This window comes from Ictalurus punctatus, chromosome 26 (assembly GCF_001660625.3).
Source record: "Ictalurus punctatus breed USDA103 chromosome 26, Coco_2.0, whole genome shotgun sequence".
In the NCBI taxonomy this organism is placed as follows: domain Eukaryota; kingdom Metazoa; phylum Chordata; class Actinopteri; order Siluriformes; family Ictaluridae; genus Ictalurus; species Ictalurus punctatus.
The window spans coordinates 9712955-9785043 of record NC_030441.2 but is presented as its reverse complement, the minus strand read 5'-3'; the positions used below and the strand labels follow the sequence as shown (position 1 = coordinate 9785043).

Genomic DNA, 72089 nt, shown 5'->3' with positions numbered 1-72089 from the left:
AATGATGTTCTTAAACAGTGCCATGATGCTTTTGGGAAACTCGACCCAGATTAAGAGATATAGTAGCTACTGTGTAAAAATTCTGATGACTTTTAGTGTAAAAAAATAAAAAAATTCTGTACTGACAATTTTTGATTTTGGTAAAATGTGATTAATCTGTAATGAGAAACCCATCATTTCATTATGTCTATCATTAAAGATACAGTATCCTTTCATTGAATTTTTGCTTAGTGTAAGTGTAAGTGTAGTGTTCATAGGTCTAAATGACATCTGTGTAAATATTTTATGACAACTGACAAACCTGCAAAGATATTTATAAAGATACAATGTGGTTCAAAAGTCTGAGACCACATTAAAAATCATCAACGAAAAGTTTTTGGAATTTTTAGATATTTAAAACAAAGAATGTAAATGTTCAATATCTTCAATATTTAATATTCAAGATTCTGGACTATTTCTAGGTCCTTATTATATCACACAAAAGTGTGATATTGACTATGTTAACTGGTTTGTACAAACGGTCAGACTGCCCTCATGCCTAATCTCTTCTATTGAAGCATGTGTTCAGACGAAACGCAGATGGATTAGATCTAAGGTGGATCATAAGGTTTTGCACAATCCTGGGGAATCCATGGCAGCTTGAATGTGCTTTCTGAAATGTCAGAATTTCAAAGATTCTACTTTTCCCTCAAGTTGTTGTCAATAATATAATTTGTAATGAAAATTGCCGTATTAAATTAGAAAAGAATGCAACATGGTAGCATTTTCACTAGTACTCTTTTCATCCTCAGTGTATATATTAGCTGTCATAAAGACTGCTTTTTTGTAATGTCAGATTCAGGTAACAAATTTTGACATAAGGTTGACATCAGTGGTGGAAGAAGTAATAAACTACAAGTATTCTCGCTACAGTACTTTATTACATGGCTCCCTGTAGTACTTAATACTAAATCCGTACTTAGTCTGATCAGTATTTAATCAATACTAACAGTACTTTTACTTTGACTTGAGTTTTACTTTTGTTTTCTTTTAAAAATAAGATGTTTCACAGAGTGAAAAATTAGTAATACATTTAACCCAGGAGACTGTAAGCCAATTAAAAGATGTGCAAATGTCAACAACTTCTAGATCCAATCACTAATAAATAAATCACCTTCCTGCCCAAAGTCTACACTAGAGGCACCAAATACATAATCAGCAGCAGCAATGCCTGAGACAGTGGAGACAGATCAGCACCCCTGGCTCAATTTATCAGGTATCTTCAGTTTTAAATGGTTCATAGGAAACAGGGTGATCCGCAAATTATGGAAGTGAAAACCAGTGAATATATAGTATATAAGATAATATTTCACAGCTCAATATTCAACTTGTAGCGGGATGTACAGGTAAGCTAGCTAAGTGAGGTAAACTAGCTAGACAGATCTGTTGATGTATTACAGTATAAACGTTCTGTATTAAATTTCAGATGTCCCTTCAATGTTCAGATATGATGACCTGTTATGTTAAATATATCTAAGTACTACTACAGCCTATAGGGAACACTTATATGTAAGAGGCATCTTTGCTAGATAGTTTTAATATGTAGCTACAAACATGTATGAATTAACATGAGCTAGCCAGCTCTAGAAACCTAGAAAGCTACTGAAAACCAAAAAAACACAATTGGCTAATTTAGCTAGCCAGCTAACATTACCTTTCTTTATATACTGTTGAGAATTCGAGGTGATGTTCATTACAGCATAGCTCACTTGGTTAGTTAATATAATTGTTCACAAATGTTTTCCTCAGTACATTTTCATATAGTTTCAGATTAGAACAGTAATTTGCAAAGTAATTTCTCAAGTACTTTTTTTTTTTTTACCAGATGATTTACTTACTCTTATTTGAGTAATTTTCTTGATCACTACTTTAACTTTTACTCAAGGGAATTGTTACTAGGGGGGACCATGGATGACACATTTTGTCCCTGCACTTGTAACTCTAAGAGCTTAAGTGTGTGTGTGTGTGTGTGTGTGTGTGTGTGTGTGTGTGTGTGTGTGTGTGTGTGTGTGTGTGTGTGTGTGTGTGTGTCTTTGATTATGAAATCTATTGTCACAGTGCTGATTTTTTTAAACCAACATGCACTCACCCCCAGCATGTCAAATATTGAAGCATGGGCAGAAGCCGTTAGCATCACTGCACGCATCCCAAATGGCCCCTTTGGCTTCACTATATTGACACACTCTGTGATCCTTATTTATCAATGAAAGCTAATTTGCTTCATCTTTCTGACACAAAAGACAAACGCGTTTACTGGCCTAACGGATGAGCCTTGTGCTTTAATGGTCTGACATAAAACGGTGAATGAATGAACAAATTACAGTCCACAATAAACAATGTTCTTCATGTGTTGCATAGGGTGATAACATTTTAATTATGATATTTATCAGACAGACAACGTTTTATTAGTCGTTTGTGTACGTCTTTTCATTTTCCATATACCAGTACTATCAAAGTGATGCCTCTTAAATAACCTCCCGAAGGAGCTTGAAAAATCTCTCAACATTTGAACAGTTAAAGCTCGTAGATCACAGCAGACTTGTTAACGCCGCACTTTTCATGAACCAGTTGGAATGCTTTTTAGCAAACCAGTCTGGACCTGCTATTGATTTTTCCCAAGACTTGGGGTGTGTGAGGTTGTACTCCACTGCCAGTTCATATGGAAACTTTTTGACTTAAAAATGTAGTGAAAATAAAGTAACATGGATGCTAGAATGGGCCTTGGTCACAGACGTGACTGATTTCCCCTGTCTGACCTTTTTCAAGGCACAACCAACCCAAGTCTTCCCTTTCCACAGTGTATGCTTTGTATAGCATGCCTATACGCATGCTGAATAATTCCCTTTGTCATCACTGGCAGTTGGCCACTCCTGTCAGATATTTTATTCCAAACTGTTGTAGTATGGTGGGTTGAGATTAGCATGATTGAAATGCATCCCATCTAACATGAATATAATGCAAGTTCTATCATGGGGTTGGGGGCTTAATCCCACCTCCACCCTGTGTGTGCATAGCTTGCGTGCTTCGGGGGTTTCCTCCAGGTACTCTGGTTTCCTCCCTCAGTCCAAAGACATGTGCTGTAGGCTGATTGATGTTTCCAAATTGTCCGTAATGTGTGAATATGTGTGTGTGTGTGTGTGTGTGTGTGTGTGTGTGTGTGTGTGTGTGTGTGTGTGTGTGTGTGTGTGTGTGTGATTGTGCCCTATGATTTGTTGGCATCCCGTCTAGGGTGTCCCCTGCCTTGTGAGTTCCATAGGATAGGCTCCAGGCTCCCCGCGACAGCGTGTAGGATAAGTGGTATGGAAAATGGACGGATGGATGGAAGTTCTATCATTTTAACATCAACACTCAGTTTTTGTTTGCTTGTTTTTGTTTCGCTCCCCCATGACCCTGTGTAGGATAAGCACTTATATTTGTCATGGAATTGTATGTATGTATATGTATTAATAAAAAAAAATAATAATTTTTTTTTTTTTTTAAAAACAGCTAAATTAAACTCGCTTTGCTTAAGAGCAAGAAAGATATATACATAATTGTTAGCTGTTTTAAGTTTTCCATTCGGTTCATTTCTACCAATAGACATTGCCACAGTACAGTAATATAACCCTCTCTTTATGAGCTATTTCATACCATCATCATTATGTGACTCTGACACACTAGAAGCACACTGAGAAACAAAGTCCCTTGTCAGGAAGTTGTCCACCAAGAGCATCTCACCACCAAATGTCAATAAAACTCACTTAACTCAGGTGTTATGGCAACTTCAGCAATAAAAAATCAGGAATACTAGAATAATATATTATCTGACACTTTATAAATGAATGTATGCTTCCATGAAAGGTTTATGCAGGTGTCATGTAGCACTGTAAACACTCTTCTTGAGATTGAGAAAGTGATCTTGAAATTGAACACATCTCTCGTAATAATCTTTGGGACAGAAAATATCTCAAAGGATTCACATTTATTTCTTATCTATTACCTGTCTAGACACACATTTGTATGGACAGCCACACACTCATTCTGACACACACACACACACACACACAAATTAATTAATGGTTTTCAAGGACATTTTTGAGAGACAGGTGTGAAGAGTGTACCCATGTGCACAGGGAGTAGATAGGGGTGATGAATGAAAGGAACAAAAAGAGAGACAGACCCGAATAATTGCCGTCTCAAGGGAGTAAAATACACCTTACAGCTAAGGCATGCTTAGTCTCTCTGACCAGTAAAATTGAAATTGAGGAAGTATGAGAGACGGTCAGTAATGAATTGACTTTCAACTTAATGAAATAAAATGAAGTGGCGATGTTGCACTATCCTAAAGCCATGTGTTTAATTGCTTTAAAGGCTTTCCTTCAGACATATAGTACAGATGTGGACAAGATGCACATACAGATATAATTGCAAAGGACAAGGAGAGAGATTGTGCAGTGTAGAAGAGAAGAAGACGATAGAAAGAGACAGATAATAATTACAGGTGGCACAGGGGAGCAAAACAAAATGAGATCTTTTTCACTTAGAGAAGTGACAGGAAGCAGAAGACAGACAGATGTTCTTTCTTTTTTTTAAAAAATGTAATAATAGTTTGATGAAAAGTATAGGCACATCATTATATTATTCTTAACAAGATTTCAGCTCTGTTTAACTTTCATATAATTTATTTTTACTTCAGATACTGTTTTGAGTCACTCCGCATCAAGAACAAAAAAATCAACACCCAAGCACTTGAACCTTCAAATCACATGACTCCCACTCAGGTCAGAAGCTGCTTTTGACAAACAAAAAATTTGTAAAAAAAAAAAAAAAAAAAAAAAAAATGAATAATGTATTATTTATTATGTAACCTCACTGTGTATTTATCCTGAGGCTATTGGACTAACAATGATCTCACTGACATAGACATTAAGATATTTTTAAGACACAGAGTTTCTTTCAAACATTCAAGCATTTTCCTCTATTTTTTTATATGCATACCTCATAAATCGTCAGTTCTGACGCAATCAAAAAGTTCAGTTCACGTAGATGCAAGATCACATATTATTGTAAGAAATGGATTGTATAATAACATTTGTGCATTATAAAATATAGCATTTTATTGCATTATTAGCTTTGCAAATCAGGGATTCAAAGGCAATTATTTCTCATTTTGATTCGTTCTGAACAGGAACGATACTGCGCCAGCATTCCACAACCTCTGTTTAGTTGGACAGCAGTTTGAAAGAAATAAAAGAATGGTTAATAAGGTTCTTTACATACAGTGGATATAAAAAATCTACACACCCCTGTTAAAATGGTAGGTTTTTGTTGAACCATGTTCAACTTCCAGTGACCAGTATGAGGGAATGCGAGAGCAATGACACCAAATTTAACACACCTGCTCCCCATTCACACCTGAGACCTTGTAACACTAACAAGTCACATGACACCGGGGAGGGAAAATGGCTATTTGGGCCCAATTTGGACATTTTCACTTAGGGGTGTACTCACTTTTGTTGCCAGCGGTTTAGACATTAATGTCTGTGTGTTGAGTTATTTTGAGGGGACAGCAAATTTACACTGTTACACAAGCTGTACACTCACTACTTTACATTGTAGTAAAGTGTCATTTCTTCAGTGTTGTTACATGAAAAGATATAATCAAATATTTACAAAAAAATGAGGGGTGTACTCACTTTTGTGAGATACTGTAAATATTATGAAATTAAAACTGATTAAATTCTGATCTGTTGTATCATACTCACCTTTGTATAGCAAATACAAAAGAATTGGGCTGGCTGTTCCAACACTTTTTAGAAGGGACTGTAAATCCACAAATTACATCAATATTTACCTGGAAAACTGATGAATATTCTGTGATGAGTTAAGCACCTGCTTAAGTCAATCTTCCAGCTGCGCCATTAAAATTATGCAAATGACCTGCATGTAGTGTTTTTTTTTTGTTTTGTTTGTTTGTTTTTTTTTTGTGTGTGTTGCTTCATTGCTACTTTGTGCTCTGAATTTGCCTAGTTTTGCCTGTGTGACTTGAATTCTTGGATTGTGTTTTGGATTGTTCACTTGATCTTTTAATAACAATAAACCTGCACTTGTATCCTTCTCTGCTGCTTACCTGACAGCATGCATCCAAATAACCATCCAATAAGAGTGTTGTAATACTACAATATTATAATAATAATATTAGAAATATGTATTGCTACTCCATGAGTGGTCCTAGTTGTAATGATCAAATTAATCAGTGCAAATGTAAAAATATGGCTTCCACCCTCATTATTTGGCAGCTTATAAAACATCACTTAATTCACCACATGGCTTAAGTGGCTTGCATTGTAAACACTAATTCAGATTGAGAAATATGAAAAGATTAGGTGTTTTTTCCCAGTAGCCACTGTAACTGGATGGGAAAATACTGCACTTTATATGTAACCCATTCTTATTTACCTCCTCATTATGTTCTTTATTCACTTATTTGCTGCTCTAAGTTGTGTAGCGTTAACTGAGTGCATGCTATCACTGTGCTGACGATAAAGGTCAATATTCCCAGCAACCACTGGGCCCCATGGGAAAAATAAAGATCTATTTATTTTCTTTATGGTCCTCGTGAGTTGGTATCCAATGCAACACTAACTACAAATGAACAATCTATGAATCTATGAAGAGAGGTCAGAAGACAAATGGCCAGACTGGTTAGAGCTGACAGGATGTCTACAGTAAGTCAATAACCACAACATTGACCACTCTTGAGGCAGAAGGGTGCCACCATGCAGGGTCAAAGTCACTGAGACCACATTTTCCCCCGTTCTAATGTATGATATGATCATTAACTGAAGCTCTTGTACTGTATCTGCATGATCTTATGCTTATGTGCTGCTCCTTTTGATTGGAAAATTGCATGAATGAGGAGGTATACAGGAATTCCTAATGAAGTTGACGGTAAGCGTATATACAGTGAGGGAAAAAAAGTATTTGATCCCCTGCTGATTTTGTACGTTTGCCCACTGACAAAGAAATGATCAGTCTATAATTTTAATGGTAGATTTATTTGAACAGTGAGAGACAGAATAACAACAAGAAAATCCAGAAAAACGCATGTCAAAAATGTTATAAATTGATTTGCATTTTAATGAGTATTTAATGAGGAAATAAGTATTTGACCCCCTCTCAATCAGAAAGATTTCTGGCTCCCAGGTGTCTTTTATACAGGTAATGAGCTGAGATTAGGAGCACACTCTTAAAAGTGCTCCCAATCTCAGCATGTTACCTGTATAAAAGACACCTGTCCACAGAAGCAATCAATCAATCAGATTCCAAACTCTCCACCATGGCCAAGACCAAAGAGCTCTCCAAGGATGTCAGGGACAAGATTGTAGACCTGCACAAGTCTGGAATGGGCTACAAGACCATTGCCAAGCAGCTTGGTGAGAAGGTGACAACAGTTGGTGCGATTATTCACAAATGGAAGAAACACAAAATAACTGTCAATCTCCCTCGGCCTGGGGCTCCATGCAAGATCTCACCTCGTGGAGTTGCAATGATCATGAGAACAGTGAGGAATCAGCCCAGAACTACACGGGAGGATCTTGTCAATGATCTCAAGGCAGCTGGGACCATAGTCACCAAGAAAACAATGGGTAACACACTGCAAAGCTGGTGGCCAACTACAAGAAACGTCTGACCTCTGTGATTGCCAACAAGGGTTTTGCCACCAAGTACTAAGTCATGTTTTGCAGAGGGGTCAAATACTTATTTCCCTCATTAAAATGCAAATCAATTTATAACATTTTTGACATGCGTTTTTCTGGATTTTCTTGTTGTTATTCTGTCTCTCACTGTTCAAATAAATCTACCATTAAAATTATAGAATGATCATTTCTTTGTCAGTGGGCAAACGTACAAAATCAGCAGGGGATCAAATACTTTTTTCCCTCACTGTAAAGCAAAAATACATATGTGTAAATCTACTGTAAGTCATGATAAAGTGGGAGCCATTAGGGCATTTCTGATTATGAGGTTGAGCAATTTATGGGCATTTTTTATGTATTCTGTAGAAATGTTATAATAAGAATGTACAATCACTGGATAAAGGTATTTGTGCATTTACAGACGCACATCTTAGAGACCTGCTTTATTTGTTATTAAAATGATAATGAAGTCTTCCATTCGCTCCTTCGCTGTCTCCCCAGCGAAAACAGTCGAGAGGCTCTCAATAAAGTGAGAGCAACATAAAATGAAGTGAGCTGTAAAGCCATTATGTCATGAAATCACAAAGTCACAGAGTTTGTGTCACATGGCCTTTAAGTGACATTTTTGTCATAAGTTATTGCTGCTGCATGCCTACTTGTAACATTTCAAAGAAAGATCCTTGCAAAAACTTTCAGCTTCAGCAACGCACCGACTAATAAATCTTCATCAGTGACAAATGCGACTCATTTTAGATTAATTACTTTCATTTTAAAAGCATCTAAAGAACTGCACTGAAGTGGACTAAAGAGTGTTCATGGAAAAAAAAAAAATTAATGGAGTCTGATAATTTAGACTTCCATTGGCAATTTAACAACCTGAGAGAAAACCATTAAGTACAATTCAGAGCCTCGAGAGCAGTTCTGCATGAATGGTCAGAGGAATGAGTATTCAGAAGACATTTTTGTTCGAATCCTGTAGTTTATCCTGTAATACAATGACACCCTAATCACACTCCCGAATCACTAAAGCACTACATGGAAATTCTGTGATGCGGAGGTGGAATCTAATCTTTGTAGCAGTGGCATGGAGCATTATTCACAAAACTATTTATAGCTAAAAGTGGAATTAGGTTATGACTCATTAACAAGAGACTAGTACATTTTATTTCTTTTAAAAAAAAAAAAAAAAAACATTACCTAACAACACCTTTGTGTAACATATGTAAAATTATCAGGATACAAGTGTAAACTCAGAGATCCTAAATAACTTGTACTAATTGGCATGTGCAAGTACACCAAGGTTTTGTTTTGGCAATTTTATAAAGAGTTTTATTGTAATCACCAGGCGCTTCAGGGGAAAAAACTCCCACAGGTCTAGAGTCCAAAAAAGTTTACATGTACACTTTCTTTTTAATTTCCGAACAAAAATAGTTAATTTAATGAACCTTTCAGTTCCACAATATAATTTACAATTGCCTTGATAAAATAGTTGATGCATTAATGGTAAGAGTTCTACTCCACTGTTCTTTAATATGAAATCATTTCACTGTAAGAATTTTGAAAAGGAAAAAAAAATAATGCTCTGTAAGAAATAGTGATCTCTTCAGTTATAAAGTAGACAAAAATAAATGATGTATTTTGGCAAAGGACTTCTTATACTGTGTATGTCTTTAAAATGAAATTAATTCCCTGTTTTTTTATTTAAGAAATATGAAAAGCAAACTTTTCAAAAAAGTTTCTTCATTTTGGATGTTGTAATGTAATGTAAGTGCATGGGAGAATGGAAGGATAACATAATGGAGATTTAAAAAAAAAAATCAGCAATTCAAGTAGTAGCTATTGTGAATTGTGATACACGGTATGGCCAAAAGTATGTGGACAACTGACCATAACAGTCATGTGTTTTTTGAACATCGGATTCCAGATTTAGTCCCCTCTTGGCTGTTATTATAACCTCTTCTCTTCTGGGAAGGCTTTCCACTAGATTTTGGAGTGTGGCTGTGGGGATTTGTCCATTCACCCACAAGAGCATTACTGAGGTCAGGCACTGATGTTGTGTCAGGAGCTCTGGGGTGCAATTGGTGTTCCAGTTCATCCCAAAGGTGTTCAGTCAGGTTGAGGTCAGGGCTCTGTGCAGGACACTTGAGTTCTTCCACTCTAATTCTGCAATGTTGACCTGACTAAACTTTTAAATTGTGTGTGCAGAAACTGGGCATGTTGAGGGTGTGGGTGTTGTTTTTAATAGCAGTTATGAGTTCAGATATCTAAGAGAATCTAACGGAAACTAAGAGTGTAACTGAAATGAAACCTAGCAACATGCACCTTATTGCACTGATTAGAGGCTGTGAATTACTTCAAATCCAAGATTCTGTTCTTAGGGTAGGCTATATGTGAAAGAAAACATTTTCAAAGCTTTTATTTAAAGATTATTGGCATCTGATGGGTGTTGATGTAGGATATCTATTAATACCTGTTGCATAACTCTCACATATATGTCAAGTTTATGCTTTATGATAGACCCCTTGAGATGAACCATCTCGTTTTGAAGGAGGTCCTAAAAATAGCTGGAGTTTCACCGTATCCCATATACTGTATGGTTTGGAAGTGTAATGGGTGTATGCTACATAGGTTAGCACCAAAGAGTACTTTGTAAAAGCTGACTTAATCCAACATTTGCACTGATGCTTGTGATGACTATAACTAGGAAGGCTCTTTTGGAACGCAGGCTTTTAGAGCAGCAGACCTCGGCCAGTTATGAGAATAAAGAACTGTATTCTGTAAGTACTGCTCTGTGTTCTCTGTATCGGCACACTCATCGTGAAAGAAAATCCTACACATCGGAAGTGTGAATGTACAGTGAATATCTAACCAGAACGAGCCAATAACGCATCATATTAAGAAAGGGTTTTTTTTTAATCAGTTCGAGTTAATCTTCTCCTCTTGTGGGGCAGTGGAGGCTCAGTGGTTAAGGCTCTGGGTTACTGATCAGAAGGTTGGGGGTTCAGGCCCCAGCACTGCCAAGCTGCCACTGTTGGGCCCTTGAGCAAGGCCCTTAACCCTCTCTGCTCCACGGACGCTGTGCTCTGATCCCATCTCCCTAACAAGCCGGGATATTCAAGGAAAAGGATTTCACTGTGCTGTAATGTATATGTAAAAAATAAAGGCTTCTTCTTCTGAAACCTTGTCATTATTAAAACCTATTGAAGGATATACTGTAATTTTGTCTTATTCAGCAAATTTAACACATAGTCTCCAGTCATACTAATTTGCATGAAAAGTGACTTTCAGGTTTAGTAGAACACACTGTGAATGCTAAATGAATCTATTTGCATTGACTCCACAGTGTAGTTTACATATTTAGGTAGAAATGCCGTAAATATAGCATATTCTGAAAGATACAAATTGTCCATTGACCCTGGCCATAAATCAGCTTCAAGGTTATTGGGTTTTTTTTTTTAAGTGTTAGCAAATTTGCTTGTGTATTTGCAAGGAGAATGTAGTTTAGTGAGAGTGTAGTTTATACAAAGCAGTCCAACATTTAGAGTCATAGTGCATAGCGGGGATCAGTACACAGATAGACAAGTACAGCGAGGGGAAAATAATAAACAACAACCAGACAAACAGCCATGGATCTAATCCAGGATATGCTTACATCTAAATTTAAGAGGCACATGCCAGTTTGTGGACACTTAAATCATTAAAACCTTGAAAAACTACATCTGATTAGGGAGGACTCAAGTCAGTGAAATGTCCTTTGATACAACGATCAGGGTTGTGTCTCGCTGCTTGTGTTACTCGACCTTAGTGCAGCTTTTGATACTATAGATCACACTATTCTACTTGATAGATTAGAAAATGTTGTTGGTATTAAGGGAACAGTCCTCTCCTGGCTCAGGTCTTATCTGACCGATCGTTATCAGTTCGTAGATGTAAATGGTGATTTCTCCATGCGTACTGAGGTTACTTTTGGAGTTCCACAGGGTTCTGTTTTAGGCCCACTGCTCTTTACTTTATATATGCTACCCCTAGGTCAAATTATTCGTAAACATGGAATTAGCTTCCACTGTTATGCTGATGATACACAGTTGTATGTTTCAGCGAAGCCAGAGGACAGACAGAAGCTTAGTAAAGTTGAGGATTGTGTAAAGGACATTAGACATTGGATGTTAATTAACTTCCTTCTACTTAATTCTAATAAAACAGAAATACTTTTATTAGGCCCACGTGTAGCTAGAACTAATCTTTCTGATCACATGGTTACTCTGGATGGTCTTTCTGTTTCATCATGTGCAGCAGTTAAAGACCTTGGAGTGATTATTGACTCCAGCCTATCATTTGATGCTCATGTAGATAATATTACTAGGATAGCCATCTTTCATCTCAGAAATATTTCTAAAATAAGAAACATATTGTCACTACATGATGCGGAAATACTAGTTCATGCTTTCGTCACCTCTAGATTAGATTACTGTAATGCCATACTGTCTGGATGTTCCAGTAGGAATATAAATAAGCTCCAGTTAGTCCAGAATGCAGCTGCTAGAGTCCTAACTAGAACTAGAAGATACGACCAAATCACACCGATATTATCAATACTGCATTGGCTCCCAGTAAAATCTCGCATTAATTATAAAATACTTTTATTAACCTATAAAGCACTAAATGGTCTCGTGCCACAATATCTAAGCGACCTTTTGGTTTTATATGATCCGCCACGCCTACTTAGATCAAAAGATGCAGGCTATCTGACGGTACCTCGAATAGTGAAGGCTACAGCAGGGGGAAGAGCTTTCTCTTATAGAGCCCCACAGTTATGGAACAGTCTTCCTATTAGTGTTCGGGACTCAGACACAGTCTCAGTGTTTAAGTCTAAGCTTAAAACGTATTTGTTTACTCGAGTCTACCCTGACTAGATTCTGTTCTACTACTTCGCAGTCATAATTATCTTTTTTCTCCCTCTCTCCTTTCGCCGAGCCCCACACGAATTTATGGAGATACTAGAGATCCAGATCCTTTCTGCCTCTGGATGGAGCTCAAATCTTCTCTAATTCCAGACTGCTGGGACTACGGCTGCTCCTAACGCCATACAGACTTCATATAAATCCATAATGAACTTTTTCACACTAACTGTTGTTACCCAGATGAGGATGGGTTCCCTTCTGAGTCGGGTTCCTCTCAAGGTTTCTTCCTCTTAGGGAGTTTTTCCTTGCCACCGTCGCCAATCAGTGGCTTGCTCAGTTGGGATTAATTCGCACCTTTAATATCTGTATACCATGTTGATATTTCTGTAAAGCTGCTTTGAGACAATGTCTATTGTAAAAAGCGCTATACAAATAAAATTGAATTGAATTGAATTGAATACTCCAAGAAGAAAATGTTTTAATATATTTTTTTCCAAACTTTTTGTTTATAACTTAGCATCTCATAATAGTTTTGCATAGTGTTGATAGTGAAGTCTGGTATGTTGTTTCTCCATTGAAGAACAGGACAGACAGTTCTTTCTGAGACTGTTACAGTGCAGTCATAAAGAGCAACTATGAGATTGTGTGAAAAATGTTATTACTGTTAAGGGAATTTCACAGCGCTGCACTGTCTGTCTCACATAAATCATTATGCTTTTTTTTACTATACTGTTTCCTGTAACTGAAAAATGAATTCATGAAAGCAAGTCAGTTATTGATGGCAGTGATGATGGACTGCTTATTTATGCAGTTATCCAATCAGCCAATCATGTTTCATCAATGCATATAACCAGATAATGTTCACATCAGACATCAGAACGGGGAAAATGCGACTTCAGTGAGTTTGACAGCGCTATTATTGCGGATGCCAGACAGGCTGGTTTGAGTATTTCAGAAACTGCTGATCTCCTGTGATTTTCACACACAACAGTCTCTAGGGTTTACACAGAATGGTGTGAAAAAAACATCCAGTGAACAACAGTTCTGTGGGCAGAAAAACACCAGTGAGGAGAGAGGTCAGCAGAGAATGGTGAGACTGCTTCAATGCTGGCAGGAAGGCTACACATCTATGAATAATAACGATACAAATAGCAACTGTATAAAAATGTGGTGAGCAGAAAAACATATCAGAACGCACAACACATCATAGAAACCTAAAGTGGACATGCAACAAGAGCAGAAGACCACAACAGGTTCTGCTGCTGTCAACTAAGAGGATTCTGGGGCTACAGTCAGCTAGGGCTGTGTCATATCATATCGTCCATGATATACTGGTACAATTGGGGTTAGTTAATGAATCCTGTACATATTTGAGTTTGCATTTTCACTGGAATTTTAATTTGTGGATAAAATTCATAGTGTATTTTTTTGCCTTCTTAATTGGAATAGTTTAGTATTTGATGATGGTTAGGATTAAGTTTGACTTTTTTCAATGTTTGTATTTGTACGGCTCTCAAGACAGTGTGACTTGGGGCCAAAAAAGATGTTGAATGTTACTATTTTTATATCATCGTTTATATTGTTAATTCAAAAATACCATGCATTATCGTGATATAGTTTTAAGTCTATGTTATCCTTCCCTACAGTGGGCACAGGTTGACTGAAACAGGGCAGCTGAAGATTGGAAAAACATCTTTCCAATCAATTCCAAAATACAGCTCATATGGCACGAACAACCATGCCGCATTCAGTTACTATGATCTCCTTTTCTTTCCCTGATGTTTGATGTAAACATTACTTGAAGCTCTTGACTTGCATTTGCATGATTTTATGCATTGTGCTGCTGCAACATGATTGGCTGAGATAATCGCATGAATGAGCATAAAGTGGTCGGCAAGTATATATATTTCCCTAACCAATTCAACCAATATATTTTTTATACATTATGTGCTGTACCTGATATGTTTAATTTTATAATTAATGGCTTATGAATTTCTGTCTTTGAATAATCTACTAATTTTTTCACTTCATCAGTTTGCTTGATGAGAGTGCTTCTGTGTAGATGCTGCCAGATTCATGATGTTGAGGACTGCATGTCGGTTAATCTTTTGGAACTTGGACCATTCGTCTCCACTGGCTTCAGGCCATCTTCACTTCATCAAACCAGTTGCTCAGCTGCTACTTTATGGAAGACATCAAATATAGTCATCATGCATTAGGTCAGTGTGGCTGATCTCCAAAGAGGATATAGCTGCTGGGTTGATGAGGTGTGACGGCAGCAGAGTGAGAGAGATTTCTGCCAGAACTTTCAAGACTTGAAGCCTTGTCCAATTCTGGTAGATGTTAGCAAGACCAGCAGCTTTCTCTCAGACCTTCCTCCCAAAGACTTGCATGCACAGTACCTACAAGAATGTGATATAGAAATTGGGTACATAGAGCATTTTATTTCCAAGTATGGTAAATGTCTTGGTCTCCAATATTAAATCAAGTAGATTGCATATCATATATTACAGATTGTCTTCATGTTTTAATGTGTAACTGATATAAAATAAAAAGAGAAGGTAACATTTTAAAATAGTGTTCAGTAACTAGTTAGCTAGTAGTTCTCCAGAAGATATTTAAGACGTGCAAGCATTGCTTAATCCATAATGAACTACCAAACCATTACTTTATTACTACTATACTGAATAATTACTTAGTATTCATTTGTAGTATCATAGAGATGGGGTTTATATATAGTAGTTCTACTGATTCGCTCTGCTTGGTCCCTGCAAAACATACTAACTTCAGTAAAAGTACTACTACTGTAGTAATAATTTACTTGAGTAAAAGTAAAAGTAGAAATCAAGAAAATTACTTTGGTAATTACTTTTTTATATCTCTACAACTGACACAAGTAATCTGAGAATCTGAGGAATCCATTTCTGAAGTTATGAGTCCCTCCAGGAATTAGCGATATTGTGAAAAATACAGAAATGAATGCAAAATCAAGGAACTCTGCAATATTTGCAGGAGCTTGCAATTTTTGAAAATTACTGGAGATTTCCTGCAGATTTGAGACAAAATGCATCATGTGATGTCATCACAATGCACATTCAGCCAAAGCCCCCTTCAATTCACGTGCGTCAAACACGAGTACAGCTAAAAGGTCTCATTTACCCACAAACATCACCGTGAAAGACCGTGCAAAACAATTTTGTGCAATTGCGATTTTACCAATTCGAGTAGTTTTCCGCAGAAAAGCTCAAAATACTCCATAAATTGCTTTGCAAATTTTGAAAAGAGCTGAAGCAAAATCAAATTCATTGCTATACATTTGAAGTTCCTTCAAAACTCTCTCCCGAAATAAAATGTCACACTGATGTTTATTGACTCATGTAACCTGGGTTCAAAATACAAAAAAAAAAAAAACAGGAACAAGTAATGGTTAATACACATAAGGAAAATGACAAAAAATCATAAAGTGATAGGGAGATGTGGGTAATATACACTCACACTCACAGCAAGCATGGGGGAATGGGGAAAAATATGACTAAAGTGACTTTATGGTTGCATGGTTGTTGGTTCCAGACGGGTTGGTTTGCATATTTCAGAAACTGCGGATCTCCTGTGATTTTCATTCACAACAATCTGTAGAGTTTACACAGAATTGTGCGAAAAACATGGCCAAACTGGTTCAAGGTGTTATGAAGGGCTACAGTAACTCAAACAACCACTCTTTACAACCATAGTGAACAGAAAAACATCTCAGAATCCACAACATGTAGAACCTTGATGGACTACAACAGCAGAAGACCACACTGAGTTCCTCTCCTGTCAGCCAAGAACAGGAATCTGAAGCTACAGTGGACACGGACTCACCAAAAGTGGACTGTTGAAGCTTGGACCAGGTGACAGACTCTTGAACTGTATCTGCAGGATATTATGCATTGTGCTACTGTATTGCTGCATGATTGGCTGATTTGATAATTGCATAAATAAGTGTATATTGCTCAAGAACTATATCTATGGTGATGTTATTTAGAAGGGAGAAAGAATATTCATTTTGGTGGACAGGGCTCAGTACTTGAAACACTGTTGTGTATTGACTTTTAGTCACGTTATTAGCAAGTAAACAGTGGCATAAATTATATGTTTATGATTATCATTAACAGTGTAGCCTTATTTGCATTAACTTAACCCTTGCATAGCTGTACATAGCATCTGTACCATGTATATTCTGCCTTAACCTTATCGTATCTTCTTCTTTTTAAAAAAAAAAATACCTATTTTTCTGTGTCTTGCTGTCATATTTGTGTATGCACTGGAAGCTTTACTTACCAAGTCAAATTCCTTGTTTGTGTGAGTACACTTGGCAATAAAGCTCATTCTGATTCTGATTTAACATCAATAATATAGTAGCCTACAAATAGCAGTGTTTTGGCTTTACCCATGAAAAAGATGAGGTGAAGTTTTATTTATTTATTTATTTATTTATTTTGTTTGTTTGTTTTTTATTACTGGGCAACTAGGAAAAACTAATAGTTGTGCATCCCCTAATATGTATATCTGATCTGGTAATGAATTTGTTTTTGTTGTTGTTTTGTTTTGTCTTTTTTTTGTTGTTGTTATAAACAGTTGTTCATTTGCTTGACAAAGGCAGAAAGAAAAAAAACACGACATAACAGAAAAAAAACAAAATCTGCAAAAACTCTTTGACCTATCTTTATCAAAAAAAAAAACAAAACCTATTTAACTACGTTACCTACATTTTACCTACACTGTAAACCCTAATGTTGTCTTTACTTCAACAGCCAAGTAATCAAGTAAAGTTTGTTTAACTTATTTATCTACAAAATACATAAACTTGAGATTCCAAGTGTTATGAACTCAAAATCATGATTTATTAAAATAGCTCTCTGGCCTTTCTTTGATATGATTGGCCATGCAAGGAGTTCTGCCTGGCAACAAGAGAACTAATGCACTGATTGGTAGATAATTGCAAAAGGCAGTCCTCTTCGACATGATAATAAAAATGGTTTGTTAGTATCAATTCCATTCTCATGTAGAGGATTTTCTGTTAATTAAATTACATTTTGCTGTTAAGTGTTTAAGTAATTTCCCCTATGTATGGAATAACCAGTATTTTGGGATACCCTGTATTTAAGTACACATGAAATGAACACCAAGTTAAATGAACTTAATGATTTAAGCACACCAGTTTTCTGGTGGACTATTGGCTAGCATGCATCAGTCTCTCTGGTGCAACCTGAGTTCAATTCCCAGTCAGTAAACAAAAAGTACACTGTATGAACACAAAGTTAGGTGAACTTAATTATTTAAGTACAGTCTACATGAGCACCAAGTTAAGTGAACTTAAATATACAAGTTTTGGGAAACCCCAGTCAACTTGTTAGGGTTTTCATTGAACATACTCTAGAGCTGTTTTGCTCTCTGGTATGTTATATCAAATCCTACTAGCTCTATAAGAAATGAATACTACTTTGAGATGACTCTGGGAACTGGAAGTTGCTGTAAAAGTGTTGTTTAAAAATTCCCAGGTGGAAAGTCAGGACACTGCAGTACATGACGACAGAAGACATATCTCCATGCAGAATTAGACATGCTTTATTTTATGTTTTATTTTAGCATGGCTCCAACATTGTTTCGACATTATACACTACAATAAAGTAAGCTGCTCCGTTTTCCCACAAATGTGAAAGATAGACTTTGACACTAACTGTCACACAACTGTTGCTCAGAATGGCAGTTACATTATGCACAAAGCACAAAAGCATATTATGAACAATAATTCATTAAAAAATTCTAATGAGTGGAAAATATAAATGTTATCATGCCACGTTGTTGAATCTCTAATCATGTTTATGTTTAGAGCTTGTTTGTCTAGAAAGATGCAGTGAAATGATGTTTCCATTGCTTCTTTTGTAGAAGAAGGTAACAAGCTACGTTTAAAGTGTCATCAGTATTCAAAACCCTACCTGATCACAAAATAAATTAAGCAGCATGCAATTCTTCAATGATTATTTTAACCAAGTAGGTGATGACCTATTGATTCAGCTCATCATACATAGAGCAAGGAGTCGACTGACATATAACGCAATCTAAAATTACCCATGTGATTCTTCTATTGACACATAAGCTGCAAATCAAGTCATCCATGTGTAATGAAAATGGATTACTCGTAAACAACCTAGCGGCACATTATTTATTTCTCTAACTACCTTTCATTATGCTGTGTTTCCTCCCGAGGACTATTGAATTGCTAAATAGAACTGACTGTCATCACCTGGAGAACAATGTCCTCATTTTCTCAGTCACAAGAAACCAGAATGTTATTAATCACCGAGACCAAAAATATGGATTAAACCAGATGTTAAGGTCTGGGGAGGAATAGCAATTTCACTTTTATGCCGCACAAAACTGATGGAACACGGAACACATAGAGCATGAACAGTTGAATACAAGTTAACATTCAATGATCTTTAAATCACAATTAATGAGCAGAGGCTCTGTCTGTCCCGCTTGGAAAAGAATGGCCAGGCAGTACACACAGACACTCATTCACTCTATTAAGGCTACGGTGGCCGAGAGACTCTGGTGTTTCAGCCAAATACACATTTAAAACTCCCAGTGTCACTGTCTTAACATTTGGATGCCAGTATACATAATGACAAAAGTTGCACGGTTGATTTCCTTTGAGTACCCCGTCCCCATACGGCTGATTAATCTCCGGACGTTTAGACACATAACTACATTTATTCCCCCCACAGTCAAACACCATGAATAAACAAAAAGCTCACAATTAATTATTTATAGCCTATTCACCTTTCACACTGTATTAAAGCTATTTTTCTATTGGTGACATTCAGCTATGAATCCAGCTCAAATTAAATAAAAAGGCGGAAAATGCTTACTACAAAAACAAAACATTTAAAGAAGCAGTTCAGTTGACACTTTAGATATGCCGTTTACACAGTGCTAAACTGTTAGCTACAGGTTTCCCATAGTGTTAGCAACATTAGCATTGTAACTCTTGAGCAAAACTAAAGTAGCAAACTTCAAACACCTTTGGAATGAAGGAGTCGATTTATTTTTAACTCCAAACTGTTCCATTACTAAGGAAATAAGGAACTATTCCCTAAAATATACTATGTGTGTCACAAGAATAGCAACATTGTTAATATTTGAATTAAATGTTAAATATGTTGTCTTCCTTTTACTAATGCTAAACAATTTTTGCCATATATATGTCATAAATTACAGCATTTTTTTACAGTATATATATAATATATATATATATATATATATATATATATATATATATATATATATATATATATATATATATATATATATATATATATATATATTTGTTTAACGATGTCAGCATGGGGTTGGTAGTCAATGTCAGCAGATACTTCAGATGCTTTTATAGTCATATAATCATTCAAAAGGTCTTACCCTATGCCCAGTCTTGTTAATTTACTTTATTTAAAAAAATAAAATAAAATAAAATAAAAAAAAACAGCTTTATAACTTTTTATACATATCCAAAAGTGAAAGAGTGATGACTCAGTTCCAGCCCACACTCACTATTTTCATCTGACACATGACCTATGCAATGATGCAATTAACTCACAGGCAGAACACAGCCACAATTCAACTTGATGAGGTCATATCTGAGGCATGATACAGAATTTAGCTGAAAATGTTAAATATGGCACCTGGAGTGTGTCACTTTTATACTTGGGCTGGACTTTTCTACTATCTGGACTCAATATACTTGCAAAGGCACATATTAAATAAAATGCTTCATAGTAACTGGGTACATAAATAGACTTATATGTACTGACACTCAGCAGAAATACTCATCTATCGAAAACCTGTATAATTTCAGTAAGAGTGTTGCAGTTGGTTTTCCTACGAATGAATCCAGTTCACTCTAAATGTACTCATTCATTCATTGGCTTTTGCTTATTTTTAAGAATTTACAATCATTGCAGAAGTTCTTATTTGGTGTAGTGTGATTTGCAATAAACTGACTGTTACAGTTTCCCCTTTCACGGTGCATCAAACGTTATTTGCTCATGTTTTAATTTTCTGTTATAGTCCTGTCCTTTCATTGGTTTGTTGCCTGATTGTATTCACCTGTTCAAGGTCCTTGATTAGTTTATCTATGTATACCCTCTTGCGCCATTGTTCGTTGTGAATACCTTTCATGCGTTTATTGATGTTTATTGTTGAGTCCAGGCCTTGGATTTCATTGTACAGGCCTTTGCCTGTTTTTGACTATGCACTCGAATTACAGTTTTTGCAGAGGAACCTAATTATGATTCTTGGATTTGGCCAAATATAATTTTTAATTGAGTTTTCAGGTTTGAGACTTCTAGTCATTTTTTCATCTTCCTTATTAGTGCAATCACAGATGGATTATCAAATGTATTATCATCTGAGCAAATAAGTGCAGGATAATGGATTATTAGATTTGTTGGGTTGTTGCATTTCCTATAGCATTGGGAAAGTTTTTCCGCCCCCCACTATTTTATTCATTGTTTATATTTGCACGGGGCTCTATTTCAGTTTGAAGCTCCATTTGCTACTTCAAGCTATGTTTGATCAAGGCCTGTGTGAAATTGAATGGTAGTCTTGGAAACAGAAATTTAGATTTGTCAGAGCAGAATGAAAAGGGTAGCTGGCCTGCTTAATGTGTCATGTTCAAAACATTGCTTAGAGCGCTTGAAGGACTAGAACAAACTTTGTCACATAACACAAAGCTGGCAACTTTGGAGAAATAACAGCACCTGCTTCACCAAGAGGCGGCCTGTCATACAGAGAAACATTGCTTGTGTTTTAGCCCCAAGGCTCCTGGGTTTGATATAGTTTTACAACATACAAGGATGGTCCATAAAACAGTGGGGGACAGAGAGATAAACAGATAAAAATGTAGGAGAAGGTAAATGGAAAGGGGTATAGACATATGGGTGTATTGTACAGACTGAGAAAAGATAAGCATGTTAGAAAAATATAAATTCCAGTCCAGATCTGCTCAAGTCCATCTGTGTGTGTGTGTGTGTGTGTGTGTGTGTGTGTGTGTGAGAGAGAGAGAGAGAGAGAGAGAGAGAGCAGATTAAGATAAAAAGAGAGAGAACATCTTTCATCTGTGATTTACATTAGTTTGCAGTGTCCCTAACCACACCGTACAGCAGTTTGCACCAAGCTTAACTAAAATAAAAATTTTAGTTGGTCAGCCCCATAAAGCTTAATATTTAGATTACTATTCCAATTCATACCACAGCATGGTTGAATTCTGAAAATCTGATTGGTCAAAAAGTGGTGCTTAATTTCTTTAACAGTACAGCTTGACAAGTAGGTCAAGCTCCAAGGTATCAATATCACAAGTTCATTATAATACACTCATTCTAGTATTTTATTTAATTGACAGGGTTTGGTGAAAGCTCTACATAAACACAATTTTAAAAAAGTGTGTCATTTGTTGATATGGATAATAATTCTATTATAAATAGCACGAGGTGACGATTATTTAACACTTTTTGAAGGAGTCTCCAGTGTTAGCGTTAGTTTTAAAGACATGGGAGAGTCTTTAGACTGGAGGCCATTGAGATTTCTCATTAGAAGAAGCAGCTTAGGGAAATTATTTTCTTTTCATATCCCAGTTTGTTAGGAAGTTGGGGTTAGGGTGCAGGGTTAGCCATGATGCAGCACCCCTGGAGTAGCAGGGTGTTCTGGGTTAGGGTTAGGGTTATGGTCAAGCCCAACCTTCTGATCAGTAGCCCAGAGGATTAACCATTGAGCCATCACTGGCCCATGAAAAACTCCTTTTTTTTGTCTTACTAAGGGATTTGTTTCCCAGGCATTCCACAACATCACAATGGAACAATAAATGGCAAAAAAAAGTTGAGTCGATTTAATAATTTTAATTTGTTAGCACTGGCTAACTTGCTGTGGTATAAGAGGAATGAATACTTTAAGACATGCTGTTATAGGAAAATTATCAACACCTTTCCAATACCTTATATAATCCCATCTTATTTTTTTTTAGCTAAAGCATGCTAAAGCATAGTATTCTAAATATGAATTTCAGTTAAATATGTTATTCAGGAATAAAATTAGACCAAACCAAAGCACTACAATTACCTTATTCACAATCAAAGCCAAGCAGAATTCAAGATATTCTTGTATGTAATATTAGACTCACTCCAAAACAGGGCTGAGATTACCATTTATATATTCAGAGGAGCTTAACAAGAATGCCTCATCAGCTTGCAACGAGCGACAAAGCAATTAGGACAACTACCACGGTGGTTTTATTTTTTGTTTTTTTTTAAAAAAAGTGTGTTCCTGTACATCTGTATGCCTGCATGTGCATTTTAATACTGTGAACAGTGCCAGCATGTCCTTCTAAAAAAAATAAATCAAAAAAATAAAAGGAAAAAAAAATCGTTTATAATACTTCTTGAGCTTCCTCTCGAACCCAATTTCCCGAAGCAAAATTGGTCAAACAGAACGAGCTACTTAGTGAAATTCTTTACAGAATATGAAAACAGCAGTGTAAAACAGTGGATTGGTCAAGTGTACTAACTTCAAGACAGCAAGCTGAGAGGTATGCATCAAGGATAAGGATTTGGTAATAAGATGCATAATCTCTTTATGGAATATATGCTTGTAATGAAGTGTATATATGCTTGTAATTTGGTTCCTCAGTTCATAAACATAATTCACAGACAACAATGCAGAGACCACAGACTCACACTTAAACCATAAATGATGAGGACAAATGATAATGCCATAATATTCTATTCATGAATGAATGGTTGTACCATTTTGTAGCCATTATTTAGCTGAACTAAGGCAAGGCATCTAACTAACAGATTGTTTCATGCAGTATACATATATGTATCACAGTAGGAATGATTGAATATTTACATGATTTTCCTACATGGCTGTGATAGGTAGATTTTCAGCAGGTATCTGTGGGTTGTTTTTTTGTTTTTTGTTTTTAGTGATTGTCCATAGTATTTTAAATGAATGTGCTCAAACATTTCCTCTGAGGATCAGCATCAATGCTGTTTACTCATCATTGGTAATATCTTGGGCATTCTCATTAGTTCTAACATCAATACGATAGCAAGACGGAAAGAAGACTACACAAAACTATTCACAAATACAAAAACACTTTGAGACCCTCAAGACAAAAACGTGCCTAAAACTCATACAATCCGGACGAACCCCAGATCCAAAGTTAACATGGCCCCACTGTGCTAACTGTGGTGTAACTAAATTTAGACATCGATGCAGCTGTGACGCCAACAACCTCATCATCACCTTCCCTCCTCTTGCGCTTGCGGCATAGCAGGCCGCAGCAGGCGAAGGTGGTCAGCAGCGCCTTGCGGAAGCGCACATTCATGAAGCAGTAGATGACGGGGTTGACGCAGGCCGACGTGTAAGACAGCAGCTGGATGAAGGAAATGGGAGCGCCAGAGAGGGCCTGTTTGGCTGAGTGCTGGTCAAACGCCTTCCATGTGTTTACTGTATACAGAGGCATCCAGCAGATAAAGAACATGGCTACAATGATGATCAGCATACGGATCACGCGCTTCTTGGCTAGGAGTTTGGCTTCAGAGGTGTTGCTGCGTGGCCTCTCCGGCTTGGAGGAGGCCGGGTTGCTGATGGCGGAAAGCTGCATGGCTGGGGGTTTCTTGGGAACCTGGATGTAGCAGCCATCACTGTCATCTTGGCCATAGGATACGGTGCCATTCACGCCATTCTTCATTGCTAAGAACAGAAATGGGGAAATTATGAAACATTTATAATAGGACGACGGTCCAATCTGATATTTTAGTTTAGTTTTGTTTTATCTTACATATGGTTTCACATTTTAAGAGAGAATTTAATTAACCCAAAGCTGCAGGTATAGGTAAGTATTACATCATTTGTTTATAAAAAAAATTGTAAAGTTAGGAGAACGTCAATTATTTTTCAGTATTCAGTAGTTTATCGGAACAACCTAAGCATTTGTATGTATGTATGTATATGTATATATATATATATATATATATATATATATATATATATATATATATATATATATATATATATATATATATATATAAAGTAGTGTGTAACTTGGTGTTCAACTTGGTGTCACAATTTCACTTCACTTATGGGAGATGTTGATAGGGCCTGCACAAGCCCTTCATAACAACTGACATAGATGTTTGTTGATATACCTGCACATATACTTGCACAAGCCCTTCATAACAACTGACATGGATGTTTATTGATATACCTGCACATATACTTGCACAAGCCCTTCATAACAACTGACATGGATGTTTATTGATATACCTGCACATATACTTGCACAAGCCCTTCATAACAACTGACATGGATGTTTGTTGATATACCTGCACATATACTTGCACAAGCCCTTCATAACAACTGGCATGGATGTTTGTTGATATACGTAAGGTTGCTTGTTGACATAAGGTTCACTATTTCACTTTATGGATGGATGTTCATATGGGAACATTATAACTGAGTATGCCTTAATAACAACTGACAGAAACCTACATAAACACTTACAGGCTTATTCCAGAAGGCATCAGGTGACATTAATCAGGTGACTGCTTTCACCAGTGCTGATGTCTGGTTGAAAACACCTGAGTCAAACATCAATGCTTGTAAACATAATGATCACCTAAGTGACACTATTTCACTTTTATGTATGTGAGATGTTCACAGGACTACATGATTCTTGCATAAGTCTTCATAACATCTGACATAAACCTATTTAAATATTGAAAGAGGCTCGGACGGGTAGGTATTAGGTTTACTCATATTTACTCAATGTGCTAAGATTACTTGTCCGCATTTGGTACATAAACTGCTACATAACACTGTCATAGTAAAGGCTTCAACAGTGACATAACAGTATTACAGTCATAACTATGTATTCTATGTATGTTTATCCATCTCTTAAGCACAGTGTGTTTCTTATTTTTCTTATTCTTATCAATGTCAATGTCATTACACCATAGAAGTATGAACTGTTTTTCTGACCATAGTGTAAAGGAAATGATGCGACATGTTACATCTTCATTGTGTGATTCTGATATAACAGAGCTACAAATAGGTTGCCATGGCATTCTGAAGTAAATCAGTTATTATACATGTTATAACACAACCTTGTGTCATATAAATGTCACTTTACACAGATGACATGATCTTAGCATCAACATTGAATAAAGTAGGTTTTAGCATAGCCGACGCTTGATGGAATAAACCTTTATTAATATTTTTTGCAGGTTTATGTCACTTGTCCTGCACAGCTTTTGTAGGTGTTATGTAGACCTAAGAACGCTACTATTAAATGTTATAAGAGTTTTTTGGTTTTGTTTTTATTACTACACTATACATCTATATTTGAATCGGTAGATGGATACTATACTGTGATGACCTACTGACATCTAGACTTCTAAGCATCTAGATGTTTAAATGCTTGATGTATATACACTGAGATACAGTATATACTAACGATGTACATCATAGACACTCTTAGTATATAACCAGGCTTGCGGAGTAACGAAATACATGTATTGGTGTTACGTAATCAGGATACAAAAAACTGGTAATTGTAATCTGTTACGTCAAAACACAAAGTAATCAGATTACAGGTACCTTCTCACATACTAATTGGTCGATTATAAAAGGCTTGCAGCAACCATTGGCCAAATCCCTGCCTCTCAACCATAAGCCCACTCTCAGTGAACTCACGAGGTCGAAGCACTGTCATGTACACCGTGAAACAGTGGCTTGACAATAGCAACAAATGACAGCTGTCCTGAGTCAAAACAATGCCCATGGCCATGTAAGGTCAATTTTAATCTCATCTTATCACACTGCTTCGTATTACATGCCCATTAAAATGTGTAAATAATGGCACAAGGGGCAGAAGGTACAATTGTGGCATTTAATATTTTATTTTATTCCATGGACATTCCAAAGAATGTAGGTATTTGTATACATTTACGTGATGCTAATAGTGCTAATAGTGTGTCTTTTTCAGTGTATTAAAATCTGCATTCATAGTAACATTGTTTTGAACGCTATTAAGACACGGAAAAAAAGGTGTCCTTTTTTTGGAAAAAAAATGATAAAATAGGGTGAATGCGGTCACCCTAACTTTTGTGATGTAAAGTTCCCCACATCAGAGACAGTAATCTTATATTTGTTTGTTTATTTATTTATTTTCTTAAAACAAATCCAAACATTGAACATGATTTTAATCTCTAAAATAAGATCTAAATAAAAGTATTTTAGATCATTTTGCTTTTCTCTTGACTTTATTTACATATGTGACCTTGAAGTAATCCAATAGTAAGCAGATAACATTACTTTCATATTGTGAGACTTGGATTATGTTTCTGATTACATTTTTTGTTTCTGATTACATTTTTTATGAAGTAATTTGTAACTATAATGGTCTCTATAACTACACATTTTTAAAGTAACCCTCCCAACCCTGTATATATCTAAACGAGGGTCAAACATAGGCTCAATACACTAAACATTTCTTAGTTAATATCTATAGAGGAAAGATAGAAGAATAAGAAAAATATATACTTGGAATGCCTTCAACCAACAAAGTACCTCTGCATTAGTTAACTGTAGAAACAGCAAACATGCATAAGCTGAAACAAATTTAAAGTGTAGCACATTGACCCTGTTTACACATGATCATTTGATTTGTCTTTAATCTGGTTTGGGGTGTATTCCGCTTTACCCTCATATTCACGGTATAGGCTCTGGATTCACTCTAAACACATGCATATTCACTTGCAGTCAAATGTGTGACTGGCTAATTAGAATGAAATGCATGATTTGCTAATCAGCTCAAGCTGAAATGTTCATAAGCTTGCAAATCAGTGCTCCTGATGTAGAATGAGACACCTCATGTCAACATCAAAATGGAAGAAAGCAGTCAGCTGTCATGTAGGGCTTATTTAAGTGTCATGTATCCATATGAACAGCATCCTTTAGTGAAGTGTTAGAAGAATTTCTTATTCATATGTAAAAGAAAGTATTCCTTTAAAAGGTGGTAAATACGGCAATCATGGGCAAATTATGGCTTGAACAGTCGGATGCGTGTACACTTGTATAGCATAGGTAAAATGTGCCTCATTCTTCCTGAACTGGTTTGGATTCAAATGTGGATCTGGATTCAAATGAATCTTGTGTACCTGCATTTTAATATGGATAATCCCCAAGACACATGAAACAACCTGGTGTAAACATGGTTGTTTGAGTTTGAGTCTCCTGAAATGATCCTCAGCCCATGACCTCATCACATCACGTCCAGTCAAGCACCTATCCCTGCTCACAGTCACTGGGCTACTAATGACACCTAAAGGTCATTTCTAAAAACATCACTGACCCCTTGGCAATACTTTGTTGACCCATGGAGTCCCTGGACTATATATTTATTCCACTATAACCAATTAAATTCAACAGTAGACCTTATCACAAAGCACCTAATAGAGACCCTGCTGAGGATTTAGATGCACAAACTAAAGATGCCAGTGTTGAGGAAAAACTCCCTGAGATAACACAAAGAAGAAACCTTGAGAGGAGCCAGACTCAAACAGGAACTCTGAGTCATTACACTTGCACAAGTTTATACTATAAAGACAGTGTCGAACAAATGTGTTGAAAAGGATGTTCAGTATGGGCATATTGTGAATAACAGTCCTGCGATGACCACAGGACAGTGTTTATGATTAATCTATAGTATCAGGTGAGATTATCCACTGAAGCAAGGGTGAGTATCGGGCATGAACTGTGAAGAAGCATGGGTGTGGTCAATCGCTGGCTGTTAATGGAAGGAGGATTTGCAGAGAATGAGTGGGTGATGAATGGGTGTCTACACCTGTGTGAGAAAAACGATGACCTATGTAGGCCATGCCATGTGAGCTGACCATGTCTAGACACATAATAAGAAACATTGCGAGAGAGAGAGAGAGAGAGAGAGAGAGGGAGAGACAGACAGACAGAGAGAGTTTTTCCTCTCACTGCAAAAGTCTTTTTCTCTTATTGCATACTAAAGCGTTCCAAACTTTAGGGTGTCCATTCATCAGAGCACAAAATGGGTCTACACTACAACCACTACAATCCCCCCAAGCCCTTGCTTGTGTATTGCACTACATTATTGCACCGATATAATACTTTGCAGCAGACATATACATCACAGCTGGAGAAACACGCAACACCACTCCAATGCTTTTACTCCCCTGTGTAGAAACTGGAACTGAAAGCTTTAAAGGGATGAGAGCTCAAGCAATATGCAACTTTAAAGTATTTACCAAAAAGAAGCATTAAAGAAAATTATCTTTGCGAGAAAGGTTTTTGATAAAAGCAAACCGTCTTCAGAGACAGAATCACCTAATAAGAGCTCATAACACTAAACACTGCATCCACAGTGCTGCCAGTATTACTGCACATCTGAACTGAAATGAGCTGTTGATTACCTTGTCATAAAGCAGCTTTATAGAAATCCAGATGCAGTTTATAATATGCTATATGTGTAAATGCAAATTTGATAACACTACAGTAATCTTTTGAAATATGGCATGAAATACAATGCATCGGTTCACAAAAAAGTGAAAATTTTTTATTTATATTATATATATATATATATATATATATATATATATATATATATATATATATATATATATATATATATATAATTTTTAATGCAAATAACCCATTACTCCTATATGCTCCTATCTGAAGTACATACAGTACACCTAACATAATGTGAGACAAATGGATACCTCATTCAATTTCATGCCTCAAACTTTCATAAACTTAGTGTCAGGCAAGTCAAAAGACTCAAACAACCATTCTCAACAACCAGCAACCTTGTCTTTTCTCTCATTTCACTCTTTTAATTTTTAACATAAGCCTGATATAAATCCTCCAGCACTACATCATGAAAGAATTGTGGAAGGCTTATGAATGTGTTATGAAGGACCAATGTAGATAACCTTAAATAACGTGTTACCTACACATTTCAATATTTGACCTAGTATTGATTCTACAGTATTTATACTAGTAGTTCAGCAGTCATTCGAACAGTCTTGGTGAAAAGTGAAAAGGTTTACTGCTTGAAATAAAAATAACCTGTAAAAATGAACAAAAGAACTGATTTGAGGTGCTATTGTTTCTTGTAAGAAAAAAAACCCTGTAAAATAAAATGATAGGCTATTTAACCTTGCCAAATGAAGTACTTATTATTGCCTATGCTTTCTCGCTTTTTCTATGTTGATTGTGTTTTCTAACTGAACAAGGACTAAACAATGTCACAACTAAATCTCCTTTTGATTATATATTCATAAAAAATTGCTAAGGTGTGTTCTTTGCTTAAGATTACTAAATTACTAAAGCTTCTACACCTATGTGCTTCACTGTAGTGAGTCTTTTCATTGTTTTGTTCAATTGAACAATTTGGCTGCTCTAAAAAAAAAAAGAAAAGAAAAGAAAAAAAAAAAGAAGGACATGATAATAGCATTGGATATCAGATCGTTTTCTGAATGTAGTTACCTAATACAGGCTAATTAAATAACATTTGAGGCTAGTTGGTGTCAGTGGTGAGTATTAGTTTAATCATTTCCATTCAATGTATGTAGTACTCTAATGTCAAAATACTTAAATATATACTGTATATTATCTTTGATGATGACCAAAACATTTTTTTAACCAAATATCCATTGTTTTTAGGAATAAGAAAGAAATGGAATCTAAGTTACTGCACTCTTACTAGTGAGCCACAGTGAAGTCACAATAAATGTTCAGGTAGTTTAGTTAAAGTATGTAGATTCAATTTATGTATCATAAAAAGAAATGTCATTTGGCAGATGCGCTTATACGAAATGACATCCAACTGTGATAACCAGCAACATGGCGGCCATTTAGATTGACCGCTTTATTGATTTATTGAATTTCTTGAATATATTTGTCAGCTTAGTCAATTAGTGAAATAATAAATATTTGCCACAGCCTTAAAACTCTGAAGGGCCCTGTGATACGAGATCCTCATTATTACACAAACAGAAAGACATCTTGCTTTAAAATAAATAAATAAATAAATAAATAAATAAATAAATAAATATATAAATAAGATCCTGTTGGAGATACATTATGAAGCATTTTCAGTTGTTTTCAGTGAATAGTTTTGCTTCTCACCTCTACAGTCATTCTTCTGCTCCAGCTCAAACTGAATCCCACGGTAGAGCTCTCTGGAGATAAGGCCGTAGGCAATGATCATCACCACACCAGGGATGAAGAATAGAATAAAAAGCAGCAAGACGTACCTGAGAGAAAGAACAATAAAAAGAGATCAATAAACAAAATGAATCAATACACACTTTAAATAACTATGTTCCTGTGCAGATGAGACCCACTAAAGCAATTATCAGATACAGTACTTCTGTCAGCTCAGTTAGTGATATGTGGCCTTACTGATTACTAAGAGCTTTAAAGAGTTATTAAATCAGCACAATCCTCAACCTCCAGGCACTGACTCAAGTCTCATTAATCAAAAAATAACACAACAACAAAAAAACAATGAAAGAGTACTGACAATATTGGGAGCAATCTACAAGACAGTTACCAATAAACCTCTGTCTTAATATCTGCACTGAATCATGGTTTGTATCTAAAAATGCACAAAGCATGTTGGTATTATTTCATTGTGGTATTCAAATGACATCGTGGGAGGGCTGCGTGAATGCATCTCCGCTGGTCCTTTGCGCTCATCTTTTTCATCTCTCTGACGTCTTTCTGCATTCATTTGATCTCAAATACACTTGTCTTCCTGTTCCATACGTGGCTTTCAAATTCATCACCAGGGCACAAGCAATCAAAGCAAAACTGTCTCAAAAGGGCTTCAGGAAGTGGACTGATGAAGGCACTGGGAAATGATCGCTGATGATCTGGAAGCTTCTTTTGTTTTATTTTCGTATCATTGAATGAGATCTCAAAGCCTTGTGTTTAGATATCAGAGCCCTTGGGCTTTTCAAATTCATTTCACAATCACTGTGGTGTCTTTAATACCTTCCACACTGGCAAGGTGAGTTCATGGCCCATGCCCAGGGGTAACTCAAAGTGCTGATTTGAGATGGGTCAAATTCAAGCTCAAGAACATCATCATAAAAAAAAAAACTGATGATGCAATGCATGGCCAAGGACATTATCTGAGAGAAATATTCTTGTGCTTGAACCTTAAGATATCTCTTCTCAGAATAACAAGGATAATACTACCAGGTAATTATTAACCCAGTAAAACAGTCAGTGTTCACAGTTTACTGACCATTATCTTTAGAGACAGCACTGTAACTACTCTGAAAGGTCCTTCTCCTCTGCATGCCCACGAATTACAAATGCATTCAACACTTAAAAGTCCGTTTAACCTCTCACTCGATTTCACACAGGCAGTAAAACCTTGATGACACACTAAATATCGTTTAATTACATTGAATATAAGAAAATGTGCATTTTGTCATGTAGGAACCCATCTCTCACATGAATATTTCATTTAAAAAAAGATTTATTTGTTGACAATGGCAGCAATGTTCTTTTTTCTTTTAGAGAATATGCTAAAGAGAATATGCTAATGTGCTTACAGAAATGCAGTTGTCATTAAGTAGCATCGATAAGGACTATTAAGGACTTTCTAATCATTTACTTAACGTCAAATTTTTAATTAATAACACTTGTACTACTCATTCATGCAAATATCTTATCAGTCAATCATGTGGCAGCATTACAATGCATAAAGTCATGCAGATACGGGCCAACAGCTTCGGGTAATGTTCACATCAACCATCATAATGGGGGAAAATGTGATCTCTGTGATTTTGATGGCATGGTTGTTGGTGCTAGATTGGCTGGTTTGAGTATTTATATAACTGCTGATCTCCCTGGATTTTCACGCATAACAGTCTCTAGAGTTTACTCAGAGTAGTACAACATAGAAAAAAAACATCCGGTGAGTGGCAGTTCTGCAGACGGAAATGCCTTGTTGATGAGAGAGGTCAACAGAGAATGGCCAGACTGGTTTGACCTGACAGAAATGGTAAATGGTCTGCATTTATATAGCTCTTTTTTTTTAACCTTAGCGGTTCTGCAGAGCGCTTTATACTGGTTCTCATTCACCCATTCACACACACACACACACACACACACACACACACACACACACACACACACACACACCAATGGTATCAGAGCTGCCATGCAAGGCGCTAGCTTGCCATCGGGAGCAACTTAAGGTTCAATGTCTTGCACAAGGACACTTCGGCATGTGGAGTCATGAAAGGCTACAGTGACTCAGATAACCATTCTGTAGAATTGTGGTGAGCAGAAAAGCATCTCAGAATGCACAACACATTCAGCCTTGAGGCAGATGAGCTACAACAGCAGAAGACCATGTCGGGTTTCACTTCTATCAGACAAGAACAGAAAGCTGAGTCTGCAGAGGGCACAGGCTCACCAAACCTGGACAGTTGAAGACTGGAAGAATGTAGCCTGGTCTGATGAATCTTGATTTCAGTTGAGGCACACAGATGGTAGGGTCAGAAATTGGCACCAACAGCATGACTCCATGGACCCAACCTGCAATGTGTCAGCAGTCCAGGCTGGTGGAGGTGGTGTAATGGAATGTTTTCTTGGTACACTTTGGGCCTGTTAATACCAATCAATAATCGCTTGAATACCACAGACTCTTTGAGTATTGATGCTGATCATGTGCATTCCTTCATGGCCAGAATTTACCCATCTTCTGTGTTCTTCAGTGGCCTTCCTAGTCACCAGATCTAAATCCCAACACCTTTGGGATGTAGTAGAATGGGAGATTCTCAGCATGAATGTGCACCTGAAAAATTTGCAGGAACTGCTAGATACAATCATTTCAACAGGGACCATAATCTCAAAGGAATGTTTCTAACATCTTGTGGAATGCATGCCATGAAGAATTTAGGCTGTTTTGAGAGCGAATTGGAGAATATTCCCTACCCAGAATTAGTATATCATTCGTAATAAAGTGCTCCATGAGAGTATAATTTGTGTAACAGGGAGGTATTTGCAAAGTGATGTAATCAGTCAATATCACAATATTATTGAAAATAAAGTAAAATAATGAGAGAACATACTTTTCTTCTTCTTATGATCTTCAAGGAATTCAGGTTTTTGTTTTTTTTAAATATGTGACTTGTGGAATAATCTAAATATTTCCTAGGTGAATGTGCTCAGGCAACAGTGTTCAGTAAATGATTGTGGGATACTAAAATGTACATTTTCTTGACTGCAATGGATGACCCATAGAAAAGTCTGTTTAAAACATGAGATGTTAAATTGAATCAAACAGTAATGCAAAAGGAATGAAGGATTTTTGAATAGTGATTAATCATTAGATTTAGTAAAAGTTATTTCAAGGTAAAATGTGTTGATCATGGACTTAGAATAAAAAAAGGAAAAAGAAAAAGTGCTGTAAATAGGTTTTATATTAATGTTTTAAGGTATTTATCTGAAACATACACATACTGTAGGTTGTTTTGAAGGGCATTTTGCCCATGCTTAAAATGTCTATACTCAGTGGGACACAAACGGCACCCAAATTGTAGAATCACTATAATGTCTCTTAGTATTTAATATCACTTACAACCAGTGATTTTGGCACAACAAACATTATCTGCTCTGTTTCAGAGTGCACTTGAAGGAAATTTGAAAGTAATGATAAATGACCGGACTACCGTACCATATTGTGAATATTTATTGTGATAAATAACTACACTCCAGTCTAAAAAAAACAAAACAGTGTAGTCCTTTGAAAAGAAAGCAAAGAGTTATAGAAAATCTACTCTCTTAAGGAGAAGGTGGAGGTTAATAAGAAACTGGAAAGAGGGGAGCTGTAGTACAGAAATACAGGGTGTCCCAAAAGTCTCCATACATAGGGGACTATGATTGCCAGCAATGTCGGTTGTTCCTTCATCAGCGGACGTTCGTGGATGTCCACTTCTCGGTTGGTCTGCAACACTTCCAGTCTTTTTGAATTTGTTAATAAGTTTGGCAACCGTGTCGTGTGTGATGTGCTCGCCATGCTTCCTGTCCATCACAACCTTGCGACAACATCCCGATCCATGAGAATGATTTCAATATGTTTTTCCTTTGTCAAAGGCATTCTTAAACTAAGTATGAAAAATTTTGGAAGACATTTTGCTAAAAAGTTTTCTGTACAGTATGGAGACTTTTAGTGCACCCTGTAGTACAGAGCTTAAAGTATAGGTAATTCCCATTGAGTAAACTGGAAATATGCTCAGCTTTGTGGAAATGCATACAGTTTTCCAGATGGAGGCTTTCATATGAGGAAATCTACCAAAAAATGGTTGACGTTAAGACAGCAGAACAGAACAGAACAGCTGTCACTTTTTTAAGGTCTTGATTTATAGTCTATGAAATCCACTATACCCGTGCTTATAAGAATTCTAGTCATGTGCAAGATCTGGCTGGCTGGCTGCAAATTCATTAGGATAAACATAGTGATTACTGAACTCACCACATCTGTTCCATTTGGCTTATACGCCAGTCTGGGCGACACATGTGAGCAGTGGTGTTGTTGGGTTTGGAGAAGGGCACCAGCGTGCTGAAGATCGGATACGGTATCATGATGCCCACTGACAGCACCCAGGTAGCGGCAATGACTTTGTAAGCATGCGAGCGGGTCTGCCATGCCCGTGACTTCAGCGGGTTGCAGATGGCACTGTACCTCTCGATTGCTATGGCAACCAGGCTGAAGGTGGAAATGCTGACGGAGATACCTGTGGAGAATTGTGGGAAGAAGTACGAGACATGTGATAAGTAGCCTACTGGAACGGTGGTGTAACTAAGCGACAAAATCTTCTAATAAGAATCTGTGATATGCATGCCTTAAGGCAGTGTAGGGCAATTCTTCAGCTCTCAACTGTTTTATTTCTGTGCTAAATATTTTGCATGATTTGATGCTTTAGCCTTTCTGATGAGATTGTGTTTTTCTGTTTATAACCATGATATGCCTGTTTTTTCCCTCCTCTCTAATCTTCTACAGTAGTTATTATTATTAAAGTTACCACTTTGAGAGGTCATTGTTATTAAGAAGGCTAGCCATAGTTTTAATTGGCCTACAGAAAAAAATTACATGCTTCGGTACAAGCCACTGGAATGAGATCCTCTAAACAACTTTTACATATATGAATATGAATAGGTTTGTTCAGCCAGTTGTTCTGCAGGGGATTCTTCTATGAAAGCAGCAAAAATCATAAATTAAACATCAATCTGTTTTACTGAGCCTTGAGTCATGACTGTGATTAAAAAAAGTCTCAAATCCAGCCCACTGTTCATTTTAATCAGTTTAAATGTACGCAACAAAATTACATTTACTGCATACCATTCACACCACTATTTTAATTAAAAAAAGAAAACAAGACACATACAAAGATTTCATGTTCCTATACACTCATTGGCCACTTTAATAGGAACACCTGAACCCCTGCTTATTCGTGCTGTTATCCAATCAGCCAATCATTTGGCAGCAGCACAATACATAAAATCATGGTTTTGGGTCAATCATGGTCAAGAGCTTCAGAGCTTAATGCTCACAACAAACATAAGAATGAGCGGAAAAAATATGATCTCAGTGACTTTGACCGATGCATGGTTGTTGGTACCAGTTGGACCGGTTTGAGTATTTTGGAAACTGATAATCTCTTTGGATTTTTTTTTTTTTCATTATTTTTTTTTTACACACAGTCTCTAAAGTTTACATGGAAAGATGCGGGGGAAAAAACATCCAGCAAGCAGTAGTTCTGCAGGTGGAAATGTCTTGTTGCTGAGAGAGATCAGAGGAGACTTGTCAGAGTGGCTCGAGCTGACAGGAAGTCTATGGTAACTCAAATAACCACTCTTTTTAACTGTGGGCCGCAGAAGAGCATATCAGAAGGGAAAACGTGCCGAAACTTGAGGTAGATTGACCACAACAGCAGGCACAGGCTCATCTAAACTGAATAGTTAATGACTGAAAAAAGACCAGGCAATGTTTTCCAATCCACTGCTGTCCACATCAGTGAGCCTGTGCCCACTGTAGCCTCACATTCCGGTTCTTGGCTGACAGGACTAGAACCCCATGTGGTCGTCTTGCTGTTGTAGCCCATCTATATGTTGATACTTTTCCACTCACCATGGTTGAACCAGCCTGGCAAAACTCCTCTGACCTCTCTCATCAACAAGAAAGTCCCAGATAAGCAGTTTATGAAATACTCAAATCAGCCCATCTGGCAACAAACATGACACAATCAAAACATCTGAGATCACATTTCCCCCTATTAAAATTGGCTGGTGAGTTTATTTTATTATAGCACTAATGTTAGCATTTTGCAATTAATATGTTACTATAGATGGTTTACCTTGAGAATCATTTTTTTTACAAATGTATTTACCCATTGAGTTGCTCCTGAGCTAATGAGTCATGCAAAATTTCCTAGTTGGATCTTTAATAGATGCTCCTTCTGCTTTTCTGTACAATCATCCTCTTTCATTGCAAAAGTCTTGGAATTTGGGAGAATATATTAGTGAGAACTGTGCGTTTCTTTTTTTATTATTATTATTATTTTCAAAAGCAAAGTGTTTCTTGTAATTATCATTTCAAAGCACTTTGTTTTTTTTATTGATTGATTTTGTTTGTTCATTTCTGAGGTGTCAGAGAAAAAAATGATGCCACAGTTACCCTAAAGCTTAAGTGCTTCCTCCCTTGAGCCCAGATAACACATGAATGAAATGAAGCCTTTTATGAAGAAAGCCAATGAAGCTTGAAGAGTCTTAGAAAAAGTTCACTGTGCAAATCCCTTAATGGCTTAGGGGTGACCACAGCTAAAATTGTCTCAAACACCCTTTTTGATTTCCTATTCACAAACCGTATAATCTCCACTAAAAAGGGTGATGGATTTTTATTAGAAAAAAGGCCAGATTTCCAGTGTCAAGACTCTCACAGTGAAAGGAAAAAAAGTTGTGGTGATTTAAGCTTGGAAAATAGCTGCCTTATGACTGTCTCGTTTCTTCTCAAAAGAATTTACAATAGGTGTAAAGCAGAGTTAGTGGCGACCACACTTAAACGGCAGAATAATGGCAGGCTACTCGTAAAAGACATTAGCCCACAGCTCTTGAAGTCACTGCACCTTCATTTGACATGACTTTGATGGCTTTTTATGTCCTTAAGGGCAGACATTAACAGACATAGCCTTGGAGATTAGACACAAAAATCAATGGTTGGAAGGAGATGTAATGGTTCATCGACTGCTTGTGGCTGATGAAAACCAGCCTGCCCAAAGGCTGGCTTAAATAAATGTGGCAGAGGAGAACAACATAAATCAAGAGTTAGCACAAAACCACTAGCATATCAGTAGGATGTGACAGAACATTCTCTCCCGCAGACCGACAACAGCACTCTTCCTCTGACTCAAGGCTGGACACATGGCACTGTGGGAGTGACCCAATGGGTGCCACCACCGTGCCAAACTCTGATTAGAAATAACCATCTTTTGTACCAATCTAGGTCTAATTTCTACAATCCTGTAAAATATACACATTCAAAGATCAGCAGCTTGTTAAAAATCCCCAAACAACATCTGTTCTTGATCTGTTCCACACTCTCTCAGGCAGTGGGAGAAATTGAAACCATTTATAATCACACATATATTACTGACGTTCAATGGTCTGTGCCTTCACATTAACGCACATGAATTGTATTTAGGCCATGCTGTGTTTTAGTGATGCATCAAAATAGAGGCATAATGGCCTATGTGTTTTATGTGGCTATTGTTTTTGTTGTAGTTAATAAAGCATTTGAGACAGCTTCCACTAACTTCTCATTTATCAGTTATTTCTGCCTTCTCTCCTACATAATGGTGTATCTAGTTCAACGTAGTTCATAAGGTCCATTAAATCATTCTCTACATTGCAATGATGCATGTATGCAGTGTTTCCCAGACAACTATAATAATAATAATAATAATAATAATAATAATAATAATAATAATAATAATAATAATAAAACTGCATTCAATTTGATCTTAAAGTGCTTTGAGTGCTTAGAAAAGCGTTATATAAATCTAAGGAATTACTATTCATTATAGTTAACATTATAAACAAATTCATAATTAAGCCCAGAGGTCTGACATTCCACTAGGTAGGCATTACTGATTCAAATTCAACCCTTGACAAACAGTTATCTTTAATGTCCAGAGGTAGATAACTGTATTGGCATGTCTACTGTGACTAATTTGCAATATTATTACGATCACATACTGGTGAAACATTTGTGTTAGGCAAGGGTGTAATTTGCTGCCTACAGAACAAAGCTATATTTTCACTTCACACCAAACAAAGAAGTGTATGACAACCCTTCATAGATTATTACTTTCTCAGCCCACAGTACATAGAGACACAGAGGAAATGATATAGTCCATAACACCTAAAACATTAACAGCCTCGTATCAAAATCCCAACAGCATGCAATGCAGACAGTAAAGGCTTACTAGTATAATGCTATGATTATATGCAATGAAAATAATGTTACATATGAGATTAATAATAATAATTCCTTACATTTACATAGCATGTTTTTTCTAGAAATTCAACACACTTTACATAATATGGGGCCGAGGGAGTCTCATCAACCACCAGTAGTGTGTAGCATCCACATTGTGCCAGAACGCCCACCACACACCAGGTATTAGTGAAGAGGAGAGAGTGATGTAGCCAAATCAGAGATGTGGATTATTAGGAAAGTTAGAGAAGGGCCAGTAGGAGAATTTCACCAGGACACTGGGGTATACCCCTACTATCTTACCTATTATATTAACGTATGGTAATATTAGTGTGCATAGATCTTGTCTCTCGTATTCTGCTGCACATCAAGTCTAGGTTATGCTTACACAAAAAAGCTCCAGATCAGCTCACAAGCTTCAGACTATCCAGAATTCAAAAGCCTGGATTGTAACCAACACCTGATCCAAGTGCATATTAGAGCTGTACTCCAAAATCTCATTCTTATTTATAAAGTCCTCAATAATCGCACTTCATTTGACTTCCTCCATCCCTAACAAACACTCCAGACTCTTAGATTTTCCTTTTCTTTCTTCCTCAGCTTCGCTCCATCTAACATTTGTTATCTCAGCAATCAAACCTTTTTGTGGCACCTCAACTCTGGTATTCCTTTCTCCTAACAATCAGATGAGTCAGACTCATTTATATTTCCATCACTTTGGTAGACCAGAGTGACTTACAGTGAGGGAAAAAAGTATTTGATCCCCTGCTGATTTTGTACGTTTGCCCACTGACAAAGAAATGATCATTCTATAATTTTAATGGTAGATTTATTTGAACAGTGAGAGACAGAATAACAACAAAAAATCCAGAAAAACGCACGTCAAAAATGTTATAAATTGATTTGCATTTTAATGAGGGAAATAAGTATTTGACCCCTCTGCAAAACATGACTTAGTACTTGGTGGCAAAACCCTTGTTGGCAATCACAGAGGTCAGACGTTTCTTGTAGTTGGCCACCAGGTTTGCACACATCTCAGGAGGGATTTTGTCCCACTCCTCTTTGCAGATCTTCTCCAAGTCATTGAGGTTTCGAGGCTGATGTTTGGCAACTCGAACCTTCAGCTCCCTCCACAGATTTTCTATGGGATTAAGGTCTGGAGACTGGCTAGGCAACTCCAGGACTTTAATGTGCTTCTTCTTGAGCCACTCCTTTGTTGCCTTGGCCGTGTGTTTTGGGTCATCGTCATGCTGGAATACCCATCCACGACCCATTTTCAATGCCCTGGGTGAGGGAAGGAGGTTCTCACCCAAGATTTGACGGTACATGGCCCTGTCCATCGTCCCTTTGATGCGGTGAAGTTTTCCTGTCCCCTTAGCAGAAAAACACCCTCAAAGCATAATGTTTCCACTTCCATGTTTGACGGTGGGGATGGTGTTCTTGGGGTCATAGGCAGCATTCCTCCTCCTCCAAACACGGCGAGTTGAGTTGATGTCAAAGAGCTCCATTTTGGTCTCATCTGACCACAACACTTTCACCCAGTTGTCCTGTGAATCATTCAGATGTTCATTGGCAAACTTCAGACGGGCATGTATATGTGCTTTCTTGAGCAGCGGACCTTGCGCGCGCTGCAGGATTTCAGTCCTTCACGGCGTAGTGTGTTACCAATTGTTTTCTTGGTGACTATGGTCCCAGCTGCCTTGAGATCATTGACAAGATCCTCCCGTGTAGCTCTGGGCTGATTCCTCACTGTTCTCATGATCGTTGCAACTCCACGAGGTGATATCTTGCATGGAGCCCCAGGCCGAGGGAGATTGACAGCTCTTTTGTGTTTCTTCCATTTGCGAATAATCACACCAACTGTTGTCACCTTCTCACCAAGCTGCTTGGCAATGGTCCAAGCCCATTCCAGACTTGTGTAGGTCTACAGTCTTGTCCCTGACATCCTTGGAGAGCTCTTTGGTCTTAGCCATGGTGGAGAGTTTGGAATCTGATTGATTGATTGCTTCAGTGGACAGGTGTCTTTTATACAGGTAACAAGCTGAGATTAGGAGCACTCCCTTTAAGAGTGTGCTCCTAATCTCAGCTCGTTACCTGTATAAAAGACACCTGGGAGCCAGAAATCTTTCTGATTGAGAGGGGATCAAATACTTATTTCCCTCATTAAAATGCAAATCAATTTATAACATTTTTGACATGCGTTTTTCTGGATTTTCTTGTTGTTATTTTGTCTCTCACTGTTCAAATAAATCTACCATTAAAATTATAGACTGATCATTTTTTATCAGTGGGCAAACGTACAAAGTCAGCAGGGGATCAAATACTTTTTTCCCTCACTGTACAATAAAGTCAGGGTATAATTTAGCAATTAAGGGTTAAGGTCTTCTCAGTGACCCAACAGTGGTAGCTAGAGAGTTCCGTTGTTTGAACTCTTTTTACCTTCTGGCAAGTATCTCAAATCCCTAACCACTGATCCATCACCGACCCATCACATATTGGCCTTTCATTACTTGGATTGTCCCTACATTCCTTTGCCTTTCCTATCAATTACTTTCATTTTCCTAATGTTGTCCGTGGGAGCAATGGTGGCTTAGTGGTTTGCACATTTGCTACGCACATCCAAGGGGTTAGGGGCTCAAATCTCACCTCTGCCCTGTGTGTGCCTAGCTTGCATGTACTCCCTGTGCTTCAGGGGTTTCCTTCAGATTTTTAGGCTAATTGGCATTCAGTAGCATGTGAATGGGTGTGTGAATGTGTGTGTGCGATTGTGCCCTGTAATGAGCTGGCACGCCGTCCAGGATGCCCTCTACCCTGAGCTCCCTGGGATAGCCTCCACTCTCCCTGCGACCCTGTGTAGGGTAAGAGGTTTGGAAAATGGATGGATGGATGTTGTTGGCAAATTTGTTTTTATCATTTTGTATAAACAGTTTGAAAGGCTAAAGTAGTGTTAGGGTTAGTGGTATAGTCTGTGCCTTTTCTTCAGTTCGTGTGTTTACAAAGGAGAAAACAAATATAATACATTACTATTATTGTTATTATTATTATTATTAGTAGTAGTAGTAGTAGTATAAGAACAACATGCTGGAGAACCCTGTTTTTAATTGACTAATTTACTGTAAACTAATGTACCCTCTAAATATGTGGTTCCTGGTATCACTGGAATGATGTTAGTAAAGCGGTGCTGTTTTTCCACTTAAAATGAGAGTCTTTCAAATTATTATAGCATAACCCTATTTGTGCTTTGAGATATGCAAGCCAATGAATATAATATTAAAATCCTCTAATATCCCCTATAACTCACTGAAACGCAGTAGGTAGTGAAAGGTGAAATAGGGAGCACCTCACCCATGAAATAGGCAACGGTCTTGCACATGGCGGCTCCAAAGATGAAGTCCTGCAGCAAATTAGGGATGAGTGTGAATGGCATGCAGAAGATGGCCATCATGAGGTCACTGACAGCTAGCGAGAGCAGGAAGGAGTTTGTGACGGTGCGCATACGCTTGTTCACCACCAGCACCACGATGATCAGCAGGTTGCCAAACACACTCAGGAGAAAGATCAGAGAGTAGAGGAGGATCCGTAGCAAGTACATTTCTGAGGGAAGGAAGGAAGAGTCATGGTCTGCACTTATATAACACTTTTTTAACCATAGTGGTTCTACAAAGCACTACAAAACAATGTGTCTCATTCACCCATACACACACACACTCACACACCAATGGCAGCAAAGCTGCCATGCAAGGCATAGGCTTGCCATTGGGAGCAACTTAGGGTTCTGTGTCTTACCCAAGGACACTTCGACATGTGGAATCAATGTAATGGAGAACATTATTTGATCGTATAAGACCAGAGCAAAATTAAGCCTAGTCAGTGACTGTGTTAGGGCATCAACAGAATTTTCATTTGAGTCCTAATCAAAGAAGTAATTGCCTTTGTCATGATAACCTAAGCTGATGTCATGGTACATTAGCCATTTGTAATGAAAACCTCCTATGCCACCCCCTGTGCCACACTTGCTGATATAGTGGCTCAGTGATTTAGAGTACTTGGATCATCCTTATCACAGATGTAGCACCCATTAGCAATCATGTGTGCCCCGTAGCAATCATGGGGATAGTGACAAGAAAAAATACCCGGTCTGATTAAAGCTGGACTGAAGTAATCAGCTCCTGCAATTGTTCTCCGAATTTTCAGTTTCACTACAAATCATACTGAGTTGTATTAGAGTTGGGTTATGGGCACATAACGAAGATTTATTACTGAAATTTTCCACATCATTATTCAGGTCTCAGATGCAGCAACAAACAAAATGCTACTCGGACAGTTTCAGGTTATTTTAAAAATAAAATGCAGAACAATAGAATGCGCTGGATCAAGCACTACTTGCATAATAATATTATAATAATATTATTCAAGCTGTTGAATAATAATAATTAAATTTAACCAATATTCAGTGATTAATCACTGCAGCAAAATATTACCAATATACTAGACTCTTATTAAATGTTCATTTCAGTGTTTGCCATTTTCTCATTCATATTTCATCGCATTGTCTTTTTTTATTCTTAATTTTTCTCTTGCTTTTATGATAAATATTATTACATTTGGTAGCAAAGGAAAAAAAAATGCTCTCTGCATCTTTAGTCCACATTTTATATCCTCCAGATTTCTTCAAGTGCTTGTATTTAAAACATCTTGGATGCTTTTACTCATGACAGATTTGGCAACCTCAGAGGCAGGAACTACAAACAGGTAGTGTAAGCGCTGCATATAACATATTGACATGATATTTTTTAATTTTAGGACTGAATACGGCACCCTGTAGCTAATTCATACCATTTTCCTATCATATCCATGTCTGCATCTTCTAAGGAAACCTTTACGCTGGGTTTCTGCTCCACTAATTTTCCCATGAGGGACATAAAGCGTATTTAAAGTCCTGATTTGCCTTTATCTGTACATCATAAAACAGCATAGCGAGGTATATCACAAGGTCAATAGTAAGCCTTTGGTGAAGAGCATTTAGCTGGGATTCCCTGAACTTTGCTGATTCCACTCTGCTCATTTTCAAGTCCTTGAACTGTGAATCGCTGTATGCACTATACCCTCCAAATATCAGCTACAATCCTGTAACTGAGCAACCAGTGTCAACTCTGACACCATGTTTTCTCTTTGCTCAGAGTGTGACTGCATCTGAGATGCACCCAATGTTCATGTTTAAGTATTTAAACACTGTTACTGCACAATCTCAGTCTCTCTTTGAATCTCTTGCTAGAGAACTGACTAACACAGCTTCTATCTCTTCTCAGCTGCCAGAATTGATATAACATTGATTGAGTCAATGGGCATTTACCCAATAGAGGCTAGATTTCAGTTTTCCTTAATTAAAGCCAGTCAGCAGGGCTTAGATTTGCAATAAAGTATGTCGCATGCCTTATTAAACTAGCTAACCATGCTTGCTGCAATTTTATGCCAATTAGCCAATTTATTTATTCTCTTTGCCAAAATGTAAGAGTCACATTACTTGCTTGGTGAGTAGTGTTGCACAAAGTATGCAACGTTCACTTTTCAATATTGTGATATGGAAAATGATTTAATGTGCTCATTTTCAGTGCTTTCATTATTTATTGTCTGTATTGAAACAGGTTACACTATGCTGACATGATATGTATATAGACACAGTGAATTCTAATGATTTATCTGTAGCCAAAAAAATATGTAGTCTTCTTTTTTTTTATTTGATAAACCAGAAATGAGATTTTATATAAAAAATTATGAATCAATAACATTTTAAGCAACCCCGTGGGAAATACATTTTTGTTTGTTGGTGACTGTTGATTTGGGGTTTTTCTTCACAGCTCTCACAACGTTTCTGTCATCAGCTGCTGTTGTTTTTCTTGGCTGGCCCAATTGATGTCTGGTTGTTAGTACACCAGTGGTTTCTTTCTTTTTCAAGACATTCTAAACGGTTATATCGGCTATGCTCAATGTTTATGCAATGGCTCTAATGATTTTCCCTCTTTTCTCAGCTACAAAATGGCTTGCATTTCTCCCATAGATATCTCTTTGGTCTTCATGTTGGATTATCCTTTTTAACAACAAATGCAGTCTTCACAGGTGAAGCTGGAGGCTCAAACCATGAGTAAACATTCAGAGCTATTAATAGTTTGAACAATCGATCAGGGCACACCTGGGAAACAAGAATCACGGTTGATCACTGTTCTAAGTTGTGTAACACCTCTAGATGTAAATATCATCATCTTTTGATCTCAAACCCAAATGTCTTCAGTGTATCGCAAAAACAAAAAACAAAATGGCCCTGTTGTTTCAATACGTTCAGAGAACACTGTAGCTACATTTACACAAGACTGACATGATTAGAACTATCTATTCTGTAAAGAAAGCTCATCTGTACAGTGCAGAGTGCACACATTTTAGAGTTCTGTATACATCTTTATTTGTCTCTTTCCCTAAACCTATCTCCCTGCTTTGCTTCATCGTAGTCTGTGTTAATGGAGCAATTTCCAATTGTAAATCCTGGTAAGGGAAATCTTACTTGGCCAGAAAAATACTTTCTGATTCTGATATTCTACTTGATATCAGGAGTGAAAGTGAAATTTTATTATGAGACTCATATTTGTAAGTACTTCTCAGATTACATGGCCTTAGTTAATTCACAAGAACTTTCAAAAGCCAAATAAAGGTAAAGGAATAGAATAGAAATAATCCACCAATCCATTTTCTGCACCGCTTATGCTATACAGGGTTGCAGGGAGCCTGGAGCCTATTCCAGTGGACTTGGGGTACAAGGTGGGGGACACTGTGGACCCATCACAGAGCACAATCGCACACACACTCATACACCCGTTCACACACTACAGACATTTTGGAAATGCCAATCAATGCATACAATGTGCATGTCTTTGGACTGGGGGAGGAAAACATGCAAACTCAGGGTGGAGACAGGATTCTAACCCCCAACCCCGGAGGTGCAAGGCAAACGTGCTCATCACTAAGCCTAAAAAATAGAATGGGATAAAGACAGAAAGAATGAATAAATAAAGAAGGAATGGGAACATTATGAATTAAGATTAAGGAAAAGATTAATCTAGAGGTTAAACACATTTTCTTATTAATTAATTCATAAAATGAATCAAAATCCCTTTCTCATTAGAATTCTAGTCAGTTGACTATGGTTGATATACTGTAGCCAATGACTGATCTTCCCGTGCTGAAACAAAGACCATTAACACTGCAATATGCCACTGCGTATGTGAAACAGATGTCTCCCTCACTTTGCTGTTTTATGTTTTTGCCCTATTCATTTAACTTGTGTCCCTAACGTGATTGTGAATTTATACACCAAATTCGCCGCACATCTGTGACTGTGCTAGTGAGACCGGGCAAAGTTTCCATTGTTATCAACAGGGTGTTGGCAAAGGCAGGGTATGTAATACATCACTCTCGTTACATGCAGATGTTCAGAAGCCCAACACTTTGGTGCATGATGCTGATATTAAGTATATAATAAGTGGAGAGTATGGACATGCATCAGTGTTTTTATGTGTGCTCTCGCTCTCCTTTCCTATCTCCGGGAGTGTGTTTTATAGTTTTAATCAGGACAGCAATGTTATGGCTGGAAGGCACTAGCCTACAGTAATATTTCTCTCACACTAATTCTCTTATATTTTCTGAAATTACACTACAGCAACACAAAAGTAAAACGTTCCTAAACAGTTGGAATAAGAAAGTTTTTTTTTTTTTTTTAACAGAAATGTTGTTGTTTAACAGGCTTAACAAATATCTACATACAAGCACCATTTGAATGGAAAGACTCAAAATAATAGCATAATGCAAAGGCACCCATGTGCTATAACTACAAAACAATTCACAGAGCTGAACATTATAGAAAATATTGATAAAGTGTAAACAATATGCGTAACTAACATTTGTATATGTTAATAAAATACAATCAAGATGTCTAACCAACATTTCTAATTATTACTTAAGCATAATCTAATAATCAATATTAGTTAACAAGCATAATCTCTCTATATAATCAATATTTAGAAACATAATCTGAATCAATAGAACACTTTTTAATCAAGTTATAGTCTAAGTGTATATTGAGTTAGATGAATACTGTGTCTTACTGTACAATAATTGTTTTTCTTTATCAGCCTGCACCTTTCTGCACAGCAATAAATTGGTATTAGACATTTGCTGAAAGCTGCTATTGTAAGTAAACAACCTTGAGGCCCAATACCAATTACCCAGTTAGACTAGAGCCTCAGGAAGGGAGGTAGATATCAGCTAGGAGCGCAGATAGAAACAGACAGAAGCTCATTGAGACATAAGAAGGGAGTGTTGGTCAGAGATAAACAAAAAACAAAGCCTTTGTCCGAGTGAAACCTTTTTTTTAAAAAAGAAACCTTGTCCTCATAAAACAACTAACTGCGCATACTCCACAAATTTAAGATAACATATAGACATGAATAATTAATTGTGGCGAATAAGATTGGTCTGTTTTAATGAGAAAAGGTAAAACCCTGCCTAAGATGAATTCGCTGTCGAGAAAGGTATAAAAAGGGTTGTGTGTGTTTGCATAATTTAGTCTCACATTATTTTTTCAATCAAGTTTAATTACTTTTTGACGTCTATAAACCCTCAGTCTCTGAAGTTTTTTGTTAGGTTGGAAAGATTGTTTTCCACGAGAGCATGTGTGTATTTTTGGTTGTAGAAGTTCTGTGCATTTCAGAAAGTGATCATGATGATGATGACAAAATTGTGGTCATTATGAAACATTCCTAGAAAATAGGCTTCAGTGGTTCTTCGGATGGTTAGTTTCTTAGCTTCCTAAAGGGGTTCTACTTGAAATCCTCTCATAGGAAAACACTCAGCTGGTTCCTCCAGAGGGACAGGCTGAAGAAGCCTCGGGGATTCTAGATTTGATCTTTCTCCTTATTTTTCTTCTTAGATTTCATGCTGCTTTTGACAAGTGGACATTCATAGATAAACGTTACCTTTTTTTTCCTCATACAAATACCATGTATGGTGTTTTTCAATACCACTGATGTGCAGTGAAATGGCAATAATGGCAGCATGGCCTCATGCTTACAATTTAATAACAATTCGCTCGACTTAATTTGGATGAAAAGTGAAGGTTACGTTGAGCGTAAGTGTCCATTGTTTGTGTAAATCAGAATGGAATTCATCCGCACTGCCACACCTCATTCAAATGCTTACAAGTTTTACATGAGATCAATACAAAATACTTTTCAGATAATTAAGGTGCATATGACAGAGGTATACATTTCCTCAGTTATCTTCATGTTCTTTTGCAGTGCTGAGTCATTGCCACATTTATATACAATCCAACCAACCAAAAGATGCTTCATTACCACATCGTTGAGGTTCATGAGGTCAACCCCATTGGGATTTTTATTCTATAATGATTTGCCATGACATGCTTTTTCAAACTCCTACATGCAAGACTTCCTTAAAAAGTTCTACTTGGAATATTTTGTGAAAAGGAAATCTCTCTGTTATAAGTTTCTATATATATATCTTAAGAAAAAAAAAAGAAGGGTGCTAAATGGAACCATTATTTCTAAAATAAATAAATAAATAAATAAATAAATAAATAAATAAATAAATAAATAAATACACAATAACAACATACACTCATTCATATAATTTGGTAGCATATTGGTTTTCTTTTTTTTAGATTTTCTATACGATTTTTTTTATATAAAATGTTTTTTAATAAAACAATATACTGTAATAAAGGATTTGATTATAGTATTTTTGGCATGTGTTTCAATGTCAATGTCCTATGCGCATTACATTTCAGAACTTCACTGATTGCATTGCATGTGCAACGTAAGACATTCACGGACAAACTGAGCTGCCGGTGTGCTACAGTAGTTCATCTTATGGAGACAACTCTGGGGGTTTGCAATTACACAGCAAATTCCAGAATTGTTGAATGGGACCAGCAGAAATCATATGACTCCAATAATGCAGATTTTGAAGATTAAAGGCAGTCCACAGCTGGAATAAAAGATTGTGTTGTCATGATATGACCGAAGGATTTTGATACTAGATACAATATTTGGGTTTTAGCAAGAAACCATGTTCTTCAGATGGAAATCACCACTGTACTCAAAAAAAAAAAGTACTGGCAATCAAAACCACACACAATGAGCATTGATACATTTTGTCTTTTTACTTTAAGATGCACATTGATGCAAGAAGGAAAGAACACAGGCTCTCAAAACCTGAAAACCAGTACAGACTCTGCCCTGCTTCATGGACATTTCATGAAATGACCAACAACATTTTGCTGGAAAGCACACACTTGGGGGGGGGGGGAAATTGGTTTCTCAATGGTTCACTGGTTGATTGATGGTTCTTTGGAAATGGGTCACACTTTCACTGTACAGTTTCACACACAACATTTCCCCAAAGAATTTCTTTTAGGATGATCTATACAGAACCTTTTTTTTTTTTAAGCATTGGGTATTTACAAAACTGGATAATTAGTGGATCCTTACGCATGCCTCATGCAATGCACTGATTTAAAGAATGAGCATCGGAATATTTGTGAAAGACAAGCAGCATACTTTACATATCAATCTGCCATATCATGAAGTCAAAGGAAAGAAGCTCACCTTTAGATCGTGTGACTTGAAGTTTGGTTAATTCTGACGCATTGCTACAGGTGGCGTTCATTTCCACGGTGGAGCGGTTTAATGGAGAATCTATTGGAGCTTTTGCGCACTCCCACAGTGTGCCATCACTTTCATTCATTTTAGGGAAATCCATATTCACCCGGGTGTGTATTTAAAAATAATAATAATAATAATAATAATAATAATAATAATAATAATAATAATAATAATCCAGACTAGAACGTTAGAATCTATAACTGACTTACCCTAAGCAGAAAATTACGCTGGGTGTAAATTATTCAGATGCGCCTGACTTCGCAAAAAAAAAAAAAAAAAATTAAATAAAAATAGAAAAGAAAAGAAAAAACGCGCAGCCTGTATTTTAATATTCAGTACTAATGCAGAGAGATTCAGTAATGCGGAGTCGATGTATGAATGGTGGACTACGTGGCAACAATCTCGAACTTCTTCGCGCTGTGTCTGTGCGTAAAGTGCCGTGGCTGAGAGGCTTAAAGCGCTGCTGAACACAGAGGATGTTCCCTCAGTGTGCTGTTGGGGAGGGTCAGAAGCGCGTGCGTGCGTGCGTGGAGGGGGAACCTCGACACTAGAAAGGGATGCACCATTTGGAATGATGGAATGGTCCGTTGTCAGGAGATCCCACTAGTCTCACAGTAGAATGGGGATTTTTTGGGGGGTTTTTTTGTTTATTTGTTGTTGGCATTTTTTGGAAGGCTTTTAAGAGGTCTGTGTCGCCCTCCAATGGACAGAATGGGAAGAAGAAGAAGAGGAAGAAGAAGAAGAAGACGCAGAAGAGAACAATAGAAACCATCACAGAAATTCTAATTCCACTAGAAATAGGCTACCATTACAATCCATTAACATTATGTAGTAGGATATATTAAGGATATAGGTCCTTAATGTTATCCACTAGACATAACATGCCACCAGTAGAACAAATTACCAGTAGAGACCCACTTGGAGCAATACAGTTTCCATCAAAGCCAAAACAATTCCCATTGAAACCATTACAAATTATGTGAGGTTTTCAATTGTTGTTGGGGTTTTTTTGTGTGTGTGTGTGTGTGTGGGGGGGGGGGGGGGGGGGGGGTTCAACAACCTATGGGAAGACCTATGCAGAAGTCTCAACCTGAAAGAGTTTGCACACCTTTACTTTTATACTGATAAAAACCAACAAGACGTTGAAAGAGTGGCTTTGGGTTTAATTGGTGCAATATTTAGACAAAGATGGGAAAACATCATATAGAGTAGACAGAGGTACACAAACCTGTCTTTATTTATTTATTTATTTATTTATTTATTTATTTATTTATTTATTTACCAAAACATATATCTGTGCAGATACACTCACTGTCTCATTCTCTCCCTACTTTATCCTGGCCAGGGTCATGGTGGATCTGGAACCTATCCCAGGAATACTGGGTGAGTTGAGAATTCACACAGAATGAGATGCCAGTTCATTCACACTTACCCATAATTTATTTTAGCCAATCCATCTACTGCCATGGTTTTGGGAGTTGGGAGGAAACTGGAGAACTTGAAGGAAACATGTGGACATAGGTGGCACAGGAACTTCACACAGACAGTAACCAGATCTCGGGATCAAACCAGTGGATACAAAGGGGTGACAAATTAATGGAAAAACTGGTGTCTTTGTTATGTTGTAGGGGTATACCGTGCCCTCCACTGATATTGGCATCCTCGATAAATATGAGCAAAGAAGACTGTGAAAAAATTTATTTATTGTTTAACCTTTTGATCTTTTCTTTAAAAAATTCACAAAATACTCTGCTCTCAGGGATATCAAGCAATTTCAAACACAACACAGGTTTATTTTAAAAAAATCTTTGTTAAATATAGGTGTGCAACAATTATTGGCACCCTTTTAGTCAGTACTTTGTGTTACCTCCCTTTCCCAAGATAACAGCTCTGAGTCTTCTCCTATAATGCCTGATGAGGTTGGAGAATACATGGCAAGGAATCTGAGACCATTCCCCCATACAGAATCTCTCCAGATCCTTCAAAAGCTGGTGGACTCTCCTCTTCAGTTCATCCCACAGTTTTTCTATGGGTTTGAAGTCAGGGGACTGGGATGGCCATGGCAGGACCTTGATTTTGTGGTCAGTAAGCCGTTTTTGTGCTGATGTTGATGTATATTTTGGATCATTGTCCTGCTGGAAGATCCAACCAATTTTTCACAACCTTCTTTGCTCATATTTACCAAGTGTGCCAATATTAGTGGAGGGCACTGTAGATTTATTTTGCTGGCCTGATTTGGGTCCACTTGTCTGCTTAAAGTGAATAGTCACTGCAAATCAATGCAATGTTATTAATCACCTTCTGATGAAACATTTAACTAGTCTAGTAGGAGTGGTCTCTTCCAGGGTGACTCCGGCCCCATCCAAAGGCCACAAGGGCTCACTGAATGGTTTGATAAGTATGATAGTACTCTGAAACATATACTATGGCCACCAGATCTTAGCCTAATTGAACACTTACGGGAGATTTTGGAGTGATGTGCTTAAAAGCGCGCTCCACAACCAATATCAAAACACAAATTGAGGGAATACCATTGTGTTCATCATTCCAGTTAATTTACAGAGACTTGTAGAATCTGTTCCAAGGTGCACTGAAGCTGTTCAAGACACTTTATGTTGTTTTTGATTGGTTTTATTTTGTTACCCACTTGTACTGCCTTGTACAATATGTGAAAACTTTACCACAAAGAACAAAAAATGTGAAAAGATTTTTAAGAAATCACTAGAAGGGATGTGAGTCCCAAATGGCTCCTACTACATATAGTTTGGAATATACATATGGTGTTAAAGCCATTATTTTATAGACCATTATTCATTATTCTCAAGGTAGTGTATGTTTACAGTCAGCCCCACAGTGAACAGGCAAGAAAATAAGTAAAAATTCAAACACTCATAGGAATATCATTATAAAAAAAATATTTTAAAATAAATGCAAACAAATGATCATTCTTGGAAAAATTCACTAATTCCTACAGTTGCAATCAAAATTATTCAACCCCCATTGCAAATCAGGGTTATTGTCAAAATTTACAGACTTCCAGCTGTTTGCAATGAACAATTCAAACAAAAGCAATTTAAATAATTATTAATCCAATACCTGGTTACCTCTGAACTTTTAACAAGATAATGACCCAAAACATTAATCCAAATAAAAAATAAAATACAGAAAATATTGCAGGACAAACTTATTGCAGGATATTGGGGGGGGGGGGGGGGGGGGGGGGGCTAAGTAGCATTGTACTTAAAACTGTTTAAGACTGCATGGTCATTTTTTTCAGGGTGCCAATATTTCTGGTGTAGGGAGCCACATACAATTAAATAGATATTAATTAACAAGCTAGTTTTTAGGTAAGTTTATTATCTACAAAAATGCATCAATGACTGAAGCAATACAACAAGACACAAATAGAAAACTACATAAAAACCTTTAGCCTATAGCTTTGCTACAGTTTCTGCACAAGTAAGGGTGTGAGAATAAAATAATAAAAGATTGGTTAGTGCAGCATTTACAATTGCTGCACTGCATATTTTAATGTTCTCTTTGCTCCAGCACACCTGACTAAACTCATCAACTAATTAATAAACTGTTCACTTTATGTGTTTCTAACAAGTGGATTAGAGCAGGAAGAACACAACCAAATGTGCAGTGCAGGGGAAATTAGTTTGAGATGAGTCTTGGATTTAAACAGATGTTCCTTTAGTTGGAAGCTTCTTGCTGACTGCTGTGCCATTGGTCGTGTCGTTGTACCAGCTGTGGTGTGTTGGGTGATGGATGCCTTGCTTCTTCCTCCGTGTTCGTGGCTTCATGTTCATGTAGTCATGTGTGGACATGTCCTCTCTTTTTAGACGGAACTGGAAGCCAAGCACATTCTGTTATTCTGAACCTACCAGTGAACTTACTATGCATTTGATATTTGTGCATTTATATCAGTATAATTTATAGATTTAACAAAGGTTAAGGTTCATTTAAATTAGCGCTATGTACTGAACTTCAAACAGATAAAAAATATGAAATGATTTTTAGTGATATAGCCTTAATTTATTTAACACTGGTATACCAGTATGAAAACTATTACTATTACACTACTACTGATACTACTACTACTACTACTAATCATCATCATAATCATCATCATCATCATTCTTTTAGAAATAACATTTGACAATCGAAATGAAGAAATAATGGCAGTTATGCTCCCCATTGTTCTCCTTTATATACCTACTACTGCTTTCACCGATGATGATAATAATAATAATAATAAGAAGAAGAAGTAGAAGAAGAAGAATCATCATCATCATCATCATCATCATCATCATCATCATCATTATTATTATTATTATTATTATTATTATTATTATTATTATTATTATTATTAATGCATTAATTATTTTTAAAATAACATTTGGCAATATGAATACATAAATGCATTCTCCTTTTATATACCTACTACTGCTACCACGTCTACTTCTGCTACTACTACTACTACTACTACTAATAATAATAATAATAATAATAATAATAATAATAATAATAATAATAATAACAATAATAATAATAATAATAACAACAACAATAATAATACAACTAACAATCATTATTATAATTATTTATTAATGTACTAATTATTTTAACAGTAACATTTGACAATAGAATTAAATGCATTCTCCTTTTATATACCTACTACTGCTGCCACCAATAATAATAATAATAATAATAATAATAATAATAATAATAATAATAGCATCATCATCATCATCATCAGTAGCATGTATATAAAAGGAGAAGAACAGGGAGCCCAACTGCCATTATTTCTTATTCATTTACAATTATGTAAATCATTTGTCACTCACTCTCAGTGATAATGCAATGCATGTGATAATCAGGCAATATACACTCAGAATCCCGAACCCTACCCATAGGGGCAGATGACTGGCAGAAGGATCCATTCTTTGGCTGTTCTGCACACACCCATGGTCTACAAACAAGAAATAATTCTTGTTGGCGCATTAGCAGTTTACATAGTATTTCTATCATTTTTGCTTTCAGTAGTGATGTTGAAATGATCTAAGTATGCAATACTAATAAACTGAGAAAGAGAAAATGTCATTTTCTACACACTTTCAACGATCACGATGGTCTGAGGTTCCTCTTGTATGGTGACCATGGGAGGGGGGTAGGACTTTTCAGCCGTGCATGTGTACAAGCCCGTTGCATCCATAGTCACATTGTAAAGGAGAAAATGAGTGGTGTTGTCATCTTTTACAGAGTGATACATTTTGCTGCCTAGGGGTTCTGGGCTGCTCTTATGTGAGGCATTCACATACGTGACGGTGGCAGTAATATTTTGTCCCTTGTGCAACTTGAACGTCATCTCCACAGCTGTAAACATGGGACAGGGCACGGAGACATTGCCGTGGACTGTTACACGCTGAATTTTTAGGACATTGTCTGGAATAAAAGGGAAAAAAAGGAGTCATGATACTTGCAAAGGCAGTTGTGCAATTGGTTCATTTCTTTGATGCCTGCTTGTATCATTGAGAGAGTCCTAACTAAGAATTTTTAGTTATGTTTTTTTTTTTTTTTTTTTTGCTTGTTACGTTTTTGTGAAACTGCAGCTATAAAGTTAATTGTCTCCTCTTATTAAAGAAAAAAAATGTTTCACATACGCCAAAGAATTACCACAAACCAACAGTTTCCTGTGTCCTTGAAACAGTTCTCTTTTCGCAGATTCTTTAGAACAAAAACCATTTTGATATTGCTGACTTTTTCCGGAAACTAGACGTGTCTAGAAATATAAAAATGTCCCCCATGAAGAACATTTAAGAGAATTTAAAAAAACAGAACCCGTCCCCCCCCCCCCCCCCCCACGCACGCACGCACACACACACACACACACACACACACACCCTGCTAAACCAAAAAAACACTGCTGATATGCCAATACATTTCTTTCCACATGTCAGAGTTGTTCCAAAACAGTCTCTCTCTATCTCTCCCTCTCTCACCTTATTCACTATTTTGTTTACAGACTGTAGATATGGTGGAGAAATACTGTCACTGAAGTAGAACAAAGACGCACGAGAAGAATGTGAGGAAAGCCTGAATCATCGGCTCGCGGAAACTCTTTGACACTCCCTCATACTGAAATCACGATCTTACGTTAACCTTAACTGAACCTTCTTCACACTTTCTAAATGATGAAAAAGATTAATGTTGTTTAAATTTGTATATCTTCTGCCATAAAGTGCTTAGGAATCTCTAGTGAAGTTTTTTGTTGTTTTTAATAATAAAAAAAAATTTATACAATTTAACCATGTAGCACACACAGCAGTTATAATAATAGCATACATCAACCTCAAGAAACAGACCAAGCCACGCAGCTTTACAACAATATTAAGTATGTTAAAGTGGCTATAAGAAGGAAAATGGCATCTTTATCAAGAAAATGCCCTCTATGTGAAAATAACGACATCCAGCTATCGTTGCAGTGGCTCCCATTTTGTTTTTCTAAAACAGTGAAGTATGTTTTAAAGCTAAAATAAATAAATAAATCTCATTTCAATTCATAAAACACTTCTAGTAGCAGGTTTATGTTTGAGTGCTTGTTTGGTTTGTATTTACATGATATATACAGTATGCATATTTATATCCACATTACAGATTTGAAAAGAATAAAGTCCTAAGATGTCTTTAGCCACCTGTATCTGTGATATAGTAATGGAGGGCTTTCGAACTCACCTTTACACTGGCACTGTTTCTCAGGGAGGGCACAGCTGAAGAGGAAAAGGGGCAGGAGGGTCGCCAAAAGCCAGGAAGTCTTCATCTTCTGTTATGCACTTGCAAGAAGAGACTGCAGTGCACCTGTTTGCTCAAACAAATGTGGCACTGCTAAACCCGCACTTCTATTAGCCCGAGACCGATGATAACGTATGAGTACTCCTATTATTCAGTAACCCGAGTAAACACCAGTGTTTCCCCACTATGAACTCTGAGCTTATCACATTAGCAGTTGGAGTTAAGCTGTACCATAATGCACTAAGAGAGCTTACAGTCTCTTTTTTTTAAAAGTGAAACAATACATGCACAAACCACACTGTGACAGCGAAGGCACATCCCCAAATAGTGTGAAGTCAAGAAGTTTCCGTTCTTTTGCATGTTGTGTGTCAAAAATGAAGCATCACAGTGCAGTGTTTCTACACTGTTATAAAGGATGTTACTGTCAAAATTAAGCAGAGACCCTTAGGGGGTTACCTTGTATATTAAGTGGGTGGCTGAGTCACTTGCTCTTGCAAAGGTACTGTATAAACCAAAGGTGATTAAAGAAAGCCATGATGTTGTGTTATATAATGACAAGTTACTCTGTACGTATTAAATCATATTAAACGTTCATGTTGTTGACTGCTATGGAAGCCAAAGACAAGAATGATCAACATCATATATTGTAATTATCAGGCAGAGATAATTAAAAAGAATTTTATCAATAAAAACCCCAGTGTATTTCAGTGAACACGGCAGATAATTTTTTAATCTTAACATGTGCAGGAAGCAACGGGAAGAAAGCAGTGAGGCAAAAGTCAGGTGTGGTGCACTTAATAATAAGCAAACTCTATGTTTTTTTGTTTGTTTGTTTGTTTAGTTTTTTTTACTGAAGCAAATGTAATTACTGTGAGATGTAAATGCAAACCTTTCATGTGCCATGTCTTTGCCTCTTTAGTGAATTGCCTTTTTTTGAGTGATTTGTTTGATGGCTGCTTTAGCTGAAAAAACAGCTGTAGCAAGGGGCTTTCTAAATTTTGTCACCCCTACATTCTAGATAGCATTACTTGTGAACATTGAATGAGTAATACATTTTGAATGAAATGTAAATAAGGGTATAGTAAATCTGAGAAATTTCTGATGTAAGATTTATAGTTGGCTGAGAAGTAAGACATTTAGGACGGCAGGTCTTCGTTACAAAAAATATATATATATATATATATATATATATATATATATATATATATATATATATATATATATATATATATATATATATATTATCACCTTTATTATTGTTGCATTACACATTTTAAGCAACTCCATTCCTTGTCATTATCACAAGATTTAAATTTTTGGAATGTTTTTGGCCGAACAATTCTCACTTTTAACAAATTAGAATAAAATTACAAAAGTATTATAAATTTATTCAGGTTAAAAGGTCAAATGCAAAGTGCACTTAAACAACAAAACTTTACTTGCTTCACTTGTAAACGGCATTAGGAGGCAAAATGAACAGTGCCACAGAGTAAAAATAACTAACTAAATCAATGCAAAATTTTTATTTCCAAACCTAACCAGACTTAGTCTGTTCCACCTGCGTGTGTTCTTACACAATATATATGTCACAGTGGCATGTGCCGTGCAAATGTCTTTGCTGCATTTCTTGCACGTTCTAGTTTTTACATCCCTTGTGGTACAGAGCTGGGGTTCGAATCATAACCGGGGTTGCCACGTGTCAGCTAAATTCCCAGTCCATCTACATGTCAAAAACTGCACAAACAAACCTGAAACTAGCCCTTTCCTGCATTGGAAAAGGGAGACTATTTCTCCTTGCATGGGAAACAAGTTCATTATGGTGTTCTGTAATAATACAGTATGGAGACTCCATAATCCCCCTTTCCTCTCCCTATCTTTACCATATATCTTACAACAGAAATAGTTCTGTACATCACAGATACACTGTCCACACTTACTTGTTCCTTTTGTTTACCATATCCTATGTTTGTGGAAACTGATAAGATTTCATTCCAATAATTTGCCTTTAAAACAGATAAAACTGGCTTTAACCTAACCACCCACAGACCTGCTTTTTCCAACCTCGATCTAGTTCCAAAACTAGTCCAATTTAGTGTAAAAAACCACCCTGATTGACAAACATGCCAATTATGGATATAATGCAATGCTACCTTCTGTATCTACTTCAGTATGTATTTAGTGCTCCAAATATCTGTATCTGATTCAATATTTGGATTTGAATCCAAAGAGTGAGTGGCCTAAACCAGAAGTTTAAAAATAAAAATAAAAATAAAAAAATAGCCCTACCAATATGCCCCCAGAAACACAGGAAAACACTGAAAATCCCCCAGAGGTAGAAATGCCAACACTGTCATCAAGTCTGATTCTGACAGTTTCTCAACCTCAACTGCATCACTCGAGTTCACAATTCCTCTTAACTAGAAATATGAGCATGCCTTAAAAAAAAAAAAAAAAAAAAAAAAAACACTTATATAGTTATTTTGGTTTGTATCTACTTGCGATATTTTTCTAATAAATGTAGTTGGTTTTATTTCCCAAAATACATATAAAAACTAGTAGCCTAATTTCAACCACCACAGACCCTGACCAAGAACTTACTAAGGATGCTCTAAGTACCTCATGCAGCTCTGAAAATACTGTTTGTTTCTCCCGCAAGCTTCATATCTGACCATCAGAATCCATCCACTCATGCAACATTTCTAATAACCTGATGACCTCCTATTTGTACCTGCATTTGTATCTGTTTCAATCACATTTTCAGTTCACTCCAAAAAATGTATTCCTATTTGGTTATATCACTATTATCAATGCGTCTCAAGTATCTCCATGGCACTAAACTAAACAACAGCCCTCTACACGGTTTCATTCGGCATGAACAATATCCCAGATATGCCTGCTGTACATTAGTATGATGCATTGATAAGAGAGACGAGAGATTAAGGACATGTTCCTAGCAGAGAAAATCAAATGAAAGTTCTTTCTTAACTTTTTTTTTTTTTTTTTTTCATGTTGTATATTTTCAGTATTTGGAAAACAGATAATGAAGATAGAAAAGAAAGATTGGTGGAGAAAATGTAGCAATATAATAAATACATTATCAGTATAATAAGTTGTTATACTGTACACGTTTAGGTTTTACATTTATTATACTGATAGTTTATTTACATTATTGTCATGATTCCCCCTTGAAGCAGCGTGCTTTTCCATTGTTGACAGTAGTGACATCTGGACACATGTGTTTTGTTTATGTTTCTGTCATGTCTCCTCCCTGTTCTGTCATTGGCTATCGTTTCACGTGTGTCTGAATTGCCCTCAGCCGTCAGCTATTACGACGCTGAGTAGGTTTGTATAAATACCGCGCGCCTCCCAGCACACCGCGCGGAATATTACATGGAATAGCATAGAGAAGTTAAGTTTTGACTCGATTCGTTACCATAGTCCTAGTTTACGTCCATGTTAGGTTCCTTGTTAAAGTTAGTTAGGTTAAACATTAGATTTAGTCCACGCTGGTTTCTCCGCTACCAGTCCCTCGCTGTTGTTTATGTTTCATGTTTGGTATATCGACCCTGTATCCCATGACCGCGACTTTGATCCCTGCCTTGTCCAGTTTATGCCTGTTTGCCGATCGTCTGACCTTTGCATGTTTTGGATCACGTTGTGGACTTGTCTGCCTGTCTCTCTCTTAAAATAAACAACTGTTCATACTGCAATTGCATCCGTCCTATCTCCTAATAGTTGAATTGTCCTGTTCTACTTTCAGAGCCAAGGGTATTGGTGTTAATTTATATATATATATATATATATATATATATATATATATATATATATATATATATATATATATATATATATATAAAAGGAATAGCTTTAGAGCATGACTGAACTTGATATGGTGGCTAAAAATATGGGCACTATGCTCTCTAGCACTCTAGATAATGTTACCCCTATCAAATTAAAAAAGGTAAGAGAGAAACATTCTGCAATGTGGTACAACAGTCGTACTCATGCTCTCAAGAGAGCAACTGGTAATCTTGAGCACAAATGGAAAAAGTCCAATCTAGAGGTTTTTTTTAATTGCCTGGAAGGACAGTATATCTAGCTATAGACAGGCTCTAAAAGCTGCTAGGGCAGATTATCTACGCTAACTCATAGAAAGTTACGAAAGAAAATCCTAGGTTTTTTTTTCAATGCAATATTTAGATTAACAAATAATAAGACGTCGCCCAAACTGAATATTCCAACACAGTTTAGTAGTAATGACTTCATGGATTTCTTCACTGAGAAAATTGAATGCATCAGGAATATAATTGGAAATGTACAACCAACAGCAGCATCACAGGTTTTAGCCTGTAATATCTCCCAAGTACAACTGCAGTCCTTTACCGCTATTGGACAGGAAGAGTTTCAAAACTTATCAACACATCAAAATCAACCACATGTATTCTAGATCCCATATCCACTAATTTAATGAAGGAGTTGCTTCTTGTCGTAGGAGAGCCGCTTCTCAATATTAGTAGCTCATCATTATCTCTAGGTCATGTTACAAAAACATTTAAGCTGGTGGTTATTACACCTCTCATTAAGAAACCACAACTAGATCCTAGTAAACTAGAAAATTACAGAACAACCTCAAACTTTCCATTTATGTCGAAAATATTAGAAAAAGTTGTGTCTGCTCAATTATGCTCCTTTTTGCAGAATAATGGTGTCTTTGAAGAATTTCAATCAGGTTTCAGGCCCCATCACAGCACAGAGACTGCACTTGTAAAAATGACAAATGACTTACTTCTCGCATCTGACTAAGGCTGCATTTCACTACTTGTTCTATTTGATCTTAGTGCTGCGTTCGACCCCATAGATCATGACATACTCTTAGATTGATTACAAAACTACATTGGTATTCAGGGACAGGCATTAAAATGGTTTAGATACTACCTGTCTGACTGCTACCAATTTGTTTGTTTAAATGATGAACTTTAAAACATAACGGTAGTAAAGTATGGTGTGCTGCAAGGATCAGTGTTAGGCCAACTGCTGTTTCCTTAATCCATGCCCCTGCCCCTTGGAAATATTAATAGAAAACACAGGATTAATTTCCATTGTTATGCTGATGATACTCAGCTATATATTTCTACAAGACCAGATGAAATATCTAAATTTTCCACGTTAACAGAATATGTTAAAGACATTAAAGACTGGATGACTAGTAATTTTCTTTTACTAAATTCTGATAAAACAGAGATAGTGTTAATTGGACCAAAAATCTGTACACAAAAGCTCTTAGAATAGAATATATATTTAGAAGGATGTACAGTTACTTCAACCACTAGAGTTAAAGACCTGGGTGTTTTATTAGACAGCAACCTTTCATTTGAAAATCATATTTCCAAGGTAAAAAAAAAAAAAAAAAAACAGCCTTCTTCCACCTTAGAAATATTGCCAAGCTACATAACATCTTATCTGTTTCTGACACAGAAAAACTAGTTCATGCATTCATGACCTCAAGCCTAGATTATTGTGATGCACTGCTAGATAATATGAACACATTACCCCAATTTTATCATCTTTACACTGGTTACCTGTTCAGTTCCGTATTGATTATAAAATACTGCTACTCATCTATAAAGCCCTAAACGGCCATGCTCCTTTATATTTAACCTTTTGTCACGTTACAATCCTTAATGCTCTTTAAGGTACCAAAAATCTGGAATTTTCAAGGCCTACCAGAGGAGGTAGAGCTTTTTCACATTAAACTAAACTCTTGAATAGCCTTCCTGATAATGTTCAGGGTTCAGACACTCTCAGTTTAAATCTAGATTAAAAACACATTTCTTTAGCCTAGCATTCACATAATGCATCCCATAACCTTGTTATCCAGTCATCTCTGGTAAAACAATAACAATTGCGCATGGTAATCAGTGAATGTGCCAGCTCCAGCTCAGAACCAGCCTCTATGAAGATTCCAGATGACGCCAACAAATGTGAAAACTTTGAATAATACCAACCAACGCTCTACACGTGTTTCTCCTGTGATAGCAGTGGGCTTGAACCGTTATGCTCTATGGGCCGGTCTGGACCATCCTGATGCTCTGCTTCTGGAGTTCTTGTCACTTGGAGTCCAGTCACTGTAGCTGAGGATGGCCCCATATGGACAGCCTAGGGACACTCAGAAGCTGTGGAGATGGCATTGGACTGCAGCTGATGAGGTCTTTTTGCGCCCGGGTCTCCATCAGTGGACAGTGCATGTTTTCAGCAGAACAGACTTCACGTTGAGACTGTGGTGAATCTCCTGATAGCACACAGTTATGGAAGGGATTTATTTATAATTACACTATCCGTTGTCATCCAGATTCCCAGATGGGTTCCCTTTTGAGTCTGGTTCCTCTCATGGTTTCTTCCTCATATCATCTCTGGGAGCTTTTCCCTGCCACCCTCGCCATCGCCTCTGGCTTGCTCATTAGATTCAAATTTATCAATTTAAAATTTAGATTGGAAGTTTATATATTTCTGTAAAGCTGCTTTGTGACAATGTCAATTGCAAAAAGCGCTATACAAATAACATTGAATTGAATCGAATTGAAGTGAACAAAAATGCTGATGTGGCCCGGCTCTATGGTATAGCCAAGTAAAGAGACAGAAGGTGAGGAACGTGAAGAATGTAGGTCACGTGGAAGACAGAAGCTGTGGAATCGGTGAGATCATTCAACTCTAACAATACCTTCTGTGCTTATCATACTGCAGAATTGACGAAATCAGCGGTTTGATGAAACGGCTCATATTTCAAGGAAATGACAGTTGACTTTTCAGAGAACGAATGTAAATAAATGATAATCAGAGGAGGTTCTGCAGCTTCAAGCACACTTGTGTAGGAGGGCTTTCAGCTGAGACTTCACATTACATTTCCTGTTTTCACTGTTAACATCTTGATCAAGTTGCAGATTGCACGGTGCAAGATTTCGTGGTGAACACCTACACACAGCTTGCAGTGATGGGCTTTAAAGCAGAAGAGAGTATACTTAAAGAGACACCCTTAGCCTTAATTATGAATGAGTCTAGAAGTAGAACAAGTGCATTGCGGTTTTCTAAAATCCGATTTGGTTTTAACTAAATAAAGATCTGGTTTCAGACCCCCATACATAAAGACGCCCCCTCAGTTATTTTCCTGTTTTAACCACATGTGGGTCTACACTTCCCTTTACTATATTTAATTTATGGATGAAACGGAAAGTGAACAGAAGCCTTCAAAATAGTGTTTTACAGTGATAAATAACACATTCATCATTTTTTTAAATGTTTTCTGTATTTATTTTGTCTTATTTATGCTGCATAGTCATTATTACTGAGAAACTATTTTTCTCTTATGCATTATAAAAATGTATTAATAATTTGATATTAATCAATTTGTCCTTTATTCCTTTTCATAGATTTATTTTCTCTCATTTATGGTGCATACCATTTATTATATATTGATTCATTATTTCTTTAAAATATAATTAGACTTATTATATTAAGTAAATATTATAATGATTTTATAATTGTTTATATGTTTTTTTTTGTTTGTTTGTTTTTTTTTAGTGATAATAACACCTCTACATGTTATTATCACTAGGAAGAGTGAAAATGATTTCTTTATTTCTTTATTGATTAAGAGATCCAAAAGATTCTGTTGTAGGGCCACCGCTTTTTTTTTCTTCTTCTTCATCATACATGCTGTCTCTGAATGCAAGAGTTAAGGTACCTTGCCAAAGGAGCAGTTTTGCCTTGACGAATGGGCAAAAATCTCAGTGGCTAGATGTGCTAAGCTAATACAGACATACCCCAAGAGACTTGCAGGTGTAATTGCAGCAAGAGTTGACTCTACAAAGTATTGACTTTGTATTGAATACTTATGCACACTCAATATTTCTGCTTTTATGTCTTGTATTGTTTGTGTCACAGTAATATATATATATATATATATATATATATATATATATATATATATATATATATATATATATATATATATATATATATATTGCACCTTCAAAGTGGTACAGTACGGTACAGCGGGTACAGTACACAGTGAAACGAAACGGCGTTCCTCCAGGACCATGACGCTCCATAAAACAAGACACTAACCACATGAGACGACACAGAACTAAATAAAATCTAAACATTTCTACATAAAGTGCACGTGCTGACGTGTGCTAACAACACAAGACAGTACAGTCCTACTAAAACAGGACAATAGGCACAGTAGGTGACAGTGTAGTGCCGACCAGTACACAGGTTTGTTGTTGAAGTGTCCGATATAAATTTCATATCATCACTTCTCTGCAGAAACAAAGCTGTCCAGGACGTACAAGTTGGTGTCCATTTGAGAACATGGTGGTCCAGCAACATCTACATGCTCCACTGATTTCCTGGCTAGTCACCAGACCACAAGCTGCATACTGAACCAGGACAAGCTGTGTAAGATAGCCTTTAATCCACTAGGTGGCGAAGTAACCCAAGTGTAGCCTGCTTTACCTCTTGTGACTTATTCTGGGTTGGGCTCTTGTTTGTAAAAAAAAAAAAAAAAAAAAAAAAAAAAAAAAAAAGTTTATATGTATATTGATGACGTTCTATGAAATTTCTGCAATTACTAGAACTAGTTTGCAGATAGTAGTTGAATAACTAGGGGCAGTTAGCAAAGAAAAGGACATTTAATTACGTAAAAAATCATGCATCATCAGTTCAAGCATCAAATTAGTTCATAAGTGTGTTTATTTGAGAACTAGTATAAAAATTGCAACTTTCTTTATTATGGTGTACTACGTGCTCTCACACTGGTTCATCATCACATGCCTGATTGGCCAAATAACACTAAGTGTACCCTTTCATGTATTTCATACAGATTCGGAAGAGACAAAAAGAACATAAAGGTCATAAACAGTCTGCTTTTATATAGACCATTCGATTTACAATATCATCATTCCTCAACCTATTATTAGTATCGACCGATAAAAAAAAAAGGTAGTGTTTGTAATCACTCTCATTAAAATGAATTCACTCTCATTTATTTTTTTCCCCCTAGCAATATGAATATGCTTTTGTGATAAACTGTGGTGTTAAATTGCTTTTCTTTATGTCACAAAAAGTAACAATGGGTCACTTGTTTATGCAATATTGTTTGCTTGGCTTTGATAACTAAGAAAATGAAAAAAAAAAAAAAAAAAGGGGGACAAAATTATGAATTATTCATTCAGAATTCATGACATATTAATATGGGAAAGATTAAATGCACCAATCATATGGATGTTAGGCAGTGTACTTTTTGGTTTATGTGCTTGATCTTACAAATGACTAGGCTAGTTAATGTTTACAGGATTTACATTACATTCTGGTAAAGAGGCCTAAGTGTTTTGTAACTCTTGGACCATGATTCTCTAAGTGTTGCTCTTGTTAATTTTGATATTGATGTTGTTGTTGTTAGTGGTAAACTGAATCATCATTTTAACCATAAACATCATTTCTTATCATATTAATGTGGAATTTTTTTTTAGTTCTCTGTGGCACCATCAAAAATGAGTTACATAAAAATTAGTTACAAAGATTAGGACACATAAACATGTTTTGAACGTTATTGAAAATTTTGAAAATATTTAAGACTGTCGAACCCAGCACCAAGGGGTTTCCTTTTCAGATAGAGTTTTGAGTAGAACCCTTTTAGGAAGCTAGAACCTTAGCTAGAACCCTTAACCTTGAATGAATACATCAACAGAAAGTATTTCTAGGCTAAACCCTACAGCGCAAGCTGAACAATGTGAAATTCTGTAAAATGAATTACATTAGAATTAAAATCACTATACAATTTCGTCTACATTTTCTTATTAAGCATGCAGTTTATGCAGTTGTGGCACATCCATAGGCTCAGGTGGCTCAGAGCCCCATCATATACAATATAGTAGATATAAAAAAAGTCTACAAACCTCTGTTAAAATTGCAGGTTTGTGTCATATAAAACTCAAACAAATTGAAACATTTTAGGAAGGAAAAGAACAAAACTTACATGGTTGCATACGTGTGCACAGTGTTTTTGTAATGGGGCATGTGACTGTGCTCAACATAAACCATATCACATTCAAACTTCTGTTCAAAAGTACTTATTATACACCTGTCATCAATGAAGTGATTCTGATTAACCCCAAATAAAAATCAGCTGTTTCTGTAGGAGTTTCTTGACATGTGGTTTCATCCCAATGCTGAAGCCATGGTCTGAAAAGAGCTTACAAAGCATGTACAGGATCTCATTGTTGAAATGTATCAATCAGAAGAAGGGTACACAAGCATTTCCAAAACATTAGATGTACCATGGAACACTGTGAAGGCCATCATCAACAAGTGGAGAAAAGGGGACACCACAGTGACATCACCAAGAGCAGGACGTCCCTACAAAATAGACAAAAAGACAAGATGACAACTTACCAGGGAGGCTTCAGAGAGACCTACGGGAGCTGCAGGAATATCCAACAAGTGCTTGTCACGCCCTGCATGTCACAACAGTCTCTCGTATTCTTCACATGACTGGGCTATAAGGTGGCGAAAGCCCTTTCTCAAAAAAAAAAAAAGAAAGAAAGGAAAAACACCCAGGCCTGCCTAAATTTGATCAAACATGTGGCAAAATGTGTTATGCCCTGATGAGACCAAGTAGAACTTTCTGTGCATAATTCTAAAAGATATGTTATTTGTTGATTTGTGCTTTGGGTCGTTATTGTGCTGGAAGGTGAACATTTTCTTTATCTTCAGCTGTCTAATAGAGGCAAGCAGATTTTGTGTAAAATAGATTGGTATTTGAACTATCCATGATTCCCTCTATTTTGACTAAAGCCCCAGACACAGATGAAGACAAGTATGGTAATAGCACGATGCTGCCGTCACCATACTTCACCATAATGTTGGTGAAGTGCTGTTCTTCAAAGAACAAAATCTGCCGGCCTCTATTAGACACCTTCCAGCACAATAACGACCCAAAGCACAAATCAACAAGGGAATGGCTTCAGAAGAAAATGATCAACATTTTGGAATAGCTCAGTCAGAGCCCAGATCTAAATCCTCTTGGAAACCCGTGGAATTTCTTGAAGAAGGCTGTGCACAATGCAGTAAGCTTATTGCAAATTTTGCCCATAGAAGGGTATTCCATTTCCACTCCCTCCTCTAGAATTCATTACATTCTTAAGGCTTATGGAGTCAACCACTCAACATTTCATTATGTGTTATACCATGTATAACTGTGTATGTGACAAATAAAACCTTTAAATCCTTGAATCCAATACAACACATCTGGAGAGTTGAATAAAATTGTCAGATGAAGATGTGCTAAGTTGGACTCTTAAAGACTGAGCACTGTATTACAAGCAAAAGGTCCTATAACAAAGTTTTAATTAATCAAGAGGTGTGCACACTTTTATTGTACATGTTTTCTATTTCATTACTAAACTGTTTATATTTGTGTTTACTTGAATTTTGTAGGTTATATCACATTAATTCTGACATGATTTTATCTTGGTCTCATTTATTGCATGCTATTTCTAACAGGGCTGTGAAGACTTTTATATATCCACTGTATATCAACCCTTCTCCAAATTCCGTTGAAATTACAGACATGAGTGTACAGAAGAAGTTCTGATGATCTCATTCTCTTCTTCACCCCTAATGTAAGGCCTCTGTGCTCCAGGCAATTTGTCAGATCATTTCTCTCTGTATTACTATAGTTCTTTTCAAATCCCTCTAAAGCTGTTTTATATGAAATTAGGTCTTGAGCATGTGTATGTGTGTGCATGTGCTTGTTTTTCTCAGGGGTACTTCTGATTCTCAACTGAATTTCTGTGGGAAATTATTCATGTCTTGATTCTCATGTCGGAAGGACCTTCTTTCAGTTCTTTATACCCTTTAGATCTTTTTTTCTTTTAAATAAAGATTTTGTTTATCAAAGGTATTTTGCCCAGTACTGTTGATAATACCTATACGTGTGACTAATTATTATTATTATATTTTAAAAGTAATTATAAATGATGTATTCAGTGAATGACACACCACCTCCAAAGATACACACACTTGCACAATAGATATTCTGTGGGTGAGTGTGTGAGGAAGGGATTTCCCCAATTTCCTATTACAAATCATGGCTAATTATAGCCAGTTACATATTATATATCATCATTTCATCTTGTGTTTGAAGGGAAAATGAGGGTGAAAAAAATGTAGTTTGTGAGTTCTTTATTTGACTGTGTAACTATAGAAGCAAACGTAGATTGTATTGGATCGTAATTCTTGATTTTGGACTATTACCATTATACCTACACACGAAAGTGCTGCTGTTCCTTCAGAAGGGTGTAGGTTATAAGTAAGCAAAGTAGAAGTGGTTTCTTAATGCTATTGTCTCCTTTCTTGGCTCTCGTTATCACCCATGCCAAAGCTCTTGAACACAATCAAGCTTATGATATATAAGGTCAAAGGTTAGAAGTGGCTAAAGAAGCATATTTACCACTGGTTTTAGAGCCCTGATGCCACCACCTTTCAAATGTTCTGAATGCTATCATTCCCTTTTTGCTTTTTTTTTTTTTTTTTTTTTTTTTTTTTTTTTTTGCTTTCCCTCCTATCAGTTCCTTTTATTGTTATGAATACTGGCCTGTTATAGGAGCTGGCCTGGATTTTGATACCAGTCCATTGACAAGAAATGTTACATTGTTCTTTTCTTTGAACAGTCATTAATCAGTGAGCTTTGTCAGTTTGGCAGCAATTTCTGGCCATTTTGGGATTTCTTTTCCACTCTGTGTGTTGCATTCATTCCAGCTCGCCACACAGGACAGGACCAGAGATCCAAACTTCTCAGCACATGGTCTACACACTCGCTCCAACCTCTCATTAAAATCCTTCACTCTGTGCTTCTTTCCAACATAACATAAAAGTGAGCACTATTCAAATCAAGCACATATAAATTATCCAGTTTACATTATTTCATAGGTGAAGTCTAAGAAGAGTGGATATTGGCTTTTATTATTATTATTATTATACATGTGATCAAGCTTTTTGTTTATTATAGAGTGCAAATGTTTCCAATAAAACACTGCATTTTTTTAACCTTCCCAACACATTGTTTAATTACAGGCCACTGCAGAAAGGAACCTTATATTATATGTGAAAGAGGGAAAAAATGGCCTTCTAAAGATGTTTGACATCTGGCCACATGTTCTAGCATATGGCACTCGTGCAAAAAAAAAAAAACACAAAACACAAAACAAAAAAACAAAAAACAACAACATTGGAAAATGTACCAAGTTCCACTTCAGGTTCTTAAAGTGTCTGATATTTAGATGACTGTCAGGGTTCCAGCATCTATTATCTAACACTTGTGCTTTGGTTTTTAATGAGGTCTTGTGACCTGTCAAACTACAGCTCATATTTTGTGCCTGTTATTGGATTCTGTCTTCTAATCAGAGCGTTTGTAAGGAATAAAACACAATAATTTTGAAAATATACTGATTATAGTCAGATTTATTTAGTATTTCCACTTATACAATTACCATGACCTAAATATCCATCCATCCATCAATTTTCTGTAGCACTTATCCTACACAGGGTCATGGGGAACCTGGAGCCTATTCCAGGGGACTCGGGGTACAAGGGGGGGAGACCCTGGACAGGGTGCCGACCCATCGCAGAGCACAGTCACAACACACTCTCACAATGCAGACAATTTGAAAATGGCAATCAGCCTGTCTTTGGACTAGGGGAGGAAACCAGAGTACTGAAATTTACAGAAATAAATACATTCAGGATATACAGTGCTTTCCACTAATATTGGCAGCCTTGGTAAATATGAGCAAAGAAGGCTGTGAAAAATTTGCTTCATTGTTTAAACTTTTGATCGTTTGTTTAAAAAAAATCACAATAATACTCTGCTCTCATGGATATCAAACAATTGCAAACACAACATATGTTTATTAAAAAAAATAATATTAAATATAAGTAAATACATTTTTAAAAATCATAATATTAAATATGTGTGCAACAATTACTGGTACCCTTTTAGTCAATCCTTTGTGCTACCTCCCTTTGCCAAGATAACAGCTCTGAGTCTTCTCCTATACCTGATGAGGTTGGAGAATACACGGCAAGGGATCTGAGACCATTCCTCCATACAGAATCCTTAAATTTCGAATTCCACGCTGGTGGACTCTCCTCTTCAGTTCACCCCACAGGTTTTCTATAGGGTTCAGGTCAGGGGACTGGGATGGCCATGGCAGGACCTTGATTCTGTGGTCAGTAAACAATTTCTGTGTTGATTTTGATGTATGTTTTGGATCATTGTCCTGCTGGAAGATCCAACCACGGCTCATTTGAAGCTTTCTGGCAGAGGCAGTGAGGTTTTCATTTAATATCTGTTGATATTTGATAGAGTCCATGATACTATCTATCGTAACAAAATGTCCAGGTCCTCTGGCAGAAAAACAGCCCTAAAACATTAAAGAGCCACCACCATATTTAATCGTGGACATGATGTACTTTTCCTGTGGCTACCTCTCTGTATGCTCCAAAACCACCTCTGGTGTTTATCGCCAAAAAGCTCTGTTTTGGTCAACAATTTTGGTTTCATCTGATCAGAGAATTCGATCCCATTTGAAGATCCAGTAGTGTCTGGCAAAGTGAAGACGCTTGAGTTTGTTTTTGGATGAGAGTAGAGGCTTTTGTTCTTGAAACCTTTCCAAACAACTTGTGGTGATGTAGGTGACTTCGTATTGTAGTCCTGGAGACTTTCTGACCCCAAGATGCAACTATTTTCTGCAAATCTCCAGATGTGATCATTGAAGATTTTTTGGAGATTGTGTTGAGACAATATCCAGTTCGAGGTTGACTGGAACTTCTTAATTATTGCCCTGATGGTGGAAATGGGCATTTTCAGTACTTGTGCTATTTTCTTATTCACTTCCCATTTTGTGAAGCTCAACAACCCTTTGCAGCACATCCATCCATCCATCCATCCTCTATACTACTTATCCTTTTCCAGGGAACCTGAAACCATCGGGCATAAGGCGGGGTACACCCTGGACAGGGTGCCAATCCATCGCAGGGCACAATCACAAACACATTCACACATTCACTACGGTGTACATCATGTCCACGACACTACTAGTGCCCATTCACTATGGACACTTTAGACATGCCAATCAGCCTACCATGCATGTCTTTTTTTTTTTTACCATGCATGTTTTTGGACTGGGGGAGGAGCATGGGGACATGCAAACTCTGCACACACAGGGCCACGGTG

General features: G+C 36.7%; 2 protein-coding genes across 3 annotated transcripts; both read right to left on the bottom strand.

Annotated features, from left to right (window-relative positions):
* Positions 1-20007: 20007 nt before the first annotated feature.
* cckbra (cholecystokinin B receptor a) lies at positions 20008-50590 on the bottom strand. The gene is made up of 5 exons (XM_017456900.3): positions 49946-50590; positions 42618-42866; positions 35253-35514; positions 30884-31011; positions 20008-24412 (listed from the first exon to the last, which is right to left on the bottom strand). Exons 1-5 carry the CDS (start codon positions 50097-50099, stop codon positions 23880-23882), a joined length of 1326 nt encoding a protein of 441 aa, XP_017312389.1. The 5' UTR covers positions 50100-50590; the 3' UTR covers positions 20008-23879.
* A 2021-nt stretch (positions 50591-52611) lies between these two features.
* Positions 52612-56990, bottom strand: si:dkey-1h24.6 (T-cell-specific surface glycoprotein CD28). 2 transcript variants are annotated; one of them, XM_017458258.3, is made up of 4 exons: positions 56741-56990; positions 55121-55450; positions 54916-54977; positions 52612-53853 (listed from the first exon to the last, which is right to left on the bottom strand). In XM_017458258.3, exons 1-4 carry the CDS (start codon positions 56823-56825, stop codon positions 53683-53685), a joined length of 648 nt encoding a protein of 215 aa, XP_017313747.1. In that variant the 5' UTR covers positions 56826-56990; the 3' UTR covers positions 52612-53682. The 2 variants fall into 2 exon arrangements, with proteins under 2 accessions (XP_017313747.1, XP_017313746.1); XM_017458257.3 differs by having other exon boundaries at positions 54853-54977; positions 56741-56969.
* Between the last annotated feature and the right edge of the window lie 15099 nt (positions 56991-72089).

Bases quoted from the DNA above. Each gene is read 5' to 3' on its own strand.
- cckbra (XM_017456900.3), bottom strand. From the start codon at position 50,099: ATGGATTTCCCTAAAATGAATGAAAGTGATGGCACACTGTGGGAGTGC. The intron at 35,515-42,617 runs GTGAGGTGCTCC...AATTCTCCACAG, and splicing joins GACCGTTGCCTATTTCATGG to GTATCTCCGTCAGCATTTCC. The intron at 31,012-35,252 runs GTGAGTTCAGTA...TCTTTCTCTCAG, and splicing joins AGCCAAATGGAACAGATGTG to GTACGTCTTGCTGCTTTTTA.
- si:dkey-1h24.6 (XM_017458257.3), bottom strand. From the start codon at position 56,825: ATGAAGACTTCCTGGCTTTTGGCGACCCTCCTGCCCCTTTTCCTCTTC. The intron at 55,451-56,740 runs GTGAGTTCGAAA...CTTTTATTCCAG, and splicing joins GAAACAGTGCCAGTGTAAAG to ACAATGTCCTAAAAATTCAG. The intron at 54,978-55,120 runs GTGTGTAGAAAA...TCTTGTTTGTAG, and splicing joins GACCATCGTGATCGTTGAAA to ACCATGGGTGTGTGCAGAAC.